This window comes from Blennius ocellaris, assembly GCF_963422515.1.
Source record: "Blennius ocellaris genome assembly, chromosome: 2".
NCBI classification, from domain to species: Eukaryota; Metazoa; Chordata; class Actinopteri; order Blenniiformes; family Blenniidae; genus Blennius; species Blennius ocellaris.
This window is the reverse complement of record NC_137651.1, coordinates 29204929-29276379: the sequence shown is the minus strand read 5'-3', so window position 1 is coordinate 29276379 and position 71451 is coordinate 29204929. Positions and strand designations below refer to the sequence as shown.

At 45.5% G+C, this 71451-nt stretch overlaps 6 protein-coding genes across 6 annotated transcripts in view; all 6 read left to right on the top strand.

Moving 5' to 3' along the window:
• The window catches only part of LOC308141109 (high-affinity choline transporter 1-like), a gene marked incomplete at its 5' end in the record, with an annotated part of 7203 nt that extends 5820 nt beyond the window's left edge, over nucleotides 1-1383 (top strand). The window contains 2 exons of the mRNA XM_080511123.1: nucleotides 417-634; nucleotides 793-1383. Of these exons, the coding sequence (XP_080367249.1) occupies nucleotides 417-634; nucleotides 793-1344 (770 nt within the window). The 3' untranslated portion in view covers nucleotides 1345-1383. The remainder of the gene's footprint in view (nucleotides 1-416; nucleotides 635-792) is intronic.
• A 10473-nt stretch (nucleotides 1384-11856) lies between these two features.
• Nucleotides 11857-16383, top strand: LOC308141766 (high affinity choline transporter 1-like). The gene is made up of 6 exons (XM_080511979.1): nucleotides 11857-11947; nucleotides 12392-12540; nucleotides 13260-13403; nucleotides 13558-13711; nucleotides 14826-15043; nucleotides 15202-16383. Exons 2-6 carry the CDS (start codon nucleotides 12400-12402, stop codon nucleotides 15751-15753), a joined length of 1209 nt encoding a protein of 402 aa, XP_080368105.1. The 5' UTR covers nucleotides 11857-11947; nucleotides 12392-12399; the 3' UTR covers nucleotides 15754-16383.
• A 7391-nt stretch (nucleotides 16384-23774) lies between these two features.
• LOC308140154 (high-affinity choline transporter 1-like) lies at nucleotides 23775-31409 on the top strand (the record flags this gene model as incomplete). The annotated part of the gene is made up of 8 exons (XM_080509836.1): nucleotides 23775-23958; nucleotides 26858-26974; nucleotides 27261-27416; nucleotides 27946-28094; nucleotides 28882-29025; nucleotides 29180-29333; nucleotides 30443-30660; nucleotides 30819-31409. 8 exons carry the CDS (start codon nucleotides 23775-23777, stop codon nucleotides 31368-31370), a joined length of 1674 nt encoding a protein of 557 aa, XP_080365962.1. The 3' UTR covers nucleotides 31371-31409.
• Nucleotides 31410-39850: 8441 nt separating this feature from the next.
• LOC308141101 (high-affinity choline transporter 1-like) lies at nucleotides 39851-47418 on the top strand (the record flags this gene model as incomplete). Its single annotated transcript, XM_080511109.1, has 8 exons — nucleotides 39851-40034; nucleotides 42908-43024; nucleotides 43311-43441; nucleotides 43963-44103; nucleotides 44891-45034; nucleotides 45189-45342; nucleotides 46452-46669; nucleotides 46828-47418. The coding sequence occupies 8 exons, from the start codon at nucleotides 39851-39853 to the stop codon at nucleotides 47377-47379; spliced, it is 1641 nt and encodes a 546-aa protein (XP_080367235.1). The 3' UTR covers nucleotides 47380-47418.
• Nucleotides 47419-54409: 6991 nt separating this feature from the next.
• On the top strand, nucleotides 54410-61724 carry LOC308141094 (high-affinity choline transporter 1-like; the record flags this gene model as incomplete). Its single annotated transcript, XM_080511097.1, has 8 exons — nucleotides 54410-54593; nucleotides 57421-57537; nucleotides 57813-57968; nucleotides 58391-58539; nucleotides 59196-59339; nucleotides 59494-59647; nucleotides 60762-60979; nucleotides 61138-61724. 8 exons carry the CDS (start codon nucleotides 54410-54412, stop codon nucleotides 61687-61689), a joined length of 1674 nt encoding a protein of 557 aa, XP_080367223.1. The 3' UTR covers nucleotides 61690-61724.
• Nucleotides 61725-68909: 7185 nt separating this feature from the next.
• LOC308142718 (high-affinity choline transporter 1-like) overlaps nucleotides 68910-71451 on the top strand; it is a gene marked incomplete at both ends in the record, with an annotated part of 7274 nt that continues 4732 nt past the window's right edge. The window contains one exon of the mRNA XM_080513246.1: nucleotides 68910-69093. Within this exon, the coding sequence (XP_080369372.1) occupies nucleotides 68910-69093 (184 nt within the window). The remainder of the gene's footprint in view (nucleotides 69094-71451) is intronic.

Below are 71451 nucleotides of genomic sequence, written 5' to 3'. Positions count from 1 at the left end.
ACTGATCCTGCTCCACCTACTCAGTGCCACCGTGTTCCACCAAGACTGAAAGAACGAGATTGTGGACACAAGTGTCAGGACTCGTGGTGGAGCCATTGGTCCTTCACAGTAAAAGGAGACAGCTAAAGTGGTTCAGGACAACGGCTCAGAGATCCACTGGTGTCCTCTAACTGAACCAAGGACATCCGACTCAGCCCCTCAGCCCGGTCCAAACTACCAGGAGAAATGACATCTCTTGAATGGTCTTCCAGAAGCTTGATGTCCTTCAGACGTGTTGGGGGAAGACAGGGGTGTCCGGGCTGATTGTCTCTCCATACTGCCACTGGGACCGTATGCAGGCCAAGTTGGATAGACGATGAATGAATTAACCATTTTAGGTCTATCAGTCGAATCATTCTCCTGCTTCCGTCCTTCAGACTGGAACATGACCTCCTATGGTTCTCCGTCTCCATACGACCGTGGGGAAGCAGCTCTGGTCCTGCCCATCGCCCTGCAGCACCTCACCCCGACCTTCGTCTCCATCATCGGTATCGGATGTGTGGCTGCCGCCGTCATGTCGTCAACTGACTCTGCTTTGCTTTCTGCTGCTTCAGTTTTCACCAACAACATCTACAAGAACCTCCTGAGACCAAAGGTGAGCTGATCTAGAATCCAACTAAACTGCTTCTTCTTACGACTACAGTACCCAATTCCCCATTCAATGGTTTTGCTGTATGGAGAGGAGCCAATGAGGATGATTTGACAGAATGAATGAATGAACATCTGGTTTATAATTCATTGTTTTCTCCCCAGGCATCAGACAGGGAGACCCTGTGGGTGATCCGTGCTGTTGTGGTTGTGGTGGGTGTGGCTGGAACATTTCTGACCAACCTGAAAAACAGCATCGTGCTCTTCTGGTTTCTTGGAGCCGAAGTGGCATACATCCTCACCTTCCCTCAACTCGTCTGTGTCCTCTTTTCTAAAGTGTCCAATGCTTACGGGGCTCTTATAGGCCTTCTGGTGGGACTGGGGGTACGACTCCTCAGTGGAAACAAATCTCTGGGACTGCCCGTCATCCTCCATTTCCCAGGATGCACTCTGGAGGAGGGCGTCTACGTCCAGTACTCTCCGGTTAAGACCATCTCCATGGTGTCTGGTCTGGTCTCCATCTTGCTCTTCTCCTACCTGACGTCTGAGCTCTTCAATAGAAACCTGCTGTCTGAGAGGTGGGACGTGTTCAAAGTGAAACACCGGCAGCTGCCACAAACACCAGCAGGTGGCGCCACAGAGCTGAAGGAGAATGAGAAGCGGAATGGAAACCTCCCTCCTTCTGACATAACAGAACCAATGATGAGCACATGTTAACATTCCTGTCTGGTGTTTATTTACTCATGTAATGAATGAAGGGGGTAACTACAATCAAGGCTCATCAAATCCATTGCTTCATGCTCCTCGTCCATCCCTCCATCTTGTATTCTGCTTATCCAATTCAGGGTCGGGGGTTCTGGAGCCGATCCCAGCTACTGTGGGCGAGGCCAGGATCCACCCTGGACAGGTTGCTGGTATGTCACAGTGTCACGCTCGTCAGTCCAATATACATGAAATGTGATGCAATTAGAAGAAGCTCTTTTTAAACATGGTACCTTATTTTCAATGTTTCATTTAATTAAATCTGAGACATTTCCAGTCAAATGGAAACAAACAGCACCAACATCCTTGTGGTTTTTTTTTGTTTGTTTTGGTTTTTTTGCCACTGAGGACTGATGCATTGTTTAGTATCATTATACTTGTTCGATGTGTTGAACTTTCTTGGTTTTGGTTTACTAAGTGGCTTAAAGGAGCCAATTAAAAATACCTTGTTATATTACTGAAGTAGATTTCAGAAGTATCTGTACTTCACTTGAGTTTTCACATGTATTCCAACTTTCACTAATACATCAGTTAGTGAGTGAAGTCGAATAATTAGAGGTAGAAAAAGCTTGTACAGTAAATAAACTGTTGTAATCCAAACATTTGACTTTTTATGTTGCTTTAGAGAAACGGTTTACAAAGAAATAGAATATATAGCAGGCCAGCGGCTAGGGAGCATAGACCCCCCCACACCCTGACATACTCACACAAGACGACACCCATACTTATATATAGAATACACACCCCCACACGCACATACACCCATGCTCACATTCACCCCACCACACACACAAACACACGCAGACACTTACACACACACACCCGCACACACCTATCTGCACTCGTATCTCCCTGATACCAATCTACACTGTGATCTCCCTGATACCCATCTACACTGTGATCTCCCTGATACCCATCTACACTGTGATCTCCCTGATACCTGTCTACACTGTGATCTCGCTGATACCCATCTAAACTGTGCTCTCCCTGATACCTATCTAAACTGTGATCTCCCTGATACCTGTCTACACTGTGATCTCCCTGATACCTCTCTACACACTGTGATCTCACTGATACCCATCTACACTGTGATCTCACTGATACCCATCTACACTGTGATCTCCCTCATACCTATCTACACTGTCATCTCCCTGATACCTGTCTACACACTGTGATCTCCCTGATACCGATCTACACTGTGATCTCCCTGATACCTATCTACATGCACTCTGGCTGTGTACACCAGTCCAAACATTCTGACCAAAGACCTGTGAAGACTTATCGTTATACCTGGGCCACCCCATTCCAGTCTCACCTGCACTTTGCCTGTTAGACGATCTCACAGAAATTAAAAGAGAGAAAAACGAGTCCTTCACACTCCTGGTCTCTCGAAGTGTGACAAAAAAGCCAATCCTCATGAACTGGATATCCAAAAGTAATCTTAATAAAACCTTACACCTAGACCACATCACATTGGAGAGGGGGGGGGGGGGGGGGGGGGGGGGGGGGTAGTACCGGCTTGGGGCTCTTGGGGTCATCTGTGGCTGGGGCGTTGAGGCCTGGGTGGTTGGTGGCCCTGCAATCTGGGGGGGTGCTGGCGTCTATCCTGGGGAGGGGCGGCCTGGCCTGGGGGGTACTGGGGAGGTTGTGTGGGGGAGGGTCTGCTCTGGTTTGGGGGTGGTCCCGCTGGGGTGGGGTGGGGGTGCTGGGAATTGGGCCTTAATGACCTAATTAAAAAGTCGCATCAAGCAGGTAGTGCAAATAAATAAATAGATAAATAGTACAACAACAGACTACAACTTACTACTAATAAAAGCAGAAATAGTAAAAATGCAATAAAAAAAGTGAGTCAGATATAAATAGAACAGAGAATGAAGGTCAAAGGTTAAATGTTTTTTATGTTGAGATCAGGGGGCATGTTGTCGACAGCTGCTGAAAGTAACTAAAAAGTTACTCGTAATCTTTTTATTTCCCCTACTCCTTTTTAGCAGCATCAACATGACAACATGATGTGATTGAGAGACGTGTGATGTCAGAACAGTTTTTACTCTTGTAACAGGAAGAGACCAAGAGTCTCCTCCTGTTGCTGCTTTTTTTCAATGTTGGCATGGCTGCTGTACACGACCAGGGGGGAACGCTCAAAGAGACACCCCAACACACACACACACACACACACACACACACACACACACACACACACACACACACACGGGTCCCCAACAGGCCATCATGAGATCCCATCCTCCATCAATCCAACCACGATTGAGCAGGGAGAACCACAACCCAGCCCCCCTGGAGCACCATACGTGAACGAGCCTGACCCCCCCGTGCTCCAGCCGTACTTAACCTGGACCGGGGTAGGACCACAGCCAGAGGTGCTGGGGGGACAAAGATAAACTGGAGCAAGTAAACAAGTGATTTCCTAGAATTGCTCTTTGAACAATTTGATTAAAACTCAAAGCCACGCCCAATTTCAATGTGAACCAGTCTCTGTGGCGCAATAGGATAGCGTGTTCGGCTGTTAACCGAAAGGTTGGTGGTTCGGGCCCACCTAGGGATGAGATCTATGGCTATGCACAGAGAGACAGGTCAAGACAAACACAGAAAACCAACTATTCCCTTCGCAGCATCTGTGCTGCTGGGAAAAATCAGGAACTACAACAAACCTCAGTTCCTCATGAACCTGAGGTGAATGCATCAGGCTAAACTCACAAAGGCTGGTTGAAAAACTGCTGGAGGAGGTAATGAAGGTTTGCCTGGCTCCTTCTGCGAGTCTCTGGGAAAGGAAGCATCAACTCACCAAACAGCCACGGATTTTACTTTCCCACATCAGTGCTGCAGTCAGTCAGCAGGAGGTGGACAATGGACTTCTGCTCTCCTTTGCTACACCAAAACTCCCTGACTTTTCTGAGCTGAAGAAGAAGGACCTCTACACCGTCACAGTGAAGGTCATGAACTGTATGTCGCTGACTGGTGTCCAGGAGTCCAGGTGGTCTGAGACGTTGGCACCAGGGTCCTCACCTAGACGCAGCTGTAGGTCCCTGTACAAAGCCCCCATTGAGAAATGCACTGCGGATCTCCAGTGGAGGGTGGTACATGGGGCCGTGGGTCTCCAGTGGAGGGTGGTACATGGGGCCGTGGGTCTCCAGTGGAGGGTGGTACATGGGGCTGTGGGTCTCCAGTGGAGGGTGGTACATGGGGCTGTGGGTCTCCAGTGGAGGGTGGTACATGGGGCCGTGGGTCTCCAGTGGAGGGTGGTACATGGGGCTGTGGGTCTCCAGTGGAGGGTGGTACATGGGGCCGTGGGTCTCCAGTGGAGGGTGGTACATGGGGCCGTGGGTCTCCAGTGGAGGGTGGTTCATGGGGCCGTGGGTCTCCAGTGGAGGGTGGTTCATGGGGCACCACTCAATCCCCAAACTGACAGTCGAACTGACTCACTCATTCTTCCTCAACTCCCTGTGAAGACTCTCCATCCACCTGGTTGACGTCGTCCTGAGGAGGACTTTCCTTCCATTGTAACGCCTCAAAAGTCTTGAATGAACATCGGCTCGGAGTGATTCTGGCAAATGAATCCAGGATTCACTCTACCAACTGAGCTATAGAACGATGTAAACTGTTTCCTCACAGGCGAGAAAACATTCCAGTGGAATAGACACACAGCAATAGTTTACATTGTTCTAATTCATGTTTCTGAAAAGCCAAGTTTTTATGGACAAAATAGCTCAACAATGTTTTTTTGAGTCTTTATTAAATTGCATGATAATAAACTACTATTTTATTTCCTCATGAGTGGCCCTAAAACTCTTCTGCAGTAACAAGTTGGTCTGAGTTTCTTAAAAAGGTCTATTTTAAAACCTGCTAGTGAATTTCAGTCCACCATGTCTGTGGCAGACAGAAGAACCAGACTGGAGGAAAACTGTGCTGAGCTGAGTGAACTCATTCTATGATCAACAGTTACCACGAGGAGCCTCTCTCATCTGCTGAATTGAATCCACAGGAGGTAATGAGCCATCGATGGACTCTGCTGCTCTCTGATTATGTAACTAAACACACCTGTGAGCTACAAGCTTTAAATACTGGAGTTTCAATCACAGCAGGAGGTCATAACTCAAGGGTTTGTGTCCAGAAGTATCTGCAGATGAACTTCATCCACAACTGAAGGTTAGAGTCTGCTGGAGTCAGTCCTGCAATATGCAAATTAGCCATGAGCACCAGACAGGAGAAAGCCTGACTTTGAATAACTTTGTTAATAAAGTCACTCAGTTCCAGTGATAATAAGCTGGAGCTGCTGGAGGAGAGCAGAGCTCCGGAGGTGAGGCTCCACACGCCAAGGTTGTGTGGCCGAGACGATGAGCCTCCCATGGGCTCAGGAGAAGCATGTGGGGGGGGGTCAGTTGGTGGGTCAGATGGAGTTCCCTGAAAAGTGAATAAAGCCCCGGAGATGTATCCACGGCACGAAGCCTGTTAATCCTTAAAAATCCATATATTAACCACTTCATTATATAAGCTGCAGGGATCAAAGCACGTGGAAAAAGTAAGGGCTTATAGTCCAGAAAGTAGTGTAGTTAAACTATTTATGGATCCGTCAGTTTTCCAATGTGTGTCCACATTCTCACTCCTATACAAGTGGTTCCTTGGGTTTTCAGAAGAAGGAGTGGGAGGAGTTGTGGTTCAGGAACAGTCCTGGTTCTCCCATGCAGGTCCAAGGAGCTGGTCGCTTGAGATCTGTGATGAAACTTTGTCCTGTGTGATCCAGGAGGAGCTGGCCGGTGTTTTCTGTCATTTGTTGGTGGAGTTCGTTATGAGTTCTGGAGGCATGATTCAGTCGTGATATAATGACAGGAATCGATGAGGATGGGATTTGAACCCACACGTGCAGAGCACAATGGGTTAGCAGTCCATCACCTTAACCACTCGGTCAAGAGGTTAAATGAACCACTCAGTGTGCTGCTTTTTGAATGGCCCCTCAGGAATAAATCATTTTATTTGACTTGTCCGGCACCCCACTTGAACTAATCTGACTTCATGCCAAAGTACAGAGACACAGAGCCTACAGCAGTGGTTCTGGAACTCTCTCAGCACTTCCCACAATACATCTCTGGACACGGTGGTCGACCATCCTCAACGCTTTGAAACGCATGTGTACACTGGATTGGTGAATCCCCATGGCCCCTTGATCATCTGTGAGAGGGTGAATCTGGTCTGTGGTTCCACGGCCAGGACTGAATCTGAGGTTTGACCATTGGTTGGAGTCTCCTTCCCAGTACCCGAGCGTAGACTTTCCCTGGGAGGCTGAGAAGTGTGGTCTTGAAGAAGTGTGTCTTGTGGAAATGTTGGAGGTGAGCATGCAGCAATGTCAGTCGGCTGAGGAATCAGACTGCGATCGAACATTTTAATGATCCTTTCACGTAATGAGAGAAATGTTTCCATCAAACGTCTGAGCGGAAAGTAAAGGAAATGTTTTCTTTTAAACACGACAGCAAATATGATCCAGCACAGGAATTGATTGTGTCTGATCTAAAGTTACAAAAGGCACAACAAAAACTAATCTTCTCAAAAGTTAACATTCCCACAGTAGACATCTTTTGCCTCCACTTCCCATAATGATTATTTCTATCACTTCTGGTGCACACGCTGTGACACAGGGAGTTAAATCCCACACCACCTGTGGACTTTCACAATAAAATGATGACATGAACAAAAGAACAATACAATACAGGCCACTTCTTTGTCCAGGCATGAATGCTCCCCTGAACTCAAATGCAACCAGACTGAGGTTCGCTTCACGGCCAATGTCAGGGACTATCAGCGGACTTTCCAGCAGATGGAGCCGGAGGACGCCATGGAGAGCGCAGTGCATTTTGGGTAGTAAACAAACAAAGCTAAAGGCCCCGGCATACATACTCCCATAAGAAGAAGGACAGTTGGCCCGCTGCCATAAATAATTCTTGTTGGCAGGAGAGTTCATACTCCGAGAAGAAGCTGTCAAACTCTAAGGCCACGCCCCCTCACCTGCATTTTAACTTTTCAACTGAACAGCTCTCACTTCAAATGTTTTGAACTGTTTCACTAATAAAAGAGAAGATTTGTCTCTGAGCCGCCATGTTGGTTTGGTTTTAACTGCAGGAGTTGAGTGATGCATTCAGAACTGCATGATAACGTGTGTCGGGGTACTGATGGCTTTATGTGGGAGAGCAGGTTGCTCTTCAATCTTACACAATGAGTCATTTGAGAGAGAGAGAGAGCGAGAGAGAGGGAGAGAGAGACAGAGAGACAGAGAGAGAGAGAGAGAGAGAGAGAGTTGTACTGTTGAAAACCTAGGCAAACTTGTTTTTTTACATTTTCATTTACTTTGATAAGAGATGCTATCAAACAGTACCTGAGCCTTTCAGTCGAAATAAAGCTGAGGAATTTAGGGGTGACCTTTGACTCGTCCATGTCACTGGAGCAACATTGTAGACAGCTGGTAAAAAACAGTTGTGTCACATCGCCAATCTCAGGTCCATGATATCGAGAGAGGAGCTCAAAATGACACCAGGACTACTGCAGCAGCCTCTTCACGTGCCTCAACAAAACAGAGCTGGCTCGGTTGCAGTTCATCCAAAGCTCAGCTGCGAGACTCTTGACCATCACCAACAGGAGGGCCCATATTACCCCGGTGCTGATATCACTCCACGACATAGGCCGCGACATCATCACTCTGACACAGGTCCCAACATATATGACAGATTTATTACTTTGTTTATATTGTACAGCTTCCCCATAAAAAGCATTTTCGGCACCATTACATAAGTAAGTATGATTTTCTCTCCACATATCTCTCGACACAACTGCATTGAGCAATATGGTTTCTATCTCTACACGACACAACCGGTTTGACCAGACTGATTAGCTCAGACGAGGGAGGATTTGTTCTATGGTAATTTAAATGTTCCCCACCAGCAGTCACTTGTTCAGTCAGTCACACCTCAGGCAGTCTGCGGTGGTCCATCATGGCCGTCAACGTCCCCGGTGCCGTGGTGATGGCGGTCTTCTACCTGCTGGTCCTCGGGACCGGCATCTGGGCCTCCTTCAAGTCCAGACGGGAGCAGAAGAAGAGTGCAGCCACTGGGATGGAGATGGCCCTGCTGGGGAACCGAGGCATCGGCTGGCTGGTGGGGATCTTCACCATGACAGGTGAGCGCCACGCCAACGCTGGGATTTCATAACCCACTGAGTAATCACAAAGTGTCTGGATGAGATTGAGAAGAAAATCAAACTACTGCAGAAAAACAGAAGGACTGCAAGGTGACGCACATTTCACCTCATGGTCCTTCCTCATATTCAACATGAAAGGAAGTTCAAAAAGACAAATTCAAAGTCAAACAGCTTGAGACACGCAGTGGAATCGAACCCTCGTCTTTGTGACTCTCCTGCAGTGTAGTCAGATATCACTCAGGGTAATGACAAGAACATTTTCAGTCGAATTCCTGTGTATTTTTCAGTTTTGAACAGACGTGACAATAAATTAATGAAGTATTTCTACAGCCAATAATATGAAAGTATTTTAGATATCTGTACTTTAATCTTTCCTTCCAATATGATAGTGAGAAAAAATATCTACTTTCATGACTTTAAACTGCCTCCTACATCTACATAAGAGCCTGTGACCTTACTGGTTGGAGTTAATGCAAACTGGCTCATGTCCAGGGTGTAATCTATTACTTCTGAAAGTTTTCCACTGTTTGTGATCAGACTGGTTGCTACACACTTTAGAAGGTGTGAGTCCACTCATTAAACATTCATTTGCATAATTGTGTTTACAGCTGATGTTCGTCATGGTGTTTTTGGAACTCAGCCAACTTGTCATGTCCTGCTCCTCTGCAGCCTCATAGGAGGGTTATAGTGCTGCAGGTTGTGTTTCCTTCTCCTCTGCAGGTTCCAGATGGGCGTGTCAGGCGGCTGTGTCAGAGAGGAGAGAGCCGGCTGGGTAATTCCCTGGATTGAGTGCAGCTGCTCAAGTCGACTCTGCTCCGCTCAGATCCAGTCCGTGTGTTCCCCCTCACCAAACCTACTCCTTTGGAGGAGCACCAAGCGCAGGGGTGTCAAACTCAGTTCCTCGAGGGCCGAAGCTCTGCACGTTTTCCACGTCTCCCTCCACTGAATGTCCTGATGGTTCATCACCACGTTCAGCACAAAGCCAGATAACGAGCTGCTCATTGCATTCAGCTGTGTGGAAGCAAGGAGACGTGGGAAATGTGCAGGGCTGCAGCTCTCCAGGACCGGAGTTTGACACATGTGATCTAGAGAAAGGACTCAAGCCTTGTTTTATTCCCGTTTGAAGAGTAAAAGATCCTTTGTTGATGTTCAATTGGTTTCCAGGCTGCTTCCTGCACTAGAGCCTCCGTCTACCGCCCTACAACACAAACTGGACCTGTTTCTGTCTATTGACACTTTAGAATTCAGTTCAGTTTTATACAATGGTATTTCTACAGCTCCGAATACAACTCAGTCATTTCAACACGATCTACAAAGGAAAACCAACAATTCACATTGTATTTTCATTTATTTATTAATTTGAATGAGAGTGCATTTTGATGAACAGACAGTGCTGTAAATATACCAGATTTAGCTCAGAGCTCATTTACATCTTCAGTCCCACAATGTAGAACCATACCACCAAACACAAATATACATAGGTACTAAAGTATGTGTAAAAAATAACAGACACTAGAAAACACACCACATTACAATACATTTACCAGACAGCACATCATTTAAAAAAACATTACTACACCGATGGAGGCTTTCTGCTGACCGATTGGGTTGAGGGGACAGAGGAGTAGAAAGGATAGGATGGATAGAGAAATAGATTGGAGGGATAGAGGAGAGGAAAGTCTAGGATAGGAAAGAAAGAGATCGATTGGGGGGGATTCAAAGTTTGATTTGGATAGTGGGCAGAAACAGACCCTGGTACAGGTAGGGAGCTCTAGAGAGAATGGCAGGAGGAGGAGAGGATAGAAGAGAGGAAAGGATAGGACAGATAGGTTGTTTAAGTTGGGGGAGGTAGAGAGAGGTAGCGAGAGAGGCGGGGGGGTTTAAACAGCCCCAACTATAAACTTTCGTAAATAGAAACGCTTGGATTCTTGTCTTAAAAGTAGATTCTGTTTCAGCCTCCCTAACTGAAACTGGGATCTGGTTCCACAAGATGGGAGCGTACGAGCTGAAGGCTCATTGTACTTTCAGAAAACCGAGGAACCTCCAGGGGGCAGCACTCTTCGAACCAAGTGTTCTTCTTGGGGGATACGGGACTAACAGTTCTTTAAGATAAGATGGGGCCTGGTTGTTAAGAGCTTCATAGGTTAGAAGAAGGATTTTAAATTCTATTCTAGATTTAACAGGGAGCCAATGCAGAGAGTATTGAAGTGACGTGATCTCTTATGCTGGTCCTTGTCAGGACTCTCGCTGCAGCATTTTGAATCGATTGAAGACTTTTTAAGAAGTTATTTGGACACCCTGATATAGGGAGTTACAATAGTGTACTCCAGAAGTAATAAATGATGGATTAGTTTTTCGGCATCACGCTGAGTCAGCATGTTTCTAATTTTGGAAATATTACATAGGTGAAAAAAGGCAGTCCTGCAGATTTGTTTAATGTGAGTTAAAGGATAAATCCTGGTCAAAAATAACTTCCAGGTTCCTCACACTGGTACTGGAGGTCAAACTAGTACCATCCAGTGTGACGATATCTTTAGATAATTTGATTCTCAGATGTTGCCAAAATATCATAATTTCAGTTTTATGTGAGTTAAGGAGCAAAAAATGATGTCTCATCCAAACCATGTACCAAGCATGTAAAAAGTCAAATGTATAGGACCAAAGATAGAGCCCTGTGGAACTTAATGGTTAAACCCAGTGCAGGTTTTTACGGGGGGACTCGGCCGAGGATATAGGAAGATTGGAAGCTGGTGAGTATTTAGTAGTTTAACTGTTATTTGTTCAGTGATTCTGTGTTTTGTGATCAATCTCAGCCACGTGGGTCGGAGGAGCCTTGATTGTTGGCACTGTGGAGATGATGTACACGCCGTCAATGGGACTGATCTGGACACTCATCATGTTCACTGCATACAGTTTGGGGTTCATTGTTGGTAAGAGTTACAGTCATATCTGCCAGACTACTGCTAATCTGGATTTGAGAAACAATCAAAACAGAAGAGAATTGAAGAGTTCTTCCAAACACACCATGACAAACAAGGAACATTTTCTGCTCAGATGTTGGTTCGTGTTTCTGCAAAGAAAGCAGATTGATGGAAAGGATCAATGGCTGACAAGTTATTATGTAATTTTTTTGAATCAGTGTTTGATATCTACATCTTCAAAAAAACAATATACTTTTTGTCTCCTGTTGCACTTTTCTCCTCAGGTGGTTTGTTCTTTGCGAAGCCGATGAGAGACATGAAATGTGTCACCATGATGGATCCGTTTCACTTGAAATATGGAAAAATCGCTGCAGCTGGACTGAGTCTGCTTTCACTTGTGGTGGATGTGACCTGGGTACCAGCAACACTGATTGCACTTGGTAAAAATACATTCTCCTGGGATTTGGTAGTTTTATTTTGACAGTCACCTTGATAACAATCAAACTTGGTCGTCTGTCCACTAGAATGTTCTCCCAGTGTTAATGTTTAGAGCTCTGTGTTCTCTGCAATGTGTGTGTGTGAGTGTGAGTGTGTGTGTGTGTGAGTGTGAGTGTGTGTGTGTGTGTTGCTTTACTAAAACAAAACAAACAGCACCAACTTGTGGCCCACCATGAAAACTACATAATTTCTGCATCACGTTTCGGCCGTTTCCATAGAAACAAACATTGTTTTTAGAATGTTGCAGTGTAAACGTGAAACCTTTCTGAAAACAAAACACTGAGTTTTCACTTGAAACGTCGTGGTGTAAACGAGGCTTTATACTGGCGTTACTGTGATGCTCATTGGCTGCTGTGCTGTGGACCAATCCTGACGGTGTCTGACAGGAGGAACCATGAGTGTGGTCCTGGATGTGTCCTTCTCCCTCTGCATCTGGATCTCTGCTGCCGTGGCCGTGGTCTACACCCTGCTGGGAGGCCTCTACTCGGTGGCCTACACTGATGTCATACAGCTCGTCCTCATCTTCATCAGCTTGGTAAAGGCTGCTGGAGTAGTGTGTGTGTGTGTGTGTGTGTGTGTGTGTGTGTGTGTGTGTGTGTGTGTGTGTGTGTGTGTGTGTGTGTGTGTGTGTGTCGGTGGCGTCATTGCAGCAGCCACTCGCGGCCAAACATAAACTACATCTTCAGTGTTTTGGCTATTTCTATAGGAAGGGTCATCGTTTTTAAAATGAGGGCCTTTCAAAAAGGATTTTTTGAAGGAGTTTAGAATTTTATTATGAAAGGCCCTAGCCTAGCTAACCACGTAATATCCATTTGCAAGGTTTTACTAAATGAGGGCTATTAATTTTAAGTTTGGAGCTTTTATTTTGAAAGCAAGGACATGCAGATTAACTGGCCAAAGTTAAATTTAAATCTAGTTGCTCAGTACTATGAATTGCAGAACAATGTTCTCCCAAGGTGCAGTTACAGTGACATCATCAAGATGGAGGGAGCATGGTGAAGAGGTCAAATGTGGCTTTACTTAGGCAGAAGAGGAAGAAGAGGAGGAAAGAGAGAAACGACAAATCATTCAGTATCCTTGCCCCCTGGCAAGGCTGGTGGAAGGGTCAGGGTTAGGGCTAGGGTTAGGGTTAGGGTTAACCCAAACCCTGACAACTAAAGTATATTTCTATATAATCTGATACGTTTCAAGGAGGGTTAGAAAGAAAACCTCACAGGCTCTGTGTATTTATTGTTCCTTGTCTTTTTCCTACAGGTTGTCTGTGTTCCCTTCGTCATGATGAACCCTCACACCGTGAACATCAGCCAGACTCTGCTGAACAACTCTTTACACTCTCCATGGATTGGCACACCAGACGTTAGAAAGACATGGTTACTGATTGATGAGTTCTGCTCCTTGGTAAGCTGAGGCAACAACATCAAGTAATATCATCTCCTACAATCACACTGCAGTAGGACAGCTCATGTCATTTGTGTTTCTGACACTTCAAAACTAAATTCAGGGAAGAAAATCAGCAGATTTAGTTTTTAATTCACTGCATTTTGTTTTGAAGGTCCTTGGCAGTATGGGATATCAGGCTATCCACCAGAGAATCTTGTCGTCTTCTTCTACTGCGACGGCCAAGCTCACATGCTTTGTTGCTGCTTTCATCCTGTTTGTATTTATGATTCCTCTCGTACTGCTCGGTGCGGCCGTGTCGTCTACAGGTAATCAACAGCTTTACCTACTGAAGTCAATTGTGAAAAATGCTGTCTGTGTTATGGTCAATTAAATTCTAATGTCATTTTGAAAAATTGTCCCTCTGGAGGCTCCTGCTGAGGCAGAGGATCAAAGTGTTTCCTGGTTTCTTAATAGGGGTGTAGAAGATAAATGAGAAGACTTTCAACTGGATCAGCAGTTTCCATCAAGCAGCCATCTACAACTCATCAGTAATGAATTCATGCACTTATATAATGATGATCTCTTCATAGAGACTCGTTTACAAATCAATTCTCTGTGCAAGTGAATAAAGTCTCCCATGTTACAGCCTCTAATATCAAACAGCACACATCTGGTAGTGGATCCCTGAGCTGAGTCACAATATTCCTTTTCTATCGTATTAGTGCTCAATGTCAACTGGTGAAGAACCGCCCTCCCTCAAACTGCAGCAATCAGATCCATATTAAAGAAGCACAACCTGGATCCTGAGCTCCTCTCAAACAAGCACCCTCTCTCAAACTGTCCCTTTCTGACAAAGATTCTGGAAAAGGTCGTCACCCTGCAGATTCCAGGACATCTCCAATCCCAACAACGTCCTCAGACGTTTCAATCAGGTTTGAGACCCTCCGACAGCACAAAGACTGCTCTGACAGAGTTTTAAATAACCTCCTGAGAGCAGAAGATTCTGGCTCCCCCAGCCTACTGATCCTGCTCCACCTACTCAGTGCCGCCGTGTTCCACCAAGACTGAAAGAACGAGATTGTGGATACAAGTGTCAGGACTCATGGTGGAGCCATTGGTCCTTCACAGTGAAAAGAGACAGCTAAAGTGGTTCAGGACAACGGCTAAGAGATCCACTGGTGTCCTCTAACTGAACAAAGGACATCCGACTCAGCCCCTCAGCCCGGTCCAAACTACCAGGAGAAATGACATCTCTTGGATGGTCTTCCAGAAATTTGACGTCCTTCAAAAGTGTTGGGGGAAGACAGGGGTGTCCGGGCTGATTGTCTCTCCATACTGCCATTGGGACCGTATGCAGGCCAAGTTGGATAGACGATGAATGAATTAACCATTTTAGGTCTATCAGTCGAACTGTTTCATTCTCCTGTTTCCGTCCTTCAGACTGGAACATGACCTCCTATGGTTCTCCGTCTCCATACAACCGTGGGGAAGCAGCTCTGGTCCTGCCCATCGCCCTGCAGCACCTCACCCCGACCTTCGTCTCCATCATCGGTATCGGATGTGTGGCTGCAGCCGTCATGTCGTCAGCTGACTCTGCTTTGCTTTCTGCTGCTTCAGTTTTCACCAACAACATCTACAAGAACCTCCTGAGACCAAAGGTGAGCTGATCTAGAATCCAACTAAACTGCTTCTTCTTACTACTACAGTACCAAACTCCCCATTCAATGGTTTTACTGTATGGAGAGGAGCCAATAAGGATGATTTGACAGACTGAATGAATGAACATCTGGTTTATAATTCATTGTTTTCTCCCCAGGCACCAGACAGGGAGACCCTGTGGGTGATCCGTGCTGCTGTGGTTGTGGTGGGTGTGGCTGGAACATCTCTGACCAACCTGAAAAACAGCATCGTGCTCTTCTGGTTTCTTGGAGCTGAAGTGGCATACATCCTCATCTTCCCTCAACTCGTCTGTGTCCTCTTTTCTAAAGTGTCCAATGCTTACGGGGCTCTTATAGGCCTTCTAGTGGGACTGGGGGTACGACTCCTCAGTGGAAACAAATCTCTGGGACTGCCCGTCATCCTCCATTTCCCAGGATGCACTCTGGAGGAGGGCGTCTACGTCCAGTACTCTCCGGTTAAGACCATCTCCATGGTGTCTGGTCTGGTCTCCATCTTGCTCTTCTCCTACCTGACGTCTGAGCTCTTCAATAGAAACCTGCTGTCTGAGAGGTGGGACGTGTTCAAAGTGAAACACCGGCAGCTGCCACAAACACCAGCAGGTGGCGCCACAGAGCTGAAGGAGAATGAGAAGCGGAATGGAAACCTCCCTCCTTCTGACATAACAGAACCAATGATGAGCACATGTTAACATTCCTGTCTGGTGTTTATTTACTCATGTAATGAATGAAGGGGGTAACTACAATCTAGGCTCATGAAATCCATTGCTTCATGCTCCTCGTCCATCATTCCATCTTGTATTCTGCTAATCCAATTCAGGGTCGGGGGTTCTGGAGCCGATCCCAACTACTGTGGGCGAGGCCAGGATCCACCCTGGACAGGTTGCTGGTCTGTCACAGTGTCACGCTCGTCAGTCCAATATACATGAAATGTGATGCAATTAGAAGAAGCTCTTTTTAAACATGGTACCTTATTTTCAATGTTTCATTTAATTAAATCTGAGACATTTCCAGTCAAATGGAAACAAACAGCACCAACATCCTTGTGGGTTTTTTTTGTTTGTTTTGGTTTTTTTGCCACTGAGGACTGATGCATTGTTTAGTATTATTATACTTGTTCGATGTGTTGAACTTTCTTGGTTTTGGTTTACTAAGTGGCTTAAAGGAGCCAATTAAAAATACCTTGTTATATTACTGAAGTAGATTTCAGAAGTATCTGTACTTCACTTGAGTTTTCACATGTATTCCAACTTTCACTAATACATCAGTTAGTGAGTGAAGTCGAATAATTAGAGGTAGAAAAAGCTTGTACAGTAAATAAACTGTTGTAATCCAAACATTTGACTTTTTATGTTGCTTTAGAGAAACGGTTTACAAAGAAATAGAATATATAGCAGGCCAGCGGCTAGGGAGCATAGACCCCCCCACACCCTGACATACTCACACAAGACGACACCCATACTTATATATAGAATACACACCCCCACACGCACATACACCCATGCTCACATTCACCCCACCACACACACAAACACACGCAGACACTTACACACACACACCCGCACACACCTATCTGCACTCGTATCTCCCTGATACCAATCTACACTGTGATCTCCCTGATACCCATCTACACTGTGATCTCCCTGATACCCGTCTACATGCACTCTGGCTGTGTACACCAGTCCAAACATTCTGACCAAAGACCTGTGAAGACTTATCGTTATACCTGGGCCACCCCATTCCAGTCTCACCTGCACTTTGCCTGTTAGACGATCTCACAGAAATTAAAAGAGAGAAAAACGAGTCCTTCACACTCCTGGTCTCTCGAAGTGTGACAAAAAAGCCAATCCTCATGAACTGGATATCCAAAAGTAATCTTAATAAAACCTTACACCTAGACCACATCACATTGGAGAGGGGGGGGGGGGGGGGGGGGGGGGGGGGGGGGTAGTACCGGCTTGGGGCTCTTGGGGTCATCTGTGGCTGGGGCGTTGAGGCTTGGGTGGTTGGTGGCCCTGCAATCTGGGGGGGTGCTGGCGTCTATCCTGGGGAGGGGCGGCCTGGCCTGGGGGGTACTGGGGAGGTTGTGTGGGGGAGGGTCTGCTCTGGTTTGGGGGTGGTCCCGCTGGGGTGGGGTGGGGGTGCTGGGAATTGGGCCTTAATGACCTAATTAAAAAGTCGCATCAAGCAGGTAGTGCAAATAAATAAATAGATAAATAGTACAACAACAGACTACAACTTACTACTAATAAAAGCAGAAATAGTAAAAATGCAATAAAAAAAAGTGAGTCAGATATAAATAGAACAGAGATTGAAGGTCAAAGGTTAAATGTTTTTTATGTTGAGATCAGGGGGCATGTTGTCGACAGCTGCTGAAAGTAACTAAAAAGTTCCTCGTAATCTTTTTATTTCCCCTACTCCTTTTTAGCAGCATCAACATGACAACATGATGTGATTGAGAGACGTGTGATGTCAGAACAGTTTTTACTCTTGTAACAGGAAGAGACCAAGAGTCTCCTCCTGTTGCTGCTTTTTTTCAATGTTGGCATGGCTGCTGTACACGACCAGGGGGGAACGCTCAAAGAGACACCCCAACACACACACACACACACACACACACACACACACACACACACATACACACACACACACACACACACACACACACACACACACACACACACACACACACACACACACACACACACACACACACACACACACACACACACACACACATACGGGTCCCCAACAGGCCATCATGAGATCCCATCCTCCATCAATCCAACCACGATTGAGCAGGGAGAACCACAACCCAGCCCCCCTGGAGCACCATACGTGAACGAGCCTGACCCCCCCGTGCTCCAGCCGTACTCAACCTGGACCGGGGCAGGACCACAGCCAGAGGTGCTGGGGGGACAAAGATAAACTGGAGCAAGTAAACAAGTGATTTCCTAGAATTACTCTTTGAACAATTTGATTAAAACTCAAAGCCACGCCCAATTTCAATGTGAACCAGTCTCTGTGGCGCAATAGGATAGCGTGTTCGGCTGTTAACCGAAAGGTTGGTGGTTCGGGCCCACCTAGGGATGAGATCTATGGCTATGCACAGAGAGACAGGTCAAGACAAACACAGAAAACCAACTATTCCCTTCGCAGCATCTGTGCTGCTGGGAAAAATCAGGAACTACAACAAACCTCAGTTCCTCATGAACCTGAGGTGAATGCATCATGCTAAACTCACAAAGGCTGGTTGAAAAACTGCTGGAGGAGGTAATGAAGGTTTGCCTGGCTCCTTCTGCGAGTCTCTGGGAAAGGAAGCATCAACTCACCAAACAGCCACGGATTTTACTTTCCCACATCAGTGCTGCAGTCAGTCAGCAGGAGGTGGACAATGGACTTCTGCTCTCCTTTGCTACACCAAAACTCCCTGACTTTTCTGAGCTGAAGAAGAAGGACCTCTACACCGTCACAGTGAAGGTCATGAACTGTATGTCGCTGACTGGTGTCCAGGAGTCCAGGTGGTCTGAGACGTTGGCACCAGGGTCCTCACCTAGACGCAGCTGTAGGTCCCTGTACAAAGCCCCCATTGAGAAATGCACTGCGGATCTCCAGTGGAGGGTGGTACATGGGGCCGTGGGTCTCCAGTGGAGGGTGGTACATGGGGCCGTGGGTCTCCAGTGGAGGGTGGTACATGGGGCCGTGGGTCTCCAGTGGAGGGTGGTACATGGGACCGTGGATCTCCAGTGGAGGGTGGTACATGGGGCCGTGGGTCTCCAGTGGAGGGTGGTACATGGGGCTGTGGGTCTCCAGTGGAGGGTGGTACATGGGGCTGTGGGTCTCCAGTGGAGGGTGGTACATGGGGCTGTGGGTCTCCAGTGGAGGGTGGTACATGGGGCTGTGGGTCTCCAGTGGAGGGTGGTACATGGGGCTGTGGGTCTCCAGTGGAGGGTGGTACATGGGGCCGTGGGTCTCCAGTGGAGGGTGGTACATGGGGCTGTGGGTCTCCAGTGGAGGGTGGTTCATGGGGCCGTGGGTCTCCAGTGGAGGGTGGTACATGGGGCTGTGGGTCTCCAGTGGAGGGTGGTTCATGGGGCCGTGGGTCTCCAGTGGAGGGTGGTTCATGGGGCACCACTCAATCCCCAAACTGACAGTCGAACTGACTCACTCATTCTTCCTCAACTCCCTGTGAAGACTCTCCATCCACCTGGTTGACGTCGTCCTGAGGAGGACTTTCCTTCCATTGTAACGCCTCAAAAGTCTTGAATGAACATCGGCTCGGAGTGATTCTGGCAAATGAATCCAGGATTCACTCTACCAACTGAGCTATAGAACGATGTAAACTGTTTCCTCACAAGCGAGAAAACATTCCAGTGGAATAGACACACAGCAATAGTTTACATTGTTCTAATTCATGTTTCTGAAAAGCCAAGTTTTTATGGACAAAATAGCTCAACAATGTTTTTATTAATGAGTCTTTATTAAATTGCATGATAATAAACTACTATTTTATTTCCTCATGAGTGGCCCTAAAACTCTTCTGCAGAAACAAGTTGGTCTGAGTTTCTTAAAAAGGTCTATTTTAAAACCTGCTAGTGAATTTCAGTCCACCATGTCTGTGGCAGACAGAAGAACCAGACTGGAGGAAAACTGTGCTGAGCTGAGGGAACTCATTCTATAATCAACAGTTACCATGAGGAGCCTCTCTCATCTGCTGAATTGAATCCACAGGAGGTAATGAGACATCGATGGACTCTGCTGCTCTCTGATTATGTAACTAAACACACCTGTGAGCTACAAGCTTTAAATACTGGAGTTTCAATCACAGCAGGAGGTCATAACTCAAGGGTTTGTGTCCAGAAGTATCTGCAGATGAACTTCATCCACAACTGAAGGTTACAGTCTGCTGGAGTCAGTCCTGTAATATGCAAATTAGCCATGAGCACCAGACAGGAGAAAGCCTGACTTTGAGTAACTTTGTAAATAAAGTCACTCAGTTCCAGTGATAATAAGCTGGAGCTGCTGGAAGAGAGCAGAGCTCCGGAGGTGAGGCTCCACACGCCAAGGTTGTGTGGCCGAGACGATGAGCCTCCCATGGGCTCAGGAGAAGCATGTGGGGGGGGTCAGTTGGTGGGTCAGATGGAGTTCTGTGAAAAGTGAATAAAGCCCCGGAGATGTATCCACGGCACGAAGCCTGTTAATCCTTAAAAATCCATATATTAACCACTTCATTATATAAGCTGCAGGGATCAAAGCACGTGGAAAAAGTAAGGGCTTATAGTCCAGAAAGTAGTGTAGTTAAACAATTTATGGATCCGTCAGTTTTCCAATGTGTGTCCACATTCTCACTCCTATACAAGTGGTTCCTTGGGTTTTCAGAAGAAGGAGTGGGAGGAGTTGTGGTTCAGGAACAGTCCTGGTTCTCCCATGCAGGTCCAAGGAGCTGGTCGCTTGAGATCTGTGATGAAACTTTGTCCTGTGTGATCCAGGAGGAGCTGGCCGGTGTTTTCTGTCATTTGTTGGTGGAGTTCGTTATGAGTTCTGGAGGCATGATTCAGTCGTGATATAATAACAGGAATCGATGAGGATGGGATTTGAACCCACACGTGCAGAGCACAATGGGTTAGCAGTCCATCACCTTAACCACTCGGTCAAGAGGTTAAATTAACCACTCAGTGTGCTGCTTTTTGAATGGCCCCTCAGGAATAAATCATTTTATTTGACTTGTCCGGCACCCCACTTGAACTAATCTGACTTCATGCCAAAGTACAGAGACACAGAGCCTACAGCAGTGGTTCTGGAACTCTCTCAGCACTTCCCACAATACATCTCTGGACACGGTGGTCGACCATCCTCAACGCTTTGAAACGCATGTGTACACTGGATCGGTGAATCCCCATGGCCCCTTGATCATCTGTGAGAGGGTGAATCTGGTCTGTGGTTCCATGGCCAGGACTGAATCTGAGGTTTGACCATTGGTTGGAGTCTCCTTCCCAGTACCTGAGCGTAGACTTTCCCTGGGAGGCTGAGAAGTGTGGTCTTGAAGAAGTGTGTCTTGTGGAAATGTTGGAGGTGAGCATGCAGCAATGTCAGTCGGCTGAGGAATCAGACTGCGATCGAACATTTTAATGATCCTTTCACGTAATGAGAGAAATGTTTCCATCAAACGTCTGAGCGGAAAGTAAAGGAAATGTTTTCTTTTAGACACGACAGCAAATATGATCCAGCACAGGAATTGATTGTGTCTGATCTAAAGTTACAAAAGGCACAACAAAAACTAGTCTTCTCAAAAGTAAACATTCCCACAGTAGACATCTTTTGCCTCCACTTCCCATAATGATTATTTCTATCGCTTCTGGTGCACACGCTGTGACACAGGGAGTTAAATCCCACACCACCTGTGGAGTTTCACAATAAAATGATGACATGAACAAAAGAACAATACAATACAGGCCACTTCTTTTGTCCAGGCATGAACGCTCCCCTGAACTCAAATGCAACCAGACAAAGGTTCGCTTCACGGCCAATGTCAGGGACTATCAGCGGACTTTCCAGCAAATGGAGCCGGAGGACGCCATGGAGAGCGCTGTGCATTTTGGGTAGTAAACAAACAAAGCTACAGGCCCCGGCATACATACTCCCATAAGAAGAAGGACAGTTGGCCCGCTGCCATAAATAATTCTTGTTGGCAGGAGAGTTCATACTCCGAGAAGAAGCTGTCAAACTCTAAGGCCACGCCCCCTCACCTGCATTGTAACTTTTCAACTGAACAGCTCTCACTTCAAATGTTTTCAGAAACACATTTTTCTGAACTGTTTCACTAATAAAAGAGAAGATTTGTCTCTGAGCCGCCATGTTGGTTTGGTTTTAACTGCAGGATCTGAGTGATGCATTCAGAACTGCATGATAACGTGTGTCGGGGTGATGATGGCTTTATGTGGGAGAGCAGGTTGCTCTTCAATCTTACACAATGAGTCATTTGAGAGAGAGAGAGAGCGAGAGGGAGAGAGAGAGAGAGAGAGAGAGAGAGAGAGAGAGAGAGAGAGAGAGAGAGAGAGAGAGAGAGAGAGAGAGAGAGAGAGTTGTACTGTTGAAAACCTAGGCAAACTTGTTTTTTTACATTTTCATTTACTTTGATAAGAGATGCTATCAAACAGTACCTGAGCCTTTCAGTCGAAACAAAGCTGAGGAATTTAGGGGTGACCTTTGACTCGTTATTGTCACTGGAGCAACATTGTAGACAGCTGGTAAAAAACAGTTGTGTCACATCGCCAATCTCAGGTCCGTGATATCGAGAGAGGAGCTCAAAATGACACCTGGACTACTGCAGCAGCCTCTTCACGTGCCTCAACAAAACAGAGCTGGCTCGGTTGCAGTTCATCCAAAGCTCAGCTGCGAGACTCTTGACCATCACCAACAGGAGGGCCCATATTACCCCGGTGCTGATATCACTCCACTACTCAATACTGCTCTGAGCTCAAAGAGTTGGAGGAAATAATGAAGCTACTGCCGTGGTGCCAATCAGGTGTGTTGTTCTGGGCCACATGAGTTGACAGGTGATCCCACTAGCATTTGTCTCTAACTCTCCAACACTGCTGGTAAATAACTCAACCTCGAAGCACAAATCAGATGAGAAGCTGGACTTGGATGCAAATGAGTTTTACTCCTAAGAACCAGCAGAATTCAGAGTCTCTGCTTGGTCCAAGACTGACGACACAGTGTTTGATTCTACCTCACTTCCCTTCTCTGGTCTGCTGTATTACCTTTGGCATCATGCCTTTTATGTTATTTTTGGAACCTACAACACACATTTGGAACTAAACATGTCTTCAAACGTCTCCTTTAGAAAGACCCTCCACTGGGATTTTCCCTCTTTTGGGTCATTTAATGGTGTCGTATTCCTCTGAGGGTCACTGAAGCTTATTTGGCCCTGCTTATTTCACGATTAGAACCGTTGGCAGAGCATCCCTTTAAAAAACAACAACATTGCCATGGATGCAATACCTGGACAAAACACCATTTCATTGAAAGGGTTAACAAGCTGGATTAATCTTCCAATTACCATTAGAGAATCTTCCACTTTTACTGCATTTGAAAAAGAACTGAAACTCTGGTTAAAGGCTAATCAATCTTGTGATCAATTGTAAGACCTGATTAAATGTTATTGACTGGGAAATTTGTTTATTTCACAGGGGTGGTTGTAAATAGGGTATATGCTCTATGTCCATGTTTGTTTTTAAATAATTGTTGTCTTGAATGTACGAGGACTATGGATATAAAGTAGCCCATGGCTAAATCTGGTGCATTTACACAAAGTGACTACTGAGTGTCCATTAATGTGTACGATCCTCTGGAAATATACTAATAAAGAAAGAAAGATAAATACAGCACAGACGTAGGCCACGACATCATTACTCTGACACAGGTCCCAACATATATGACAGATTTATTACTTTGTTTATATTATACAGCTTCCGCATATAAAAAATTTTCGGCACCATTACAAAAGTAAGTATGATTTTCTCTCCACATATCTCTAAGCACTACTGCATTGGGCAATATGGTTTAAATCTCTACACGACAAACAACAACCGGTTTGACCAGACTGATTAGCTCAGACGAGGGAGGATTTGTTCTATGATAATTTAAATGTTCACCACCAGCAGTCACTTGTTCAGTCAGTCACACCTCAGACAGTCTGCGGTGGTCCATCATGGCCGTCAACGTCCCCGGTGCCGTGGTGATGGCGGTCTTCTACCTGCTGGTCCTCGGGACCGGCGTCTGGGCCTCCTTCAAGTCCAGACGGGAGCAGAAGAAGAGTGCAGCCACTGGGATGGAGATGGCCCTGCTGGGGAACCGAGGCATCGGCTGGCTGGTGGGGATCTTCACCATGACAGGTGAGCGCCACGCCAACGCTGGGATTTCATTACCCACTGAGTAATCACACAGTATCTGGACGAGATTGAGAAGACTACAGTGTAGTCAGACACCACTCAAGGTAATGACAGGAACATTTGGATCTCCACCCTTTCGGCTGATCAGTTGGACAATTAAGGGTTATTTGTTCTGTTTAGTTTTCTGAAGACTGCCAAAATTATTTCAAAAAATTCTAATTAAAAAAATTCCGATTTCAAAAGACGCCCTGAATTAAAGGTGAGACACATTGTATGAGTTAAATATACATTAGATTACAGATACAACATGCAGTTTTCCACCAAGTTGATCAAATACATAACAATGAGACAAGGGACGTGTTGCACGATTCCTTTACACACTTTAACAATTCTCAGACTTTTGGTTGGTTTTTAGGGTTGGAGCTCCTCCAGTCTAATTAATAGATGTAAACTCTGCAGGTCAAATAGAAACTGGTCAGTGAAGTGATGTTAACAAGCAAGAGAACTTTCTATCCTCCTTGTAAAGTGCCTGAAATGTAAAACATACACTAAAGTATTGAAATTGTAAAGATCATCTGAAATAGTAAACGAATACATCAAGTGTCCAATAAGGAATAAAGAATTGGTGCTTCGGTTCTTCAGTATAAAACTATATCACAAGTTCCAGTCGAATGTCTGAATGTCGAAAGTATTTTAGATATCTGTACTTTAATCTTTCCTTCCAATATGATTGTGAGAACAAATATCTACTTTCATGACTTTAAACTGCCTCCTACATCTACATAAGAGCCTGTGACCTTACTGGGTGGAGTTAATGCAAACTGGCTCATGTCCAGGGTGTAATCTATTACTTCTGAAAGTTTTCCACTGTTTGTGATCAGGCTTGTTGCTACATACTTGAGAAGGTGTGAGTCCACTCATTAAACCTTCATTTGCATAATTGTGTTTGAATTATGTTGATGTATGATGTTAGTCATGGTGTTTTTTGGAACGCAGCAAACTGATAAGATAAGATAAGATAAGATCGCCTTTATTAATCTCACAGTTGAGAAATGTACTTGTTGCATACAGCTCTTGAGGACACATGAGGAAAGGAGAGGAACCTGCTTGTGTCTATTTTTAGCACACTTTACAATTCAGTTCAGTTTATGCAATGGTATTTCTACAGCTTGTAATGCCTTTGCTTAACCCCATGAAGTCATCCACAGGGAAAGGTGGAGCATTTTGGACATACCCAAAGAGTCGTAGCAGTGAGACGAACGACTGCTTCCTGTGTGTCTCTGTTAATAAGCCCAGAATAAAATGAGTTGATGTGAATGTGATTCGCTTTGTAAAACGTCTGGAGCCATCAGATGGTGTTCAGTTCCATGTGTGATGTTGTCTTTGATGTGAAATGTGTAGGTTGTTAGAAACAAGTTAGTAAATAAAGATTAGCATGCAGACCCTGTGTCTGTGTGCGGCAGAGCTAACGTTGGTTTCCAGGTTGCTAACTTCTCAGAATACCAGATCTCAGATGGAGAAAGAAACTACCCTGATCCAACACTTGGAAAAAGTGCTAATTATGGCTGAACGGAAACTATTGACAAAGTGAGCAGATGAGCAGCGGGACAAGGACCTGCTAAACGAGACGATTAAACACTATAATTCAATAAAACATGGCCTTTTCAGCAAGAGACAAAGGCTGCCATCTGCTCTCTTCCAGAAATGTTTAGTGTGAGTTATAATGGGGTCCTACTGGAGGAAAGTCGTTCCTCTGAGGCCACGAGTGTCTGAAGTAAAGTCTGACGGCTTTGATGCTCTATAATCTGATGTTAGAGGAGGAAGATGCTCTATAATCTGGTGTCAGAGGAGGGATATGCTCTATAATCTGGTGTCAGAGGAGGAAGATGCTCTATAATCTGGTGTCAGAGGAGGGATATGCTCTATAATCTGGTGTCAGAGGAGGAAGATGCTCTATAATCTGATGTTAGATGAGGAAGATGCTCTATAACCTGGTGTCAGAGGAGGAAGATGCTCTATAATCTGATGTTAGAGGAGGAAGATGCTCTATAATCTGGTGTCAGAGGAGGAAGATGCTCTATAATCTGATGATAGAGGAGGAGGATGCTCTATAATCTGATGTTAGAGGAGAAATATGCTCTATAACCTGATGTCAGAGGAGGAAGATGCTCTATAGTCTGATGTCAGAGGAGGAAGATGCTCTATAATCTGATGTCAGCGGAGGAAGATGCTCTATAATCTGGTGTCAGAGGAGGAAGATGCTCTATAATCTGATGTTAGGGGAGGAATATGCTCTATAATCTGGTGTCAGAGGAGGAAGATGCTCTATAATCAGATGTTAGAGGAGGAAGATGCTCTATAGTCTGATGTCAGAGGAGGAAGATGCTCTATAATCTGGTGTCAGAGGAGGAAGATGCTCTATAACCTGGTGTCAGAGGAGGAAGATGCTCTATAATCAGATGTTTGAGGAGGAAGATGCTCTATAATCAGATGTTAGAGGAGGAAGATGCTCTATAATCTGGTGTCAGAGGAGGAAGATGCTCTATAACCTGGTGTCAGAGGAGGAAGATGCTCTATAATCTGATGTTAGGGGAGGAAGATGCTCTATAATCAGATGTTAGAGGAGGAAGATGCTCTATAATCTGCTTTAGCTGAAGTCAGAGTACATTCAAGTAACAGGACATTATCTAATGTTTTCAGTACCTGTTGAACTTCACCAATGTACTGAAAGCAGTTTGTTTGATAGCGGTTACTGTGAATAGGCCTCTATCCTGCCAATAATTTTATTACTGATACTTTTTATCCCTCAACCCTGGATAGAGGAACATTGGAAGCTGGTGAGAATTTAGTTGTTTGGCTGTTATTTATTCAGTGATTCTGTGTTTTGTGATCCATCTCTCAGCCACGTGGGTCGGAGGAGGTCTGCTTGTTGGCACTGTGGAGATGATGTACACGCCGTCAATGGGACTGATCTGGACACTCATCATGTTCACTGCATACAGTTTGGGGTTCATTGTTGGTAAGAGTTACAGTCATATCTGCCAGGTTACTGCTCATCTGGATTTGAGAAACACTCAAAACACTCAAAACAGAAGAGAATTGAAGAGTTCTTCAAACACACCATGATAAACAAGGAACATCTTCTGCTCAGATGTTGGTTTGTGTTTCTGCAAAGAAAGCAGATTAATGGAAAGGATCAATGCCTGACAAGTTATTATGTATTTTTTTTTTATCAGTGTTTGATATCTACATCTTCAAAAACACTGTATACTTTTTGTCTCCATCTGTTGCACTTTTCTCCTCAGGTGGTTTGTTCTTTGCGAAGCCGATGAGAGACATGAAATGTGTCACCATGATGGATCCGTTTCACTTGAAATATGGAAAAATCGCTGCAGCTGGACTGAGTCTGCTTTCACTTATGGTGGATGTGACCTGGGTACCAGCAACACTGATTGCACTTGGTAAAAATACATTCTCCTGGGATTTGGTAGTTTTATTTTGACAGTTGCTGTAATAACAATCTGGTCTGTCTACGAGAAAGGCTGTGTTCTTCCAGTGTTAATGTTTAGAGCTCATCGTGTGTCTGTGTGTGTGTGTGTGTGTGTGTGTGTGTGTGTGTGTGTGTGTGTGTGTGTGTGTGTGTGTGTGTGTGTGTGTGTGTGTGTGTGTGTGTGTGTGTGTGTGTGTGTGTGTGTGTGTGTGTGTGTGTGTGTGTGTGTGTGTGTGTGTTTGCTTCACTAAAACAAAAAGCCCCAGCACCAACCAGTGGCCCACCATGAAAACTGCAACCTTTCTGCCATCATGTTTTAACCGTTTCTATGGAAACAGACTTTGTTTTTAGAATGTTGCCGTGTAAACTTGAAACCTTTCTGAGATCAAAACACTGAGTTTTCACTTGAAACGTCGTGGTGTAAACGAGGCTTTATACTGGCGTTACTGTGATGCTCATTGGCTGCTGTGCTGTGGACCAATCCTGACGGTGTCTGACAGGAGGAACCATGAGTGTGGTCCTGGATGTGTCCTTCTCCGTCTGCATCTGGATCTCTGCTGCCGTGGCCGTGGTCTACACCCTGCTGGGAGGCCTCTACTCGGTGGCCTACACTGATGTCATACAGCTCGTCCTCATCTTCATCAGCTTGGTAAAGGCTGCTGGAGTAGTGTGTGTGTGTGTGTGTGTGTGTGTGTGTGTGTGTGTGTGTGTGTGTGTGTGTGTGTGTGTGTGTGTGTGTGTGTGTGTGTGTGTGTGTGTGTGTGTGTGTGTGTGTGTGTGTGTGTGTGTGTGTGTGTGTGTGTGTGTGTGTGTGTGGTGTCATTACAGCACCCACTAGTGGCCAAACTAATAAACTACATCTTGTTCAGTGTTTCTGCTATTTTTGCAGGAAGGGCCATCATTTTCTAAATGATGGCCTTTCCAAAAGTTTTTTTTGAAGGAGATTAGGGATTTTATTATAAAGGCCCCAGCCTTGCTGACCACGTAATATCCATTTGGAAGGTTTTACAAAATGAAGACTTAATTTGAAGGAGTATGGAGCTTTTATTTTTAAAGCAAGGACATGCAGGTTAACTGGCCAAAGTTGAATTGAAATCTAGTGTCTCAATGCTGTGAATTACAGAACAATGTTCTCCAAAGGTGCAGTTACAGTGACATCATTGAGATGGAGGGAGCATGGTGAAGAGGTCAAATGTGGCTTTATTTAGGCGGAAGAAGAAGAAGAGGAGGAAAGAAAGGAACGACAAATCATTCAGTATCCTTGCCCCCTGGCAAGGCTGGTGGAAGGGTTAGGGGTAGGTTAGGGTTAGGCTTTTCCAAACCCTAACCCTGCCAACTGAAGTATATTTCTATATAATCTGATACGTTTCAAGGAGGGTTAGAAAGAAAACCTCACAGGTTCTGTGTATTTATTGTTCCTTGTCTTTTTCCTACAGGTTGTCTGTGTTCCCTTCGTCATGATGAACCCTCACACCGTGAACATCAGCCAGACTCTGCTGAACAACTCTTTACACTCTCCATGGATTGGCACACCAGACGTTAGAAAGACATGGTTACTGATTGATGAGTTCTGCTTCTTGGTAAGCTGAGTCAACAACATCAAGTAATATCATCTCCAACAATCACACTGCAGTAGGACAGCTCATGTCATTTGTGTTTCTGACACTTCAAAACTAAATTTGAGGAAGAAAATCAGCACATTTAATTTTTCATTTACTGCGTTTTGTTTTGAAGGGACTGGGCAGTCTGGGACAACAGATCATCCACCAGAGAATCTTGTCGTCTTCTTCTGCTGCGACGGCCAAGCTCACATGCTTTGTTGCTGCTTTCATCCTGCTTGTGTTTATGATTCCTCTCGTACTGCTCGGGGCGGCCGTGTCGTCTACAGGTAATCAACAGCTTTACCTACTGAAGTCAATTGTGAAAAATTGTGTCTGTGTTATGGTCAAGTAAGATCTAATGTCATTTTGAAAAATTGTCCCTCTGGAGGCTCCTGCTGAGGCAGAAGATCAAAGTGTTTCCCAGTTTCTTAATAGGGGCGTAGAAGATGAATGAGAAGATTTTCAACTTGATCAGCAGTTTCCATCAAGCAGCCATCTACAACTCATCAGTAATGAATTCATACAGTTATATAATGATGATGTCTGCATAGAGACTCGTTTACAAATCAATTCTCTGTGCAAGTGAATAAAGTCTCCCATGTTACAGCCTCTAATATCAAACAGCACACATCTGGTAGTGGATCCCTGATCTGAGTCACAATATTCCTTTTCTATTGTGTTAGTGCTCAATGTCAACTGGTCAAGTACCGCCCTCCCTCAAACTGCAGCAATCAGATCCATATTAAAGAAGCACAACCTGGATCCAGAGCTCCTCTCAAACAAGCACCCTCTCTCAAACTCTCCCTTTCTGACGAAGATTCTGGAAAAGGTCATCACCCTGCAGATTCAAGGACATCTCCGATCCCAACAACGTCCTCGGACGTTTCAATCAGGTTTGAGACCCTCCGACAGCACAAAGACTGCTCTGACAGAGTTTTAAATAACCTCCTGAGAGCAGAAGACTCTGGCTCCCCCAGCCTACTGATCCTGCTCCACCTACTCAGTGCCACCGTGTTCCACCAAGACTGAAAGAACGAGATTGTGGACACAAGTGTCAGGACTCGTGGTGGAGCCATTGGTCCTTCACAGTAAAAGGAGACAGCTAAAGTGGTTCAGGACAACGGCTCAGAGATCCACTGGTGTCCTCTAACTGAACCAAGGACATCCGACTCAGCCCCTCAGCCCGGTCCAAACTACCAGGAGAAATGACATCTCTTGAATGGTCTTCCAGAAGCTTGATGTCCTTCAGACGTGTTGGGGGAAGACAGGGGTGTCCGGGCTGATTGTCTCTCCATACTGCCACTGGGACCGTATGCAGGCCAAGTTGGATAGACGATGAATGAATTAACCATTTTAGGTCTATCAGTCGAATCATTCTCCTGCTTCCGTCCTTCAGACTGGAACATGACCTCCTATGGTTCTCCGTCTCCATACGACCGTGGGGAAGCAGCTCTGGTCCTGCCCATCGCCCTGCAGCACCTCACCCCGACCTTCGTCTCCATCATCGGTATCGGATGTGTGGCTGCCGCCGTCATGTCGTCAACTGACTCTGCTTTGCTTTCTGCTGCTTCAGTTTTCACCAACAACATCTACAAGAACCTCCTGAGACCAAAGGTGAGCTGATCTAGAATCCAACTAAACTGCTTCTTCTTACGACTACAGTACCCAATTCCCCATTCAATGGTTTTGCTGTATGGAGAGGAGCCAATGAGGATGATTTGACAGAATGAATGAATGAACATCTGGTTTATAATTCATTGTTTTCTCCCCAGGCATCAGACAGGGAGACCCTGTGGGTGATCCGTGCTGTTGTGGTTGTGGTGGGTGTGGCTGGAACATTTCTGACCAACCTGAAAAACAGCATCGTGCTCTTCTGGTTTCTTGGAGCCGAAGTGGCATACATCCTCACCTTCCCTCAACTCGTCTGTGTCCTCTTTTCTAAAGTGTCCAATGCTTACGGGGCTCTTATAGGCCTTCTGGTGGGACTGGGGGTACGACTCCTCAGTGGAAACAAATCTCTGGGACTGCCCGTCATCCTCCATTTCCCAGGATGCACTCTGGAGGAGGGCGTCTACGTCCAGTACTCTCCGGTTAAGACCATCTCCATGGTGTCTGGTCTGGTCTCCATCTTGCTCTTCTCCTACCTGACGTCTGAGCTCTTCAATAGAAACCTGCTGTCTGAGAGGTGGGACGTGTTCAAAGTGAAACACCGGCAGCTGCCACAAACACCAGCAGGTGGCGCCACAGAGCTGAAGGAGAATGAGAAGCGGAATGGAAACCTCCCTCCTTCTGACATAACAGAACCAATGATGAGCACATGTTAACATTCCTGTCTGGTGTTTATTTACTCATGTAATGAATGAAGGGGGTAACTACAATCAAGGCTCATCAAATCCATTGCTTCATGCTCCTCGTCCATCCCTCCATCTTGTATTCTGCTTATCCAATTCAGGGTCGGGGGTTCTGGAGCCGATCCCAGCTACTGTGGGCGAGGCCAGGATCCACCCTGGACAGGTTGCTGGTATGTCACAGTGTCACGCTCGTCAGTCCAATATACATGAAATGTGATGCAATTAGAAGAAGCTCTTTTTAAACATGGTACCTTATTTTCAATGTTTCATTTAATTAAATCTGAGACATTTCCAGTCAAATGGAAACAAACAGCACCAACATCCTTGTGGTTTTTTTTTGTTTGTTTTGGTTTTTTTGCCACTGAGGACTGATGCATTGTTTAGTATCATTATACTTGTTCGATGTGTTGAACTTTCTTGGTTTTGGTTTACTAAGTGGCTTAAAGGAGCCAATTAAAAATACCTTGTTATATTACTGAAGTAGATTTCAGAAGTATCTGTACTTCACTTGAGTTTTCACATGTATTCCAACTTTCACTAATACATCAGTTAGTGAGTGAAGTCGAATAATTAGAGGTAGAAAAAGCTTGTACAGTAAATAAACTGTTGTAATCCAAACATTTGACTTTTTATGTTGCTTTAGAGAAACGGTTTACAAAGAAATAGAATATATAGCAGGCCAGCGGCTAGGGAGCATAGACCCCCCCACACCCTGACATACTCACACAAGACGACACCCATACTTATATATAGAATACACACCCCCACACGCACATACACCCATGCTCACATTCACCCCACCACACACACAAACACACGCAGACACTTACACACACACACCCGCACACACCTATCTGCACTCGTATCTCCCTGATACCAATCTACACTGTGATCTCCCTGATACCCATCTACACTGTGATCTCCCTGATACCTGTCTACACTGTGATCTCGCTGATACCCATCTAAACTGTGCTCTCCCTGATACCTATCTAAACTGTGATCTCCCTGATACCTGTCTACACTGTGATCTCCCTGATACCTCTCTACACACTGTGATCTCACTGATACCCATCTACACTGTGATCTCACTGATACCCATCTACACTGTGATCTCCCTCATACCTATCTACACTGTCATCTCCCTGATACCTGTCTACACACTGTGATCTCCCTGATACCTATCTACACTGTGATCTCCCTGATACCTATCTACATGCACTCTGGCTGTGTACACCAGTCCAAACATTCTGACCAAAGACCTGTGAAGACTTATCGTTATACCTGGGCCACCCCATTCCAGTCTCACCTGCACTTTGCCTGTTAGACGATCTCACAGAAATTAAAAGAGAGAAAAACGAGTCCTTCACACTCCTGGTCTCTCGAAGTGTGACAAAAAAGCCAATCCTCATGAACTGGATATCCAAAAGTAATCTTAATAAAACCTTACACCTAGACCACATCACATTGGAGAGGGGGGGGGGGGGGGGGGTAGTACCGGCTTGGGGCTCTTGGGGTCATCTGTGGCTGGGGCGTTGAGGCCTGGGTGGTTGGTGGCCCTGCAATCTGGGGGGGTGCTGGCGTCTATCCTGGGGAGGGGCGGCCTGGCCTGGGGGGTACTGGGGAGGTTGTGTGGGGGAGGGTCTGCTCTGGTTTGGGGGTGGTCCCGCTGGGGTGGGGTGGGGGTGCTGGGAATTGGGCCTTAATGACCTAATTAAAAAGTCGCATCAAGCAGGTAGTGCAAATAAATAAATAGATAAATAGTACAACAACAGACTACAACTTACTACTAATAAAAGCAGAAATAGTAAAAATGCAATAAAAAAAGTGAGTCAGATATAAATAGAACAGAGAATGAAGGTCAAAGGTTAAATGTTTTTTATGTTGAGATCAGGGGGCATGTTGTCGACAGCTGCTGAAAGTAACTAAAAAGTTACTCGTAATCTTTTTATTTCCCCTACTCCTTTTTAGCAGCATCAACATGACAACATGATGTGATTGAGAGACGTGTGATGTCAGAACAGTTTTTACTCTTGTAACAGGAAGAGACCAAGAGTCTCCTCCTGTTGCTGCTTTTTTTCAATGTTGGCATGGCTGCTGTACACGACCGGGGGGGAACGCTCAAAGAGACACCCCAACACACACACACACACACACACACACACACACACACACACACACACACACACACACACACACACACACACACACACACACACACACACACACACACACACACACACCCACACACATACGGGTCCCCAACAGGCCATCATGAGATCCCATCCTCCATCAATCCAACCACGATTGAGCAGGGAGAACCACAACCCAGCCCCCCTGGAGCACCATACGTGAACGAGCCTGACCCCCCCGTGCTCCAGCCGTACTTAACCTGGACCGGGGCAGGACCACAGCCAGAGGTGCTGGGGGGACAAAGATAAACTGGAGCAAGTAAACAAGTGATTTCCTAGAATTGCTCTTTGAACAATTTGATTAAAACTCAAAGCCACGCCCAATTTCAATGTGAACCAGTCTCTGTGGCGCAATAGGATAGCGTGTTCGGCTGTTAACCGAAAGGTTGGTGGTTCGGGCCCACCTAGGGATGAGATCTATGGCTATGCACAGAGAGACAGGTCAAGACAAACACAGAAAACCAACTATTCCCTTCGCAGCATCTGTGCTGCTGGGAAAAATCAGGAACTACAACAAACCTCAGTTCCTCATGAACCTGAGGTGAATGCATCATGCTAAACTCACAAAGGCTGGTTGAAAAACTGCTGGAGGAGGTAATGAAGGTTTGCCTGGCTCCTTCTGCGAGTCTCTGGGAAAGGAAGCATCAACTCACCAAACAGCCACGGATTTTACTTTCCCACATCAGTGCTGCAGTCAGTCAGCAGGAGGTGGACAATGGACTTCTGCTCTCCTTTGCTACACCAAAACTCCCTGACTTTTCTGAGCTGAAGAAGAAGGACCTCTACACCGTCACAGTGAAGGTCATGAACTGTATGTCGCTGACTGGTGTCCAGGAGTCCAGGTGGTCTGACACGTTGGCACCAGGGTCCTCACCTAGACGCAGCTGTAGGTCCCTGTACAAAGCCCCCATTGAGAAATGCACTGCGGATCTCCAGTGGAGGGTGGTACATGGGGCTGTGGGTCTCCAGTGGAGGGTGGTACATGGGGCCGTGGGTCTCCAGTGGAGGGTGGTACATGGGGCTGTGGGTCTCCAGTGGAGGGTGGTACATGGGGCTGTGGGTCTCCAGTGGATGGTGGTACATGGGGCCGTGGGTCTCCAGTGGAGGGTGGTACATGGGGCTGTGGGTCTCCAGTGGAGGGTGGTACATGGGGCCGTGGGTCTCCAGTGGAGGGTGGTACATGGGGCCGTGGGTCTCCAGTGGAGGGTGGTTCATGGGGCCGTGGGTCTCCAGTGGAGGGTGGTTCATGGGGCACCACTCAATCCCCAAACTGACAGTCGAACTGACTCACTCATTCTTCCTCAACTCCCTGTGAAGACTCTCCATCCACCTGGTTGACGTCGTCCTGAGGAGGACTTTCCTTCCATTGTAACGCCTCAAAAGTCTTGAATGAACATCGGCTCGGAGTGATTCTGGCAAATGAATCCAGGATTCACTCTACCAACTGAGCTATAGAACGATGTAAACTGTTTCCTCACAGGCGAGAAAACATTCCAGTGGAATAGACACACAGCAATAGTTTACATTGTTCTAATTCATGTTTCTGAAAAGCCAAGTTTTTATGGACAAAATAGCTCAACAATGTTTTTTTGAGTCTTTATTAAATTGCATGATAATAAACTACTATTTTATTTCCTCATGAGTGGCCCTAAAACTCTTCTGCAGAAACAAGTTGGTCTGAGTTTCTTAAAAAGGTCTATTTTAAAACCTGCTAGTGAATTTCAGTCCACCATGTCTGTGGCAGACAGAAGAACCAGACTGGAGGTAAAACTGTGCTGAGCTGAGTGAACTCATTCTATAATCAACAGTTACCATGAGGAGCCTCTCTCATCTGCTGAATTGAATCCACAGGAGGTAATGAGACATCGATGGACTCTGCTGCTCTCTGATTATGTAACTAAACACACCTGTGAGCTACAAGCTTTAAATACTGGGGTTTCAATCACAGCAGGAGGTCATAACTCAAGGGTTTTGGTCCAGACGTATCTGCAGATGAACTTCATCCACAACTGAAGGTTAGAGTCTGCTGGAGTCAGTCCTGCAATATGCAAATTAGCCATGAGCACCAGACAGGAGAAAGACTGACTTTGCCTACCATCCACTGCATTGGCCAGGGTTCAGGCCTGATGGTTATCAGGAGGTTGGATGTCACGGGCCGGCATTTTAACATGTCCCCACTCAGGGAACCACTGAAAACTGGTTTTCCTGAAGCAAAACTTCTCACCTGCAGCCAATCAGACACTGAGAAAATATGATGCAATACAGCCAGCAGTCTGCTCACATGTTTCCTGATTGTTTTCACAATTTGTTGAGTTTCAAAACAGAACAGTCTCCTCTCTGATTATGTAACTAAACACACCTGTGAGCTACAAGCTTTAAATACTGGAGTTTCAATCACAGCAGGAGGTCATAACTCAAGGGTTTGTGTCCAGAAGTATCTGCAGATGAACTTCATCCACAACTGAAGGTTACAGTCTGCTGGAGTCAGTCCTGCAATATGCAAATTAGCCATGAGCACCAGACAGGAGAAAGCCTGACTTTGAGTAACTTTGTAAATAAAGTCACTCAGTTCCAGTGATAACAAGCTGGAGCTGCTGGAGGAGAGCAGAGCTCCGGAGGTGAGGCTCCACACGCCAAGGTTGTGTGGCCGAGACGATGAGCCTCCCATGGGCTCAGGAGAAGCATGTGGGGGGGGTCAGTTGGTGGGTCAGATGGAGTTCTGTGAAAAGTGAATAAAGCCCCGGAGATGTATCCACGGCACGAAGCCTGTTAATCCTTAAAAATCCATATATTAACCACTTCATTATATAAGCTGCAGGGATCAAAGCACGTGGAAAAAGTAAGGGCTTATAGTCCAGAAAGTAGTGTAGTTAAACTATTTATGGATCCGTCAGTTTTCCAATGTGTGTCCACATTCTCACTCCTATACAAGTGGTTCCTTGGGTTTTCAGAAGAAGGAGTGGGAGGAGTTGTGGTTCAGGAACAGTCCTGGTTCTCCCATGCAGGTCCAAGGAGCTGGTCGCTTGAGATCTGTGATGAAACTTTGTCCTGTGTGATCCAGGAGGAGCTGGCCGGTGTTTTCTGTCATTTGTTGGTGGAGTTCGTTATGAGTTCTGGAGGCATGATTCAGTCGTGATATAATTACAGGAATCGATGAGGATGGGATTTGAACCCACACGTGCAGAGCACAATGGGTTAGCAGTCCATCACCTTAACCACTCGGTCAAGAGGTTAAATTAACCACTCAGTGTGCTGCTTTTTGAATGGCCCCTCAGGAATAAATCATTTTATTTGACTTGTCCGGCACCCCACTTGAACTAATCTGACTTCATGCCAAAGTACAGAGACACAGAGCCTACAGCAGTGGTTCTGGAACTCTCTCAGCACTTCCCACAATACATCTCTGGACACGGTGGTCGACCATCCTCAACGCTTTGAAACGCATGTGTACACTGGATCGGTGAATCCCCATGGCCCCTTGATCATCTGTGAGAGGGTGAATCTGGTCTGTGGTTCCATGGCCAGGACTGAATCTGAGGTTTGACCATTGGTTGGAGTCTCCTTCCCAGTACCCGAGCGTAGACTTTCCCTGGGAGGCTGAGAAGTGTGGTCTTGAAGAAGTGTGTCTTGTGGAAATGTTGGAGGTGAGCATGCAGCAATGTCAGTCGGCTGAGGAATCAGACTGCGATCGAACATTTTAATGATCCTTTCACGTAATGAGAGAAATGTTTCCATCAAACGTCTGAGCGGAAAGTAAAGGAAATGTTTTCTTTTAGACACGACAGCAAATATGATCCAGCACAGGAATTGATTGTGTCTGATCTAAAGTTACAAAAGGCACAACAAAAACTAATCTTCTCAAAAGTAAACATTCCCACAGTAGACATCTTTTGCCTCCACTTCCCATAATGATTATTTCTATCGCTTCTGGTGCACACGCTGTGACACAGGGAGTTAAATCCCACACCACCTGTGGACTTTCACAATAAAATGATGACATGAACAAAAGAACAATACAATACAGGCCACTTCTTTTGTCCAGGCATGAATGCTCCCCTGAACTCAAATGCAACCAGACTAAGGTTCGCTTCACGGCCAATGTCAGGGACTATCAGCGGACTTTCCAGCAGATGGAGCCGGAGGACGCCATGGAGAGCGCTGTGCATTTTGGGTAGTAAACAAACAAAGCTACAGGCCCCGGCATACATACTCCCATAAGAAGAAGGACAGTTGGCCCGCTGCCATAAATAATTCTTGTTGGCAGGAGAGTTCATACTCCGAGAAGAAGCTGTCAAACTCTAAGGCCACGCCCCCTCACCTGCATTGTAACTTTTCAACTGAACAGCTCTCACTTCAAATGTTTTCAGAAACACATTTTTCTGAACTGTTTCACTAATAAAAGAGAAGATTTGTCTCTGAGCCGCCATGTTGGTTTGGTTTTAACTGCAGGAGCTGAGTGATGCATTCAGAACTGCATGCTAATGTTTGTCGGGGTGATGATGGCTTTATGTGGGAGAGCAGGTTGCTCTTCAATCTTACACAATGAGTCATTTGAGAGAGAGAGAGAGCGAGAGGAGAGAGAGAGAGAGAGAGAGAGAGAGAGAGAGAGAGAGAGAGAGAGAGAGAGAGAGAGTTGTACTGTTGAAAACCTAGGCAAACTTGTTTTTTTACATTTTCATTTACTTTGATAAGAGATGCTATCAAACAGTACCTGAGCCTTTCAGTCGAAACAAAGCTGAGGAATTTAGGGGTGACCTTTGACTCGTTATTGTCACTGGAGCAACATTGTAGACAGCTGGTAAAAAACAGTTGTGTCACATCGCCAATCTCAGGTCCGTGATATCGAGAGAGGAGCTCAAAATGACACCTGGACTACTGCAGCAGCCTCTTCACGTGCCTCAACAAAACAGAGCTGGCTCGGTTGCAGTTCATCCAAAGCTCAGCTGCGAGACTCTTGACCATCACCAACAGGAGGGCCCATATTACCCCGGTGCTGATATCACTCCACTACTCAATACTGCTCTGAGCTCAAAGAGTTGGAGGAAATAATGAAGCTACTGCCGTGGTGCCAATTAGGTGTGTTGTTCTGGGCCACATGAGTTGACAGGTGATCCCACTAGCATTTGTCTCTAACTCTCCAACACTGCTGGTAAATAACTCAACCTCGAAGCACAAATCAGATGAGAAGCTGGACTTGGATGCAAATGAGTTTTACTCCTAAGAACCAGCAGAATTCAGAGTCTCTGCTTGGTCCAAGACTGACGACACAGTGTTTGATTCTACCTCACTTCCCTTCTCTGGTCTGCTGTATTACCTTTGGCATCATGCCTTTTATGTTATTTTTGGAACCTACAACACACATTTGGAACTAAACATGTCTTCAAACGTCTCCTTTAGAAAGACCCTCCACTGGGTTTTTCCCTCTTTTGGGTCATTTAATGGTGTCGTATTCCTCTGAGGGTCACTGAAGCTTATTTGGCCCTGCTTATTTCACGATTAGAACCGTTGGCAGAGCATCCCTTTTAAAAACAACAACATTGCCATGGATGCAATACCTGGACAAAACACCATTTCATTGAAAGGGTTAACAAGCTGGATTAATCTTCCAATTACCATTAGAGAATCTTTCACTTTTACTGCATTTGAAAAAGAACTGAAACTGTGGTTAAAGGCTAATCAATCTTGTGATCAATTGTAAGACCTGATTAAATGTTATTGACTGGGAAATTTGTTTATTTCACAGGGGTGGTTGTAAATAGGGTATATACTCTATGTCCATGTTTGTTTTTAAATAATTGTTGTCTTGAATGTACGAGGACTATGGATATAAAGTAGCCCATGGCTAAATCTGGTGCATTTACACAAAGTGACTACTGAGTGTCCATTAATGTGTACGATCCTCTGGAAATATACTAATAAAGAAAGAAAGATAAATACAGCACAGACGTAGGCCACGACATCATTACTCTGACACAGGTCCCAACATATATGACAGATTTATTACTTTGTTTATATTATACAGCTTCCGCATATAAAAAATTTTCGGCACCATTACAAAAGTAAGTATGATTTTCTCTCCACATATCTCTAAGCACTACTGCATTGGGCAATATGGTTTAAATCTCTACACGACAAACAACAACCGGTTTGACCAGACTGATTAGCTCAGACGAGGGAGGATTTGTTCTATGATAATTTAAATGTTCACCACCAGCAGTCACTTGTTCAGTCAGTCACACCTCAGACAGTCTGCGGCGGTCCATCATGGCCGTCAACGTCCCCGGTGCCGTGGTGATGGCGGTCTTCTACCTGCTGGTCCTCGGGACCGGCGTCTGGGCCTCCTTCAAGTCCAGACGGGAGCAGAAGAAGAGTGCAGCCACTGGGATGGAGATGGCCCTGCTGGGGAACCGAGGCATCGGCTGGCTGGTGGGGATCTTCACCATGACAGGTGAGCGCCACGCTAACGCTGGGATTTCATTACCCACTGAGTAATCACAAAGTATCTGGACGAGATTGAGAAGACTACAGTGTAGTCAGACACCACTCAAGGTAATGACAGGAACATTTGGACCTCCACCCTTTCGGCTGATCAGTTGGACAATTAAGGGTTATTTGTTCTGTTTAGTTTTCTGAAGACTGCCAAAATAAATTTTAAAAATTCAAATAAAAAAAAAATTCAGATTTCAAAAGACGCCCTGAATTAAAGGTGAGACACATTGTATGAGTTAAATATACATTAGAATACAGATACAACATGCAGTTTTCCACCAAGTTGATCAAATACATAACAATGAGACAAGGGACGTGTTGCACAATTCCTTTACACACTTTAACAATTCTCAGAGTTTTGGTTGGTTTTAAGGGTTGGAGCTTCTCCAGTCTAAATAATAGATGTAAACTCTGCAGGTCAAATAGAAACTGGTCAATGAAGTGATGTTAACAAGCCAGAGAACTTTCTATCCTCCTTGTAAAGTGCCTGAAATGTACAACGTACACTAAAGTATTGAAATTGTAAAATCATCTGAAATAGTAAACAAATACATCAAGTGTCCAATAAGGAATAAATAATTGGTGCTTCAGTTCTTCAGTATAAAACTATATTACAAGTTTCAGTCGAACGTCTGAATGTCGAAAGTATTTTAGATATCTGTACTTTAATCTTTCCTTCCAATATGATTGTGAGAACAAATATCTACTTTCATGACTTTAAACTGCCTCCTACATCTACATAAGAGCCTGTGACCTTACTGGGTGGAGTTAATGCAAACTGGCTCATGTCCAGGGTGTAATCTATTACTTCTGAAAGTTTTCCACTGTTTGTGATCAGACTTGTTGCTACATACTTGCGAATTTGTGAACCCACTCATAAATTATGTTGATGTATGATGTTAGTCATGGTGTTTTTTGGAACGCAGCAAACTGATAAGATAAGATAAGATAAGATCGCCTTTATTAATCTCACAGTTGAGAAATGTACTTGTTGCATACAGCTCTTGAGGACACATGAGGAAAGGAGAGGAACCTGCTTGTGTCTATTTTTAGCACACTTTACAATTCAGTTCAGTTTATGCAATGGTATTTCTACAGCTTGTAATGCCTTTGCTTAACCCCATGAAGTCATCCACAGGGAAAGGTGGAGCATTTTGGACATACCCAAAGAGTCGTAGCAGTGAGACGAACGACTGCTTCCTGTGTGTCTCTGTTAAAAAGCCCAGAATAAAATGAGTTGATGTGAATGTGATTCGCTTTGTAAAACGTCTGGAGCCATCAGATGGTGTTCAGTTCCATGTGTGATGTTGTCTTTGATGTGAAATGTGTAGGTTGTTAGAAACAAGTTAGTAAATAAAGATTAGCATGCAGACCCTGTGTCTGTGTGCGGCAGAGCTAACGTTGGTTTCCAGGTTGCTAACTTCTCAGAATACCAGATCTCAGATGGAGAAAGAAACCACCCTGATCCAACACTTGGAAAAAGTGCTAATTATGGCTGAACGGAAACTATTGACAAAGTGAGCAGATGAGCAGCGGGACAAGGACCTGCTAAACGAGACGATTAAACACTATAATTCAATAAAACATGGCCTTTTCAGCAAGAGACAAAGGCTGCCATCTGCTCTCTTCCAGAAATGTTTAGTGTGAGTTATAATGGGGTCCTACTGGAGGAAAGTCGTTCCTCTGAGGCCACGAGTGTCTGAAGTAAAGTCTGACGGCTTTGATGCTCTATAATCTGATGTTAGAGGAGGAAGATGCTCTATAATCTGGTGTCAGAGGAGGGAGATGCTCTATAATCTGGTGTCAGAGGAGGAAGATGCTCTATAATCTGGTGTCAGAGGAGGGAGATGCTCTATAATCTGGTGTCAGAGGAGGAAGATGCTCTATAATCTGATGTTAGATGAGGAAGATGCTCTATAACCTGGTGTCAGAGGAGGAAGATGCTCTATAATCTGATGTTAGAGGAGGAAGATGCTCTATAATCTGGTGTCAGAGGAGGAAGATGCTCTATAATCTGATGATAGAGGAGGAGGATGCTCTATAATCTGATGTTAGAGGAGAAATATGCTCTATAACCTGATGTCAGAGGAGGAAGATGCTCTATAGTCTGATGTCAGAGGAGGAAGATGCTCTATAATCTGATGTCAGCGGAGGAAGATGCTCTATAATCTGGTGTCAGAGGAGGAAGATGCTCTATAATCTGATGTTAGGGGAGGAATATGCTCTATAATCTGGTGTCAGAGGAGGAAGATGCTCTATAATCAGATGTTAGAGGAGGAAGATGCTCTATAGTCTGATGTCAGAGGAGGAAGATGCTCTATAATCTGGTGTCAGAGGAGGAAGATGCTCTATAACCTGGTGTCAGAGGAGGAAGATGCTCTATAATCAGATGTTTGAGGAGGAAGATGCTCTATAATCAGATGTTAGAGGAGGAAGATGCTCTATAATCTGGTGTCAGAGGAGGAAGATGCTCTATAACCTGGTGTCAGAGGAGGAAGATGCTCTATAATCTGATGTTCGGGGAGGAAGATGCTCTATAATCAGATGTTAGAGGAGGAAGATGCTCTATAATCTGCTTTAGCTGAAGTCAGAGTACATTCAAGTAACAGGACATTATCTAATGTTTTCAGTACCTGTTGAACTTCACCAATGTACTGAAAGCAGTTTGTTTGATAGCGGTTACTGTGAATAGGCCTCTATCCTGCCAATAATTTTATTACTGATACTTTTCATCCCTCAACCCTGGATAGAGGAACATTGGAAGCTGGTGAGAATTTAGTTGTTTGGCTGTTATTTATTCAGTGATTCTGTGTTTTGTGATCCATCTCTCAGCCACGTGGGTCGGAGGAGGTCTGCTTGTTGGCACTGTGGAGATGATGTACACGCCGTCAATGGGACTGATCTGGACACTCATCATGTTCACTGCATACAGTTTGGGGTTCATTGTTGGTAAGAGTTACAGTCATATCTGCCAGGTTACTGCTCATCTGGATTTGAGAAACACTCAAAACACTCAAAACAGAAGAGAATTGAAGAGTTCTTCAAACACACCATGATAAACAAGGAACATCTTCTGCTCAGATGTTGGTTTGTGTTTCTGCAAAGAAAGCAGATTAATGGAAAGGATCAATGCCTGACAAGTTATTATGTATTTTTTTTTTATCAGTGTTTGATATCTACATCTTCAAAAACACTGTATACTTTTTGTCTCCATCTGTTGCACTTTTCTCCTCAGGTGGTTTGTTCTTTGCGAAGCCGATGAGAGACATGAAATGTGTCACCGTGATGGATCCGTTTCACTTGAAATATGGAAAAATCGCTGCAGCTGGACTGAGTCTGCTTTCACTTATGGTGGATGTGACCTGGGTACCAGCAACACTGATTGCACTTGGTAAAAATACATTCTCCTGGGATTTGGTAGTTTTATTTTGACAGTTGCTGTAATAACAATCTGGTCTGTCTACGAGAAAGGCTGTGTTCTTCCAGTGTTAATGTTTAGAGCTCATCGTGTGTGTGTGTGTGTGTGTGTGTGTGTGTGTGTGTGTGTGTGTGTGTGTGTGTGTGTGTGTGTGTGTGTGTGTGTGTGTGTGTGTGTGTGTGTGTGTGTGTGTGTGTGTGTTGCTTCACTAAAACAAAAAGCCCCAGCACCAACCAGTGGCCCACCATGAAAACTGCAACCTTTCTGCCATCATGTTTTAACCGTTTCTATGGAAACAGACTTTGTTTTTAGAATGTTGCCGTGTAAACTTGAAACCTTTCTGAGATCAAAACACTGAGTTTTCACTTGAAACGTCGTGGTGTAAACGAGGCTTTATACTGGCGTTACTGTGATGCTCATTGGCTGCTGTGCTGTGGACCAATCCTGACGGTGTCTGACAGGAGGAACCATGAGTGTGGTCCTGGATGTGTCCTTCTCCGTCTGCATCTGGATCTCTGCTGCCGTGGCCGTGGTCTACACCCTGCTGGGAGGCCTCTACTCGGTGGCCTACACTGATGTCATACAGCTCGTCCTCATCTTCATCAGCTTGGTAAAGGCTGCTGGAGTAGTGTGTGTGTGTGTGTGTGTGTGTGTGTGTGTGTGTGTGTGTGTGTGTGTGTGTGTGTGTGTGTGTGTGTGTGTGTGTGTGTGTGTGTGTGTGTGTGTGTGTGTGTGTGTGTGTGTGTGTGTGTGTGTGTGTGTGTGTGTGTGTGTGGTGTCATTACAGCACCCACTAGTGGCCAAACTAATAAACTACATCTTGTTCAGTGTTTCTGCTATTTTTGCAGGAAGGGCCATCATTTTCTAAATGATGGCCTTTCCAAAAGTTTTTTTTGAAGGAGATTAGGGCTTTTATTATAAAGGCCCCAGCCTTGCTGACCACGTAATATCCATTTGGAAGGTTTTACAAAATGAAGACTATTAATTTGAAGGAGTATGGAGCTTTTATTTTTAAAGCAAGGACATGCAGGTTAACTGGCCAAAGTTGAATTGAAATCTAGTGTCTCAATGCTGTGAATTACAGAACAATGTTCTCCAAAGGTGCAGTTACAGTGACATCATTGAGATGGAGGGAGCATGGTGAAGAGGTCAAATGTGGCTTTATTTAGGCGGAAGAAGAAGAAGAGGAGGAAAGAAAGGAACGACAAATCATTCAGTATCCTTGCCCCCTGGCAAGGCTGGTGGAAGGGTTAGGGGTAGGTTAGGGTTAGGCTTTTCCAAACCCTAACCCTGCCAACTGAAGTATATTTCTATATAATCTGATACGTTTCAAGGAGGGTTAGAAAGAAAACCTCACAGGTTCTGTGTATTTATTGTTCCTTGTCTTTTTCCTACAGGTTGTCTGTGTTCCCTTCGTCATGATGAACCCTCACACCGTGAACATCAGCCAGACTCTGCTGAACAACTCTTTACACTCTCCATGGATTGGCACACCAGACGTTAGAAAGACATGGTTACTGATTGATGAGTTCTGCTTCTTGGTAAGCTGAGTCAACAACATCAAGTAATATCATCTCCAACAATCACACTGCAGTAGGACAGCTCATGTCATTTGTGTTTCTGACACTTCAAAACTAAATTTGAGGAAGAAAATCAGCACATTTAATTTTTCATTTACTGCGTTTTGTTTTGAAGGGACTGGGCAGTCTGGGACAACAGATCATCCACCAGAGAATCTTGTCGTCTTCTTCTGCTGCGACGGCCAAGCTCACATGCTTTGTTGCTGCTTTCATCCTGCTTGTGTTTATGATTCCTCTCGTACTGCTCGGGGCGGCCGTGTCGTCTACAGGTAATCAACAGCTTTACCTACTGAAGTCAATTGTGAAAAATTGTGTCTGTGTTATGGTCAAGTAAGATCTAATGTCATTTTGAAAAATTGTCCCTCTGGAGGCTCCTGCTGAGGCAGAAGATCAAAGTGTTTCCCAGTTTCTTAATAGGGGCGTAGAAGATGAATGAGAAGATTTTCAACTTGATCAGCAGTTTCCATCAAGCAGCCATCTACAACTCATCAGTAATGAATTCATACAGTTATATAATGATGATGTCTGCATAGAGACTCGTTTACAAATCAATTCTCTGTGCAAGTGAATAAAGTCTCCCATGTTACAGCCTCTAATATCAAACAGCACACATCTGGTAGTGGATCCCTGATCTGAGTCACAATATTCCTTTTCTATTGTGTTAGTGCTCAATGTCAACTGGTCAAGTACCGCCCTCCCTCAAACTGCAGCAATCAGATCCATATTAAAGAAGCACAACCTGGATCCAGAGCTCCTCTCAAACAAGCACCCTCTCTCAAACTCTCCCTTTCTGACGAAGATTCTGGAAAAGGTCATCACCCTGCAGATTCAAGGACATCTCCGATCCCAACAACGTCCTCGGACGTTTCAATCAGGTTTGAGACCCTCCGACAGCACAAAGACTGCTCTGACAGAGTTTTAAATAACCTCCTGAGAGCAGAAGACTCTGGCTCCCCCAGCCTACTGATCCTGCTCCACCTACTCAGTGCCACCGTGTTCCACCAAGACTGAAAGAACGAGATTGTGGACACAAGTGTCAGGACTCGTGGTGGAGCCATTGGTCCTTCACAGTAAAAGGAGACAGCTAAAGTGGTTCAGGACAACGGCTCAGAGATCCACTGGTGTCCTCTAACTGAACCAAGGACATCCGACTCAGCCCCTCAGCCCGGTCCAAACTACCAGGAGAAATGACATCTCTTGAATGGTCTTCCAGAAGCTTGATGTCCTTCAGACGTGTTGGGGGAAGACAGGGGTGTCCGGGCTGATTGTCTCTCCATACTGCCACTGGGACCGTATGCAGGCCAAGTTGGATAGACGATGAATGAATTAACCATTTTAGGTCTATCAGTCGAATCATTCTCCTGCTTCCGTCCTTCAGACTGGAACATGACCTCCTATGGTTCTCCGTCTCCATACGACCGTGGGGAAGCAGCTCTGGTCCTGCCCATCGCCCTGCAGCACCTCACCCCGACCTTCGTCTCCATCATCGGTATCGGATGTGTGGCTGCCGCCGTCATGTCGTCAACTGACTCTGCTTTGCTTTCTGCTGCTTCAGTTTTCACCAACAACATCTACAAGAACCTCCTGAGACCAAAGGTGAGCTGATCTAGAATCCAACTAAACTGCTTCTTCTTACGACTACAGTACCCAATTCCCCATTCAATGGTTTTGCTGTATGGAGAGGAGCCAATGAGGATGATTTGACAGAATGAATGAATGAACATCTGGTTTATAATTCATTGTTTTCTCCCCAGGCATCAGACAGGGAGACCCTGTGGGTGATCCGTGCTGTTGTGGTTGTGGTGGGTGTGGCTGGAACATTTCTGACCAACCTGAAAAACAGCATCGTGCTCTTCTGGTTTCTTGGAGCCGAAGTGGCATACATCCTCACCTTCCCTCAACTCGTCTGTGTCCTCTTTTCTAAAGTGTCCAATGCTTACGGGGCTCTTATAGGCCTTCTGGTGGGACTGGGGGTACGACTCCTCAGTGGAAACAAATCTCTGGGACTGCCCGTCATCCTCCATTTCCCAGGATGCACTCTGGAGGAGGGCGTCTACGTCCAGTACTCTCCGGTTAAGACCATCTCCATGGTGTCTGGTCTGGTCTCCATCTTGCTCTTCTCCTACCTGACGTCTGAGCTCTTCAATAGAAACCTGCTGTCTGAGAGGTGGGACGTGTTCAAAGTGAAACACCGGCAGCTGCCACAAACACCAGCAGGTGGCGCCACAGAGCTGAAGGAGAATGAGAAGCGGAATGGAAACCTCCCTCCTTCTGACATAACAGAACCAATGATGAGCACATGTTAACATTCCTGTCTGGTGTTTATTTACTCATGTAATGAATGAAGGGGGTAACTACAATCAAGGCTCATCAAATCCATTGCTTCATGCTCCTCGTCCATCCCTCCATCTTGTATTCTGCTTATCCAATTCAGGGTCGGGGGTTCTGGAGCCGATCCCAGCTACTGTGGGCGAGGCCAGGATCCACCCTGGACAGGTTGCTGGTATGTCACAGTGTCACGCTCGTCAGTCCAATATACATGAAATGTGATGCAATTAGAAGAAGCTCTTTTTAAACATGGTACCTTATTTTCAATGTTTCATTTAATTAAATCTGAGACATTTCCAGTCAAATGGAAACAAACAGCACCAACATCCTTGTGGTTTTTTTTTGTTTGTTTTGGTTTTTTTGCCACTGAGGACTGATGCATTGTTTAGTATCATTATACTTGTTCGATGTGTTGAACTTTCTTGGTTTTGGTTTACTAAGTGGCTTAAAGGAGCCAATTAAAAATACCTTGTTATATTACTGAAGTAGATTTCAGAAGTATCTGTACTTCACTTGAGTTTTCACATGTATTCCAACTTTCACTAATACATCAGTTAGTGAGTGAAGTCGAATAATTAGAGGTAGAAAAAGCTTGTACAGTAAATAAACTGTTGTAATCCAAACATTTGACTTTTTATGTTGCTTTAGAGAAACGGTTTACAAAGAAATAGAATATATAGCAGGCCAGCGGCTAGGGAGCATAGACCCCCCCACACCCTGACATACTCACACAAGACGACACCCATACTTATATATAGAATACACACCCCCACACGCACATACACCCATGCTCACATTCACCCCACCACACACACAAACACACGCAGACACTTACACACACACACCCGCACACACCTATCTGCACTCGTATCTCCCTGATACCAATCTACACTGTGATCTCCCTGATACCCATCTACACTGTGATCTCCCTGATACCTGTCTACACTGTGATCTCGCTGATACCCATCTAAACTGTGCTCTCCCTGATACCTATCTAAACTGTGATCTCCCTGATACCTGTCTACACTGTGATCTCCCTGATACCTCTCTACACACTGTGATCTCACTGATACCCATCTACACTGTGATCTCACTGATACCCATCTACACTGTGATCTCCCTCATACCTATCTACACTGTCATCTCCCTGATACCTGTCTACACACTGTGATCTCCCTGATACCTATCTACACTGTGATCTCCCTGATACCTATCTACATGCACTCTGGCTGTGTACACCAGTCCAAACATTCTGACCAAAGACCTGTGAAGACTTATCGTTATACCTGGGCCACCCCATTCCAGTCTCACCTGCACTTTGCCTGTTAGACGATCTCACAGAAATTAAAAGAGAGAAAAACGAGTCCTTCACACTCCTGGTCTCTCGAAGTGTGACAAAAAAGCCAATCCTCATGAACTGGATATCCAAAAGTAATCTTAATAAAACCTTACACCTAGACCACATCACATTGGAGAGGGGGGGGGGGGGGGGGGGTAGTACCGGCTTGGGGCTCTTGGGGTCATCTGTGGCTGGGGCGTTGAGGCCTGGGTGGTTGGTGGCCCTGCAATCTGGGGGGGTGCTGGCGTCTATTCTGGGGAGGGGCGGCCTGGCCTGGGGGGTACTGGGGAGGTTGTGTGGGGGAGGGTCTGCTCTGGTTTGGGGGTGGTCCCGCTGGGGTGGGGTGGGGGTGCTGGGAATTGGGCCTTAATGACCTAATTAAAAAGTCGCATCAAGCAGGTAGTGCAAATAAATAAATAGATAAATAGTACAACAACAGACTACAACTTACTACTAATAAAAGCAGAAATAGTAAAAATGCAATAAAAAAAGTGAGTCAGATATAAATAGAACAGAGAATGAAGGTCAAAGGTTAAATGTTTTTTATGTTGAGATCAGGGGGCATGTTGTCGACAGCTGCTGAAAGTAACTAAAAAGTTACTCGTAATCTTTTTATTTCCCCTACTCCTTTTTAGCAGCATCAACATGACAACATGATGTGATTGAGAGACGTGTGATGTCAGAACAGTTTTTACTCTTGTAACAGGAAGAGACCAAGAGTCTCCTCCTGTTGCTGCTTTTTTTCAATGTTGGCATGGCTGCTGTACACGACCAGGGGGGAACGCTCAAAGAGACACCCCAACACACACACACACACACACACACACACACACACACACACACACACACACACACACACACACACACACACACACACACACACACACACACGGGTCCCCAACAGGCCATCATGAGATCCCATCCTCCATCAATCCAACCACGATTGAGCAGGGAGAACCACAACCCAGCCCCCCTGGAGCACCATACGTGAACGAGCCTGACCCCCCCGTGCTCCAGCCGTACTTAACCTGGACCGGGGCAGGACCACAGCCAGAGGTGCTGGGGGGACAAAGATAAACTGGAGCAAGTAAACAAGTGATTTCCTAGAATTGCTCTTTGAACAATTTGATTAAAACTCAAAGCCACGCCCAATTTCAATGTGAACCAGTCTCTGTGGCGCAATAGGATAGCGTGTTCGGCTGTTAACCGAAAGGTTGGTGGTTCGGGCCCACCTAGGGATGAGATCTATGGCTATGCACAGAGAGACAGGTCAAGACAAACACAGAAAACCAACTATTCCCTTCGCAGCATCTGTGCTGCTGGGAAAAATCAGGAACTACAACAAACCTCAGTTCCTCATGAACCTGAGGTGAATGCATCAGGCTAAACTCACAAAGGCTGGTTGAAAAACTGCTGGAGGAGGTAATGAAGGTTTGCCTGGCTCCTTCTGCGAGTCTCTGGGAAAGGAAGCATCAACTCACCAAACAGCCACGGATTTTACTTTCCCACATCAGTGCTGCAGTCAGTCAGCAGGAGGTGGACAATGGACTTCTGCTCTCCTTTGCTAGACCAAAACTCCCTGACTTTTCTGAGCTGAAGAAGAAGGACCTCTACACCGTCACAGTGAAGGTCATGAACTGTATGTCGCTGACTGGTGTCCAGGAGTCCAGGTGGTCTGACACGTTGGCACCAGGGTCCTCACCTAGACGCAGCTGTAGGTCCCTGTACAAAGCCCCCATTGAGAAATGCACTGCGGATCTCCAGTGGAGGGTGGTACATGGGGCTGGGGGTCTCCAGTGGAGGGTGGTACATGGGACCGTGGATCTCCAGTGGAGGGTGGTACATGGGGCCGTGGGTCTCCAGTGGAGGGTGGTACATGGGGCTGGGGGTCTCCAGTGGAGGGTGGTACATGGGGCTGTGGGTCTCCAGTGGAGGGTGGTACATGGGGCTGGGGGTCTCCAGTGGAGGGTGGTACATGGGGCTGTGGGTCTCCAGTGGAGGGTGGTACATGGGGCTGGGGGTCTCCAGTGGAGGGTGGTACATGGGGCCGTGGGTCTCCAGTGGAGGGTGGTTCATGGGGCACCACTCAATCCCCAAACTGACAGTCGAACTGACTCACTCATTCTTCCTCAACTCCCTGTGAAGACTCTCCATCCACCTGGTTGACGTCGTCCTGAGGAGGACTTTCCTTCCATTGTAACGCCTCAAAAGTCTTGAATGAACATCGGCTCGGAGTGATTCTGGCAAATGAATCCAGGATTCACTCTACCAACTGAGCTATAGAACGATGTAAACTGTTTCCTCACAGGCGAGAAAACATTCCAGTGGAATAGACACACAGCAATAGTTTACATTGTTCTAATTCATGTTTCTGAAAAGCCAAGTTTTTATGGACAAAATAGCTCAACAATGTTTTTTTGAGTCTTTATTAAATTGCATGATAATAAACTACTATTTTATTTCCTCATGAGTGGCCCTAAAACTCTTCTGCAGAAACAAGTTGGTCTGAGTTTCTTAAAAAGGTCTATTTTAAAACCTGCTAGTGAATTTCAGTCCACCATGTCTGTGGCAGACAGAAGAACCAGACTGGAGGTAAAACTGTGCTGAGCTGAGTGAGCTCATTCTATAATCAACAGTTACCATGAGGAGCCTCTCTCATCTGCTGAATTGAATCCACAGGAGGTAATGAGACATCGATGGACTCTGCTGCTCTCTGATTATGTAACTAAACACACCTGTGAGCTACAAGCTTTAAATACTGGAGTTTCAATCACAGCAGGAGGTCATAACTCAAGGGTTTGTGTCCAGAAGTATCTGCAGATGAACTTCATCCACAACTGAAGGTTACAGTCTGCTGGAGTCAGTCCTGCAATATGCAAATTAGCCATGAGCACCAGACAGGAGAAAGCCTGACTTTGAGTAACTTTGTAAATAAAGTCACTCAGTTCCAGTGATAACAAGCTGGAGCTGCTGGAGGAGAGCAGAGCTCCGGAGGTGAGGCTCCACACGCCAAGGTTGTGTGGCCGAGACGATGAGCCTCCCATGGGCTCAGGAGAAGCATGTGGGGGGGGTCAGTTGGTGGGTCAGATGGAGTTCTGTGAAAAGTGAATAAAGCCCCGGAGATGTATCCACGGCACGAAGCCTATTAATCCTTAAAAATCCATATATTAACCACTTCATTATATAAGCTGCAGGGATCAAAGCACGTGGAAAAAGTAAGGGCTTATAGTCCAGAAAGTAGTGTAGTTAAACTATTTATGGATCCGTCAGTTTTCCAATGTGTGTCCACATTCTCACTCCTATACAAGTGGTTCCTTGGGTTTTCAGAAGAAGGAGTGGGAGGAGTTGTGGTTCAGGAACAGTCCTGGTTCTCCCATGCAGGTCCAAGGAGCTGGTCGCTTGAGATCTGTGATGAAACTTTGTCCTGTGTGATCCAGGAGGAGCTGGCCGGTGTTTTCTGTCATTTGTTGGTGGAGTTCGTTATGAGTTCTGGAGGCATGATTCAGTCGTGATATAATTACAGGAATCGATGAGGATGGGATTTGAACCCACACGTGCAGAGCACAATGGGTTAGCAGTCCATCACCTTAACCACTCGGTCAAGAGGTTAAATTAACCACTCAGTGTGCTGCTTTTTGAATGGCCCCTCAGGAATAAATCATTTTATTTGACTTGTCCGGCACCCCACTTGAACTAATCTGACTTCATGCCAAAGTACAGAGACACAGAGCCTACAGCAGTGGTTCTGGAACTCTCTCAGCACTTCCCACAATACATCTCTGGACACGGTGGTCGACCATCCTCAACGCTTTGAAACGCATGTGTACACTGGATCGGTGAATCCCCATGGCCCCTTGATCATCTGTGAGAGGGTGAATCTGGTCTGTGGTTCCATGGCCAGGACTGAATCTGAGGTTTGACCATTGGTTGGAGTCTCCTTCCCAGTACCCGAGCGTAGACTTTCCCTGGGAGGCTGAGAAGTGTGGTCTTGAAGAAGTGTGTCTTGTGGAAATGTTGGAGGTGAGCATGCAGCAATGTCAGTCGGCTGAGGAATCAGACTGCGATCGAACATTTTAATGATCCTTTCACGTAATGAGAGAAATGTTTCCATCAAACGTCTGAGCGGAAAGTAAAGGAAATGTTTTCTTTTAGACACGACAGCAAATATGATCCAGCACAGAAATTGATTGTGTCTGATCTAAAGTTACAAAAGGCACAACAAAAACTAATCTTCTCAAAAGTAAACATTCCCACAGTAGACATCTTTTGCCTCCACTTCCCATAATGATTATTTCTATCGCTTCTGGTGCACACGCTGTGACACAGGGAGTTAAATCCCACACCACCTGTGGACTTTCACAATAAAATGATGACATGAACAAAAGAACAATACAATACAGGCCACTTCTTTGTCCAGGCATGAATGCTCCCCTGAACTCAAATGCAACCAGACTAAGGTTCGCTTCACGGCCAATGTCAGGGACTATCAGCGGACTTTCCAGCAGATGGAGCCGGAGGACGCCTTGGAGAGCGCAGTGCATTTTGGGTAGTAAACAAACAAAGCTAAAGGCCCCGGCATACATACTCCCATAAGAAGAAGGACAGTTGGCCCGCTGCCATAAATAATTCTTGTTGGCAGGAGAGTTCATACTCCGAGAAGAAGCTGTCAAACTCTAAGGCCACGCCCCCTCACCTGCATTTTAACTTTTCAACTGAACAGCTCTCACTTCAAATGTTTTGAACTGTTTCACTAATAAAAGAGAAGATTTGTCTCTGAGCCGCCATGTTGGTTTGGTTTTAACTGCAGGAGTTGAGTGATGCATTCAGAACTGCATGATAACGTGTGTCGGGGTGATGATGGCTTTATGTGGGAGAGCAGATTGCTCTTCAATCTTACACAATGTCATTTGAGAGAGAGAGAGAGAGAGAGAGAGGGAGAGAGAGACAGAGAGACAGAGAGAGAGAGAGAGAGAGAGAGTTGTACTGTTGAAAACCTAGGCAAACTTGTTTTTTTACATTTTCATTTACTTTGATAAGACATGCTATCAAACAGTACCTGAGCCTTTCAGTCAAAATAAAGCTGAGGACTTTAGGGGTGACCTTTGACTCGTCCATGTCACTGGAGCAACATTGTAGACAGCTGGTAAAAAACAATTGTGTCACATCGCCAATCTCAGGTCCATGATATCTAGAGAGGAGCTCAAAATGACACCTGGACTACTGCAGCAGCCTCTTCACGTGCCTCAACAAAACAGAGCTGGCTCGGTTGCAGTTCATCCAAAGCTCAGCTGCGAGACTCTTGACCATCACCAACAGGAGGGCCCATATTACCCCGGTGCTGATATCACTCCACGACATAGGCCGCGACATCATCACTCTGACACAGGTCCCAACATATATGACAGATTTATTACTTTGTTTATATTGTACAGCTTCCCCATAAAAAGCATTTTCGGCACCATTACATAAGTAAGTATGATTTTCTCTCCACATATCTCTCGACACAACTGCATTGAGCAATATGGTTTCTATCTCTACACGACACAACCGGTTTGACCGGACTGATTAGCTCAGACGAGGGAGGATTTGTTCTATGGTAATTTAAATGTTCCCCACCAGCAGTCACTTGTTCAGTCAGTCACACCTCAGACAGTCTGCGGTGGTCCATCATGGCCGTCAACGTCCCCGGTGCCGTGGTGATGGCGGTCTTCTACCTGCTGGTCCTCGGGACCGGCATCTGGGCCTCCTTCAAGTCCAGACGGGAGCAGAAGAAGAGTGCAGCCACTGGGATGGAGATGGCCCTGCTGGGGAACCGAGGCATCGGCTGGCTGGTGGGGATCTTCACCATGACAGGTGAGCGCCACGCCAACGCTGGGATTTCATAACCCACTGAGTAATCACAAAGTGTCTGGATGAGATTGAGAAGAAAATCAAACTACTGCAGAAAAACAGAAGGACTGCAAGGTGACGCACATTTCACCTCATGGTCCTTCCTCATATTCAACATGAAAGGAAGTTCAAAAAGACAAATTCAAAGTCAAACAGCTTGAGACACGCAGTGGAATCGAACCCTCGTCTTTGTGACTCTCCTGCAGTGTAGTCAGATATCACTCAGGGTAATGACAAGAACATTTTCAGTCGAATTCCTGTGTATTTTTCAGTTTTGAACAGACGTGACAATAAATTAATGAAGTATTTCTACAGCCAATAATATGAAAGTATTTTAGATATCTGTACTTTAATCTTTCCTTCCAATATGATAGTGAGAACAAATATCTACTTTCATGACTTTAAACTGCCTCCTACATCTACATAAGAGCCTGTGACCTTACTGGGTGGAGTTAATGCAAACTGGCTCATGTCCAGGGTGTAATCTATTACTTCTGAAAGTTTTCCACTGTTTGTGATCAGACTGGTTGCTACACACTTGAGAAGGTGTGAGCCCACTCATTAAACATTCATTTGCATAATTGTGTTTACAGCTGATGTTCGTCATGGTGTTTTTGGAACTCAGCCAACTTGTCATGTCCTGCTCCTCTGCAGCCTCATAGGAGGGTTATAGTGCTGCAGGTTGTGTTTCCTTCTCCTCTGCAGGTTCCAGATGGGCGTGTCAGGCGGCTGTGTCAGAGAGGAGAGAGCCGGCTGGGTAATTCCCTGGATTGAGTGCAGCTGCTTAAGCTCCGCTCAGATCCAGTCCGTGTGTTCCCCCTCACCAAACCTACTCCTTTGGAGGAGCACCAAGCGCAGGGGTGTCAAACTCAGTTCCTCGAGGGCCGAAGCTCTGCACGTTTTCCACGTCTCCCTCCACTGAATGTCCTGATGGTTCATCACCACGTTCAGCACAAAGCCAGATAACGAGCTGCTCATTGCATTCAGCTGTGTGGAAGCAAGGAGACGTGGGAAATGTGCAGGGCTGCAGCTCTCCAGGACCGGAGTTTGACACATGTGATCTAGAGAAAGGACTCAAGCCTTGTTTTATTCCCGTTTGAAGAGTAAAAGATCCTGTGTTGATGTTCAATTGGTTTCCAGGCTGTTTCCTGCACTAGAGCCTCCGTCCACCACCCTGCAACACAAACTGGACCTGTTTCTGTCTATTGACACTTTAGAATTCAGTTCAGTTTTATACAATGGTATTTCTACAGCTCCGAATACAACTCAGTCATTTCAACACGATCTACAAAGGAAAACCAACAATTCACATTGTATTTTCATTTATTTATTAATTTGAATGAGACAGTGCATTTTGATGAACAGACAGTGCTGTAAATATACCAGATTTAGCTCAGAGCTCATTTACATCTTCAGTCCCACAATGTAGAACCATACCACCAAACACAAATATACATAGGTACTAAAGTATGTGTAAAAAATAACAGACACTAGAAAACACATCACATTACAATACATTTACCAGACAGCACATCATTTAAAAAAACATTACTACACCGATGGAGGCTTTCTGCTGACCGATTGGGTTGAGGGGACAGAGGAGTAGAAAGGATAGGATGGATAGAGAAATAGATTGGAGGGATAGAGGAGAGGAAAGTCTAGGATAGGAAAGAAAGAGATCGATTGGGGGGGATTCAAAGTTTGATTTGGATAGTGGGCAGAAACAGACCCTGGTACAGGTAGGGAGCTCTAGAGAGAATGGCAGGAGGAGGAGAGGATAGAAGAGAGGAAAGGATAGGACAGATAGGTTGTTTAAGTTGGGGGAGGTAGAGAGAGGTAGCGAGAGAGGCGGGGGGGTTTAAACAGCCTCAACTATAAACTTTCGTAAATAGAAACGCTTGGATTCTTGTCTTAAAAGTAGATTCTGTTTCAGCCTCCCTAACTGAAACTGGGATCTGGTTCCACAAGATGGGAGCGTACGAGCTGAAGGCTCATTGTACTTTCAGAAAACCGAGGAACCTCCAGGGGGCAGCACTCTTCGAACCAAGTGTTCTTCTTGGGGGATACGGGACTAACAGTTCTTTAAGATAAGATGGGGCCTGGTTGTTAAGAGCTTCATAGGTTAGAAGAAGGATTTTAAATTCTATTCTAGATTTAACAGGGAGCCAATGCAGAGAGTATTGAAGTGACGTGATCTCTTATGCTGGTCCTTGTCAGGACTCTCGCTGCAGCATTTTGAATCGATTGAAGACTTTTTAAGAAGTTATTTGGACACCCTGATATAGGGAGTTACAATAGTGTACTCCAGAAGTAATAAATGATGGATTAGTTTTTCGGCATCACGCTGAGTCAGCATGTTTCTAATTTTGGAAATATTACATAGGTGAAAAAAGGCAGTCCTGCAGATTTGTTTAATGTGAGTTAAAGGATAAATCCTGGTCAAAAATAACTTCCAGGTTCCTCACACTGGTACTGGAGGTCAAACTAGTACCATCCAGTGTGACGATATCTTTAGATAATTTGATTCTCAGATGTTGCCAAAATATCATAATTTCAGTTTTATGTGAGTTAAGGAGCAAAAAATGATGTCTCATCCAAACCATGTACCAAGCATGTAAAAAGTCAAATGTATAGGACCAAAGATAGAGCCCTGTGGAACTTAATGGTTAAACCCAGTGCAGGTTTTTACGGGGGGACTCGGCCGAGGATATAGGAAGATTGGAAGCTGGTGAGTATTTAGTAGTTTAACTGTTATTTGTTCAGTGATTCTGTGTTTTGTGATCAATCTCAGCCACGTGGGTCGGAGGAGCCTTGATTGTTGGCACTGTGGAGATGATGTACACGCCGTCAATGGGACTGATCTGGACACTCATCATGTTCACTGCATACAGTTTGGGGTTCATTGTTGGTAAGAGTTACAGTCATATCTGCCAGACTACTGCTAATCTGGATTTGAGAAACAATCAAAACAGAAGAGAATTGAAGAGTTCTTCCAAACACACCATGACAAACAAGGAACATTTTCTGCTCAGATGTTGGTTCGTGTTTCTGCAAAGAAAGCAGATTGATGGAAAGGATCAATGGCTGACAAGTTATTATGTAATTTTTTTGAATCAGTGTTTGATATCTACATCTTCAAAAAAACAATATACTTTTTGTCTCCTGTTGCACTTTTCTCCTCAGGTGGTTTGTTCTTTGCGAAGCCGATGAGAGACATGAAATGTGTCACCATGATGGATCCATTTCACTTGAAATATGGAAAAATCGCTGCAGCTGGACTGAGTCTGCTTTCACTTGTGGTGGATGTGACCTGGGTACCAGCAACACTGATTGCACTTGGTAAAAATACATTCTCCTGGGATTTGGTAGTTTTATTTTGACAGTCACCTTGATAACAATCAAACTTGGTCGTCTGTCCACTAGAATGTTCTCCCAGTGTTAATGTTTAGAGCTCTGTGTTCTCTGCAATGTGTGTGTGTGAGTGTGAGTGTGTGTGTGTGTGTTGCTTTACTAAAACAAAACAAACAGCACCAACTTGTGGCCCACCATGAAAACTACATCATTTCTGCATCACGTTTCGGCCGTTTCCATAGAAACAAACATTGTTTTTAGAATGTTGCAGTGTAAACGTGAAACCTTTCTGAAAACAAAACACTGAGTTTTCACTTGAAACGTCGTGGTGTAAACGAGGCTTTATACTGGCGTTACTGTGATGCTCATTGGCTGCTGTGCTGTGGACCAATCCTGACGGTGTCTGACAGGAGGAACCATGAGTGTGGTCCTGGATGTGTCCTTCTCCCTCTGCATCTGGATCTCTGCTGCCGTGGCCGTGGTCTACACCCTGCTGGGAGGCCTCTACTCGGTGGCCTACACTGATGTCATACAGCTCGTCCTCATCTTCATCAGCTTGGTAAAGGCTGCTGGAGTAGTGTGTGTGTGTGTGTGTGTCGGTGGCGTCATTGCAGCAGCCACTCGCGGCCAAACATAAACTACATCTTCAGTGTTTTGGCTATTTCTATAGGAAGGGTCATCGTTTTTAAAATGAGGGCCTTTCAAAAAGGATTTTTTGAAGGAGTTTAGAATTTTATTATGAAAGGCCCTAGCCTAGCTAACCACGTAATATCCATTTGCAAGGTTTTACTAAATGAGGGCTATTAATTTTAATTTTGGAGCTTTTATTTTGAAAGCAAGGACATGCAGATTAACTGGCCAAAGTTAAATTTAAATCTAGTTGCTCAGTACTATGAATTGCAGAACAATGTTCTCCCAAGGTGCAGTTACAGCGACATCAAGATGGAGGGAGCATGGTGAAGAGGTCAAATGTGGCTTTACTTAGGCAGAAGAGGAAGAAGAGGAGGAAAGAGAGAAACGACAAATCATTCAGTATCCTTGCCCCCTGGCAAGGCTGGTGGAAGGTTCAGGGTTAGGGCTAGGGTTAGGGTTAACCCAAACTCAAACCCTGACAACTAAAGTATATTTCTATATAATCTGATACGTTTCAAGGAGGGTTAGAAAGAAAACCTCACAGGCTCCGTGTATTTATTGTTCCTTGTCTTTTTCCTACAGGTTGTCTGTGTTCCCTTCGTCATGATGAACCCTCACACCGTGAACATCAGCCAGACTCTGCTGAACAACTCTTTACACTCTCCATGGATTGGCACACCAGACGTTAGAAAGACATGGTTACTGATTGATGAGTTCTGCTCCTTGGTAAGCTGAGTCAACAACATCAAGTAATATCATCTCCTACAATCACACTGCAGTAGGACAGCTCATGTCATTTGTGTTTCTGACACTTCAAAACTAAATTCAGGGAAGAAAATCAGCAGATTTAGTTTTTAATTCACTGCATTTTGTTTTGAAGGTCCTTGGCAGTATGGGATTTCAGGCTATCCACCAGAGAATCTTGTCGTCTTCTTCTGCTGCGACGGCCAAGCTCACATGCTTTGTTGCTGCTTTCATCCTGTTTGTATTTATGATTCCTCTCGTACTGCTCGGGGCGGCCGTGTCGTCTACAGGTAATCAACAGCTTTACCTACTGCAGTCAATTGTGAAAAATGGTGTCTGTGTTATGGTCAATTAAATTCTAATGTCATTTTGAAAAATTGTCCCTCTGGAGGCTCCTGCTGAGGCAGAGGATCAAAGTGTTTCCTGGTTTCTTAATAGGGGCGTAGAAGATGAATGAGAAGACTTTCAACTGGATCAGCAGTTTCCATCAAGCAGCCATCTACAACTCATCAGTAATGAATTCATGCACTTATATAATGATGATCTCTTCATAGAGACTCGTTTACAAATCAATTCTCTGTGCAAGTGAATAAAGTCTCCCATGTCACAGCCTCTAATATCAAACAGCACACATCTGGTAGTGGATCCCTGAGCTGAGTCACAATATTCCTTTTCTATCGTATTAGTGCTGAATGTCAACTGGTGAAGTACCGCCCTCCCTCAAACTGCAGCAATCAGATCCATATTAAAGAAGCACAACCTGGATCCTGAGCTCCTCTCAAACAAGCACCCTCTCTCAAACTGTCCCTTTCTGACAAAGATTCTGGAAAAGGTCGTCACCCTGCAGATTCTAGGACATCTCCGATCCCAACAACGTCCTCGGACGTTTCAATCAGGTTTGAGACCCTCCGACAGCACAAAGACTGCTCTGACAGAGTTTTAAATAACCTCCTGAGAGCAGAAGATTCTGACTCCCCCAGCCTACTGATCCTGCTCCACCTACTCAGTGCCGCCGTGTTCCACCAAGACTGAAAGAACGAGATTGTGGATACAAGTGCCAGGACTCGTGGTGGAGCCATTGGTCCTTCACAGTGAAAGGAGACAGCTAAAGTGGTTCAGGACAACGGCTAAGAGATCCACTGGTGTCCTCTAACTGAACAAAGGACATCCGACTCAGCCCCTCAGCCCGGTCCAAACTACCAGGAGAAATGACATCTCTTGGATGGTCTTCCAGAAATTTGACGTCCTTCAAAAGTGTTGGGGGAAGACAGGGGTGTCCGGGCTGATTGTCTCTCCATACTGCCACTTGGACCGTATGCAGGCCAAGTTGGATAGACGATGAATGAATTAACCATTTTAGGTCTATCAGTCGAACTGTTTCATTCTCCTGTTTCCGTCCTTCAGACTGGAACATGACCTCCTATGGTTCTCCGTCTCCATACAACCGTGGGGAAGCAGCTCTGGTCCTGCCCATCGCCCTGCAGCACCTCACCCCGACCTTCGTCTCCATCATCGGTATCGGATGTGTGGCTGCAGCCGTCATGTCGTCAGCTGACTCTGCTTTGCTTTCTGCTGCTTCAGTTTTCACCAACAACATCTACAAGAACCTCCTGAGACCAAAGGTGAGCTGATCTAGAATCCAACTAAACTGCTTCTTCTTACTACTACAGTACCAAACTCCCCATTCAATGGTTTTACTGTATGGAGAGGAGCCAATAAGGATGATTTGACAGAATGAATGAATGAACATCTGGTTTATAATTCATTGTTTTCTCCCCAGGCATCAGACAGGGAGACCCTGTGGGTGATCCGTGCTGCTGTGGTTGTGGTGGGTGTGGCTGGAACATCTCTGACCAACCTGAAAAACAGCATCGTGCTCTTCTGGTTTCTTGGAGCCGAAGTGGCATACATCCTCACCTTCCCTCAACTCGTCTGTGTCCTCTTTTCTAAAGTGTCCAATGCTTACGGGGCTCTTATAGGCCTTCTGGTGGGACTGGGGGTACGACTCCTCAGTGGACACAAATCTCTGGGCCTGCCCGTCATCCTCCATTTCCCAGGATGCACTCTGGAGGAGGGCGTCTACGTCCAGTACTCTCCGGTTAAGACCATCTCCATGGTGTCTGGTCTGGTCTCCATCTTGCTCTTCTCCTACCTGACGTCTGAGCTCTTCAATAGAAACCTGCTGTCTGAGAGGTGGGACGTGTTCAAAGTGAAACACCGGCAGCTGCCACAAACACCAGCAGGTGGCGCCACAGAGCTGAAGGAGAATGAGAAGCGGAATGGAAACCTCCCTCCTTCTGACATAACAGAACCAATGATGAGCACATGTTAACATTCCTGTCTGGTGTTTATTTACTCATGTAATGAATGAAGGGGGTAACTACAATCAAGGCTCATCAAATCCATTGCTTCATGCTCCTCGTCCATCCCTCCATCTTGTATTCTGCTTATCCAATTCAGGGTCGGGGGTTCTGGAGCCGATCCCAGCTACTGTGGGCGAGGCCAGGATCCACCCTGGACAGGTTGCTGGTATGTCACAGTGTCACGCTCGTCAGTCCAATATACATGAAATGTGATATAATTAGAAGAAGCTCTTTTTAAACATGGTACCTTATTTTCAATGTTTCATTTAATTAAATCTGAGACATTTCCAGTCAAATGGAAACAAACAGCACCAACATCCTTGTGGTTTTTTTTTGTTTGTTTTGGTTTTTTTGCCACTGAGGACTGATGCATTGTTTAGTATCATTATACTTGTTCGATGTGTTGAACTTTCTTGGTTTTGGTTTACTAAGTGGCTTAAAGGAGCCAATTAAAAATACCTTGTTATATTACTGAAGTAGATTTCAGAAGTATCTGTACTTCACTTGAGTTTTCACATGTATTCCAACTTTCACTAATACATCAGTTAGTGAGTGAAGTCGAATAATTAGAGGTAGAAAAAGCTTGTACAGTAAATAAACTGTTGTAATCCAAACATTTGACTTTTTATGTTGCTTTAGAGAAACGGTTTACAAAGAAATAGAATATATAGCAGGCCAGCGGCTAGGGAGCATAGACCCCCCCACACCCTGACATACTCACACAAGACGACACCCATACTTATATATAGAATACACACCCCCACACGCACATACACCCATGCTCACATTCACCCCACCACACACACAAACACACGCAGACACTTACACACACACACCCGCACACACCTATCTGCACTCGTATCTCCCTGATACCAATCTACACTGTGATCTCCCTGATACCCATCTACACTGTGATCTCCCTGATACCCATCTACACTGTGATCTCCCTGATACCTGTCTACACTGTGATCTCGCTGATACCCATCTAAACTGTGCTCTCCCTGATACCTATCTAAACTGTGATCTCCCTGATACCTGTCTACACTGTGATCTCCCTGATACCTCTCTACACACTGTGATCTCACTGATACCCATCTACACTGTGATCTCACTGATACCCATCTACACTGTGATCTCCCTCATACCTATCTACACTGTCATCTCCCTGATACCTGTCTACACACTGTGATCTCCCTGATACCTATCTACACTGTGATCTCCCTGATACCTATCTACATGCACTCTGGCTGTGTACACCAGTCCAAACATTCTGACCAAAGACCTGTGAAGACTTATCGTTATACCTGGGCCACCCCATTCCAGTCTCACCTGCACTTTGCCTGTTAGACGATCTCACAGAAATTAAAAGAGAGAAAAACGAGTCCTTCACACTCCTGGTCTCTCGAAGTGTGACAAAAAAGCCAATCCTCATGAACTGGATATCCAAAAGTAATCTTAATAAAACCTTACACCTAGACCACATCACATTGGAGAGGGGGGGGGGGGTAGTACCGGCTTGGGGCTCTTGGGGTCATCTGTGGCTGGGGCGTTGAGGCCTGGGTGGTTGGTGGCCCTGCAATCTGGGGGGGTGCTGGCGTCTATCCTGGGGAGGGGCGGCCTGGCCTGGGGGGTACTGGGGAGGTTGTGTGGGGGAGGGTCTGCTCTGGTTTGGGGGTGGTCCCGCTGGGGTGGGGTGGGGGTGCTGGGAATTGGGCCTTAATGACCTAATTAAAAAGTCGCATCAAGCAGGTAGTGCAAATAAATAAATAGATAAATAGTACAACAACAGACTACAACTTACTACTAATAAAAGCAGAAATAGTAAAAATGCAATAAAAAAAGTGAGTCAGATATAAATAGAACAGAGAATGAAGGTCAAAGGTTAAATGTTTTTTATGTTGAGATCAGGGGGCATGTTGTCGACAGCTGCTGAAAGTAACTAAAAAGTTACTCGTAATCTTTTTATTTCCCCTACTCCTTTTTAGCAGCATCAACATGACAACATGATGTGATTGAGAGACGTGTGATGTCAGAACAGTTTTTACTCTTGTAACAGGAAGAGACCAAGAGTCTCCTCCTGTTGCTGCTTTTTTTCAATGTTGGCATGGCTGCTGTACACGACCAGGGGGGAACGCTCAAAGAGACACCCCAACACACACACACACACACACACACACACACACACACACACACACACACACACACACACACACACACATACGGGTCCCCAACAGGCCATCATGAGATCCCATCCTCCATCAATCCAACCACGATTGAGCAGGGAGAACCACAACCCAGCCCCCCTGGAGCACCATACGTGAACGAGCCTGACCCCCCCGTGCTCCAGCCGTACTCAACCTGGACCGGGGCAGGACCACAGCCAGAGGTGCTGGGGGGACAAAGATAAACTGGAGCAAGTAAACAAGTGATTTCCTAGAATTGCTCTTTGAACAATTTGATTAAAACTCAAAGCCACGCCCAATTTCAATGTGAACCAGTCTCTGTGGCGCAATAGGATAGCGTGTTCGGCTGTTAACCGAAAGGTTGGTGGTTCGGGCCCACCTAGGGATGAGATCTATGGCTATGCACAGAGAGACAGGTCAAGACAAACACAGAAAACCAACTATTCCCTTCGCAGCATCTGTGCTGCTGGGAAAAATCAGGAACTACAACAAACCTCAGTTCCTCATGAACCTGAGGTGAATGCATCAGGCTAAACTCACAAAGGCTGGTTGAAAAACTGCTGGAGGAGGTAATGAAGGTTTGCCTGGCTCCTTCTGCGAGTCTCTGGGAAAGGAAGCATCAACTCACCAAACAGCCACGGATTTTACTTTCCCACATCAGTGCTGCAGTCAGTCAGCAGGAGGTGGACAATGGACTTCTGCTCTCCTTTGCTACACCAAAACTCCCTGACTTTTCTGAGCTGAAGAAGAAGGACCTCTACACCGTCACAGTGAAGGTCATGAACTGTATGTCGCTGACTGGTGTCCAGGAGTCCAGGTGGTCTGAGACGTTGGCACCAGGGTCCTCACCTAGACGCAGCTGTAGGTCCCTGTACAAAGCCCCCATTGAGAAATGCACTGCGGATCTCCAGTGGAGGGTGGTACATGGGGCCGTGGGTCTCCAGTGGAGGGTGGTACATGGGGCCGTGGGTCTCCAGTGGAGGGTGGTACATGGGGCCGTGGGTCTCCAGTGGAGGGTGGTACATGGGACCGTGGATCTCCAGTGGAGGGTGGTACATGGGGCCGTGGGTCTCCACTGGAGGGTGGTACATGGGGCTGTGGGTCTCCAGTGGAGGGTGGTACATGGGGCTGTGGGTCTCCAGTGGAGGGTGGTACATGGGGCTGTGGGTCTCCAGTGGAGGGTGGTACATGGGGCTGTGGGTCTCCAGTGGAGGGTGGTACATGGGGCTGTGGGTCTCCAGTGGAGGGTGGTACATGGGGCCGTGGGTCTCCAGTGGAGGGTGGTACATGGGGCTGTGGGTCTCCAGTGGAGGGTGGTTCATGGGGCCGTGGGTCTCCAGTGGAGGGTGGTACATGGGGCTGTGGGTCTCCAGTGGAGGGTGGTTCATGGGGCCGTGGGTCTCCAGTGGAGGGTGGTTCATGGGGCACCACTCAATCCCCAAACTGACAGTCGAACTGACTCACTCATTCTTCCTCAACTCCCTGTGAAGATTCTCCATCCACCTGGTTGACGTCGTCCTGAGGAGGACTTTCCTTCCATTGTAACGCCTCAAAAGTCTTGAATGAACATCGGCTCGGAGTGATTCTGGCAAATGAATCCAGGATTCACTCTACCAACTGAGCTATAGAACGATGTAAACTGTTTCCTCACAGGCGAGAAAACATTCCAGTGGAATAGACACACAGCAATAGTTTACATTGTTCTAATTCATGTTTCTGAAAAGCCAAGTTTTTATGGACAAAATAGCTCAACAATGTTTTTTTGAGTCTTTATTAAATTGCATGATAATAAACTACTATTTTATTTCCTCATGAGTGGCCCTAAAACTCTTCTGCAGAAACAAGTTGGTCTGAGTTTCTTAAAAAGGTCTATTTTAAAACCTGCTAGTGAATTTCAGTCCACCATGTCTGTGGCAGACAGAAGAACCAGACTGGAGGAAAACTGTGCTGAGCTGAGTGAACTCATTCTATAATCAACAGTTACCATGAGGAGCCTCTCTCATCTGCTGAATTGAATCCACAGGAGGTAATGAGACATCGATGGACTCTGCTGCTCTCTGATTATGTAACTAAACACACCTGTGAGCTACAAGCTTTAAATACTGGAGTTTCAATCACAGCAGGAGGTCATAACTCAAGGGTTTGTGTCCAGAACTATCTGCAGATGAACTTCATCCACAACTGAAGGTTACAGTCTGCTGGAGTCAGTCCTGCAATATGCAAATTAGCCATGAGCACCAGACAGGAGAAAGCCTGACTTTGAGTAACTTTGTAAATAAAGTCACTCAGTTCCAGTGATAATAAGCTGGAGCTGCTGGAGGAGAGCAGAGCTCCGGAGGTGAGGCTCCACACGCCAAGGTTGTGTGGCCGAGACGATGAGCCTCCCATGGGCTCAGGAGAAGCATGTGGGGGGGGTCAGTTGGTGGGTCAGATGGAGTTCTGTGAAAAGTGAATAAAGCCCCGGAGATGTATCCACGGCACGAAGCCTGTTAATCCTTAAAAATCCATATATTAACCACTTCATTATATAAGCTGCAGGGATCAAAGCACGTGGAAAAAGTAAGGGCTTATAGTCCAGAAAGTAGTGTAGTTAAACGATTTATGGATCCGTCAGTTTTCCAATGTGTGTCCACATTCTCACTCCTATACAAGTGGTTCCTTGGGTTTTCAGAAGAAGGAGTGGGAGGAGTTGTGGTTCAGGAACAGTCCTGGTTCTCCCATGCAGGTCCAAGGAGCTGGTCGCTTGAGATCTGTGATGAAACTTTGTCCTGTGTGATCCAGGAGGAGCTGGCCGGTGTTTTCTGTCATTTGTTGGTGGAGTTCGTTATGAGTTCTGGAGGCATGATTCAGTCGTGATATAATTACAGGAATCGATGAGGATGGGATTTGAACCCACACGTGCAGAGCACAATGGGTTAGCAGTCCATCACCTTAACCACTCGGTCAAGAGGTTAAATTAACCACTCAGTGTGCTGCTTTTTGAATGGCCCCTCAGGAATAAATCATTTTATTTGACTTGTCCGGCACCCCACTTGAACTAATCTGACTTCATGCCAAAGTACAGAGACACAGAGCCTACAGCAGTGGTTCTGGAACTCTCTCAGCACTTCCCACAATACATCTCTGGACACGGTGGTCGACCATCCTCAACGCTTTGAAACGCATGTGTACACTGGATCGGTGAATCCCCATGGCCCCTTGATCATCTGTGAGAGGGTGAATCTGGTCTGTGGTTCCACGGCCAGGACTGAATCTGAGGTTTGACCATTGGTTGGAGTCTCCTTCCCAGTACCCGAGCGTAGACTTTCCCTGGGAGGCTGAGAAGTGTGGTCTTGAAGAAGTGTGTCTTGTGGAAATGTTGGAGGTGAGCATGCAGCAATGTCAGTCGGCTGAGGAATCAGACTGCGATCGAACATTTTAATGATCCTTTCACGTAATGAGAGAAATGTTTCCATCAAACGTCTGAGCGGAAAGTAAAGGAAATGTTTTATTTTAGACACGACAGCAAATATGATCCAGCACAGGAATTGATTGTGTCTGATCTAAAGTTACAAAAGGCACAACAAAAACTAATCTTCTGAAAAGTAAACATTCCCACAGTAGACATCTTTTGCCTCCACTTCCCATAATGATTATTTCTATCGCTTCTGGTGCACACGCTGTGACACAGGGAGTTAAATCCCACACCACCTGTGGAGTTTCACAATAAAATGATGACATGAACAAAAGAACAATACAATACAGGCCACTTCTTTTGTCCAGGCATGAATGCTCCCCTGAACTCAAATGCAACCAGACTAAGGTTCGCTTCACGGCCAATGTCAGGGACTATCAGCGGACTTTCCAGCAGATGGAGCCGGAGGACGCCTTGGAGAGCGCAGTGCATTTTGGGTAGTAAACAAACAAAGCTAAAGGCCCCGGCATACATACTCCCATAAGAAGAAGGACAGTTGGCCCGCTGCCATAAATAATTCTTGTTGGCAGGAGCGTTCATACTCCGAGAAGAACCTGTCAAACTCTAAGGCCACGCCCCCTCACCTGCATTTTAACTTTTCAACTGAACAGCTCTCACTTCAAATGTTTTGAACTGTTTCACTAATAAAAGAGAAGATTTGTCTCTGAGCCGCCATGTTGGTTTGGTTTTAACTGCAGGAGTTGAGTGATGCATTCAGAACTGCATGATAACGTGTGTCGGGGTACTGATGGCTTTATGTGGGAGAGCAGATTGCTCTTCAATCTTACACAATGTCATTTGAGAGAGAGAGAGAGCGAGAGAGAGGGAGAGAGAGACAGAGAGACAGAGAGAGAGAGAGAGTTGTACTGTTGAAAACCTAGGCAAACTTGTTTTTTTACATTTTCATTTACTTTGATAAGACATGCTATCAAACAGTACCTGAGCCTTTCAGTCAAAATAAAGCTGAGGACTTTAGGGGTGACCTTTGACTCGTCCATGTCACTGGAGCAACATTGTAGACAGCTGGTAAAAAACAATTGTGTCACATCGCCAATCTCAGGTCCATGATATCTAGAGAGGAGCTCAAAATGACACCTGGACTACTGCAGCAGCCTCTTCACGTGCCTCAACAAAACAGAGCTGGCTCGGTTGCAGTTCATCCAAAGCTCAGCTGCGAGACTCTTGACCATCACCAACAGGAGGGCCCATATTACCCCGGTGCTGATATCACTCCACGACATAGGCCGCGACATCATCACTCTGACACAGGTCCCAACATATATGACAGATTTATTACTTTGTTTATATTGTACAGCTTCCCCATAAAAAGCATTTTCGGCACCATTACATAAGTAAGTATGATTTTCTCTCCACATATCTCTCGACACAACTGCATTGAGCAATATGGTTTCTATCTCTACACGACACAACCGGTTTGACCAGACTGATTAGCTCAGACGAGGGAGGATTTGTTCTATGGTAATTTAAATGTTCCCCACCAGCAGTCACTTGTTCAGTCAGTCACACCTCAGACAGTCTGCGGTGGTCCATCATGGCCGTCAACGTCCCCGGTGCCGTGGTGATGGCGGTCTTCTACCTGCTGGTCCTCGGGACCGGCATCTGGGCCTCCTTCAAGTCCAGACGGGAGCAGAAGAAGAGTGCAGCCACTGGGATGGAGATGGCCCTGCTGGGGAACCGAGGCATCGGCTGGCTGGTGGGGATCTTCACCATGACAGGTGAGCGCCACGCCAATGCTGGGATTTCATAACCCACTGAGTAATCACAAAGTGTCTGGATGAGATTGAGAAGAAAATCAAACTACTGCAGAAAAACAGAAGGACTGCAAGGTGACGCACATTTCACCTCATGGTCCTTCCTCATATTCAACATGAAAGGAAGTTCAAAAAGACAAATTCAAAGTCAAACAGCTTGAGACACGCAGTGGAATCGAACCCTCGTCTTTGTGACTCTCCTGCAGTGTAGTCAGATATCACTCAGGGTAATGACAAGAACATTTTCAGTCGAATTCCTGTGTATTTTTCAGTTTTGAACAGACGTGACAATAAATTAATTAAGTATTTCTACAGCCAATAATATGAAAGTATTTTAGATATCTGTACTTTAATCTTTCCTTCCAATATGATAGTGAGAAAAAATATCTACTTTCATGACTTTAAACTGCCTCCTACATCTACATAAGAGCCTGTGACCTTACTGGGTGGAGTTAATGCAAACTGGCTCATGTCCAGGGTGTAATCTATTACTTCTGAAAGTTTTCCACTGTTTGTGATCAGACTGGTTGCTACACACTTAAGGTGTGAGCCCACTCATTAAACATTCATTTGCATAATTGTGTTTACAGCTGATGTTCGTCATGGTGTTTTTGGAACTCAGCCAACTTGTCATGTCCTGCTCCTCTGCAGCCTCATAGGAGGGTTATAGTGCTGCAGGTTGTGTTTCCTTCTCCTCTGCAGGTTCCAGATGGGCGTGTCAGGCGGCTGTGTCAGAGAGGAGAGAGCCGGCTGGGTAATTCCCTGGATTGAGTGCAGCTGCTTAAGCTCCGCTCAGATCCAGTCCGTGTGTTCCCCCTCACCAAACCTACTCCTTTGGAGGAGCACCAAGCGCAGGGGTGTCAAACTCAGTTCCTCGAGGGCCGAAGCTCTGCACGTTTTCCACGTCTCCCTCCACTGAATGTCCTGATGGTTCATCACCACGTTCAGCACAAAGCCAGATAACGAGCTGCTCATTGCATTCAGCTGTGTGGAAGCAAGGAGACGTGGGAAATGTGCAGGGCTGCAGCTCTCCAGGACCGGAGTTTGACACATGTGATCTAGAGAAAGGACTCAAGCCTTGTTTTATTCCCGTTTGAAGAGTAAAAGATCCTGTGTTGATGTTCAATTGGTTTCCAGGCTGTTTCCTGCACTAGAGCCTCCGTCCACCACCCTGCAACACAAACTGGACCTGTTTCTGTCTATTGACACTTTAGAATTCAGTTCAGTTTTATACAATGGTATTTCTACAGCTCCGAATACAACTCAGTCATTTCAACACGATCTACAAAGGAAAACCAACAATTCACATTGTATTTTCATTTATTTATTAATTTGAATGAGACAGTGCATTTTGATGAACAGACAGTGCTGTAAATATACCAGATTTAGCTCAGAGCTCATTTACATCTTCAGTCCCACAATGTAGAACCATACCACCAAACACAAATATACATAGGTACTAAAGTATGTGTAAAAAATAACAGACACTAGAAAACACATCACATTACAATACATTTACCAGACAGCACATCATTTAAAAAAACATTACTACACCGATGGAGGCTTTCTGCTGACCGATTGGGTTGAGGGGACAGAGGAGTAGAAAGGATAGGATGGATAGAGAAATAGATTGGAGGGATAGAGGAGAGGAAAGTCTAGGATAGGAAAGAAAGAGATCGATTGGGGGGGATTCAAAGTTTGATTTGGATAGTGGGCAGAAACAGACCCTGGTACAGGTAGGGAGCTCTAGAGAGAATGGCAGGAGGAGGAGAGGATAGAAGAGAGGAAAGGATAGGACAGATAGGTTGTTTAAGTTGGGGGAGGTAGAGAGAGGTAGCGAGAGAGGCGGGGGGGTTTAAACAGCCCCAACTATAAACTTTCGTAAATAGAAACGCTTGGATTCTTGTCTTAAAAGTAGATTCTGTTTCAGCCTCCCTAACTGAAACTGGGATCTGGTTCCACAAGATGGGAGCGTACGAGCTGAAGGCTCATTGTACTTTCAGAAAACCGAGGAACCTCCAGGGGGCAGCACTCTTCGAACCAAGTGTTCTTCTTGGGGGATACGGGACTAACAGTTCTTTAAGATAAGATGGGGCCTGGTTGTTAAGAGCTTCATAGGTTAGAAGAAGGATTTTAAATTCTATTCTAGATTTAACAGGGAGCCAATGCAGAGAGTATTGAAGTGACGTGATCTCTTATGCTGGTCCTTGTCAGGACTCTCGCTGCAGCATTTTGAATCGATTGAAGACTTTTTAAGAAGTTATTTGGACACCCTGATATAGGGAGTTACAATAGTGTACTCCAGAAGTAATAAATGATGGA

Coding starts and splice junctions, on each gene's coding strand:
- LOC308141766 (XM_080511979.1), top strand. CDS start 12,400: ATGAGTGTGGTCCTGGATGTGTCCTTCTCCCTCTGCATCTGGATCTCT. Junction 13,712..14,825: donor TGCGGCCGTGTCGTCTACAG/GTAATCAACAGC, acceptor TCCGTCCTTCAG/ACTGGAACATGACCTCCTAT. Junction 15,044..15,201: donor AGAACCTCCTGAGACCAAAG/GTGAGCTGATCT, acceptor TTTTCTCCCCAG/GCACCAGACAGGGAGACCCT.